General features: G+C 45.3%; 2 protein-coding genes across 2 annotated transcripts; one reads left to right on the top strand and one right to left on the bottom strand.

Annotated features, from left to right (window-relative positions):
* The first annotated feature begins 47691 nt into the window (after positions 1–47691).
* Positions 47692–52660, top strand: TMEM119 (transmembrane protein 119). Its single transcript, XM_066603840.1, has 2 exons — positions 47692–47774; positions 49462–52660. Exon 2 carries the CDS (start codon positions 49483–49485, stop codon positions 50347–50349), a length of 867 nt encoding a protein of 288 aa, XP_066459937.1. The 5' UTR covers positions 47692–47774; positions 49462–49482; the 3' UTR covers positions 50350–52660.
* A 2574-nt stretch (positions 52661–55234) lies between these two features.
* On the bottom strand, positions 55235–66165 carry ISCU (iron-sulfur cluster assembly enzyme). Its single transcript, XM_066603839.1, has 5 exons — positions 65991–66165; positions 62556–62669; positions 60330–60440; positions 59661–59739; positions 55235–57522 (listed from the first exon to the last, which is right to left on the bottom strand). The coding sequence occupies exons 1-5, from the start codon at positions 66078–66080 to the stop codon at positions 57440–57442; spliced, it is 477 nt and encodes a 158-aa protein (XP_066459936.1). The 5' UTR covers positions 66081–66165; the 3' UTR covers positions 55235–57439.
* Between the last annotated feature and the right edge of the window lie 5924 nt (positions 66166–72089).

Raw genomic sequence — 72089 nt, 5'->3', positions numbered from 1 at the left:
GAGTGACGGAGTGAGGGGTGGAGGGGAGGCCGCTATCGGATGTCGCTATTGCCGCTGGGGGCCACCGGATAGTGTCGCTATTGCCGCGGGGGGCCACCGGGGAGTGTCACTATTGCCGCTGGGGGCCTCCGGGGAGTGTCACTGTTGCCGCTGTGGGGCGCCGGGGAGTGTCGCTATTGCCGCTGGGGGCCGCCGGGGAGTGTCGCTATTGCCACTAGGGGGCCGCCGGGGAATGTCACTATTGCTGCTGGGGGCCACCGGGGAATGTCGCTATTGCCGCTGGGGGGGGGGGAGTCACTATTATCGCTGGGGTGGGGAGGGTCACTATTATCGCTGGGGTGGGAGGTCACTATTATCGCTGGCGTGGGGGGTCACTATTATCGCTGGGGTGGGGGGGGTCACTATTATCGCTGGGGTGGGGGATCACTATTATCGCTGAGATGTGGGGGTCACTATTATCAGTGGGGTGGGGGGGTCACTATTATCGCTGGGGTATGTTTACATGGGGTGGAAATGGGTAGGGCTGTTTCAAAATAGACAGCGTGCAGATTTTGACTGCTTTTTGGATGCGGAAATGCTGCTGAATTTTCCACAGAAAGTTTCGCTGAGGACATTCTGCAGCATTTCCGCATCCAAAAAGCAGTCAAAATCTGCACACTGTCTATTTTGAAGCGCCCCTGTCCTTTTTAGAACAATGGGGGTAAAATCATACGTCGTGATAAGCCCCGCCCCCTGACGCGTTGGCACTTTGCAATAAATAAGTGGGTTTTGGGTTGCAGTTTGGGCACTCGGTCTCTAAAAGGTTCGCCATCACTGATCTAGCCCATGACCAACCAGAGCTTTATGTCATATTTAAATGCAAGTCATAGATGCTATTTTGCTATAAGCCCATAAATTTACTAAACTAACAGAATGAAATAACTGCCCTCTGAAACACATTATACTATACAATTCATATATATAAATATTTTATGTGCAATTCATGACGTTTTAAATATACATCACTGAAAAAACAAAAAGTAACACAATAGTATACATACCCTTCTCCATATATCTACCTTTTCTTCTATATCTTTATGTATTTTATTGTTTGTTTCTTTCATGGTGATTATGAATGCTGCCTTTGAACTAGGAGAGTGCAAAAAAAAAAAGCATGCCATAAGACATTCATTCACCACTAGATGGCAGCCTGTACCATTAAAAGTGGCTTATTAGAAAAGTTTTAGAGTGCTGCTGTGTACCAGATGTTGTATGATGCAACCAGTAGAGAAAATATTTCAAAATGATTTCCAAAGATGTTGTCCGGTGAAAAGAATATACAGTATCTTACATATTACAGGAGCTTGTGGGCACATTCATTAAAGCTTATTTGTTTCTTTTTGTTGTTTTTTTGGCATTAAATTCATTGTTTGATAGATTTGACAAGTAGCGATGAGTGCACTTTTCAAAAGTTTGCTTTGGCCAGTTTGCTGCATTTCGTCAAAAAGGTTGGTTTGGTTTGAATTAGTTCAAACTGAACTGGAAGTTCATAAAAACCCCTAAAACTTGTGTATAATACTGTTAAAGAGCCATAAAAGCCCTGTACAAGACTCCTAGGTCTCTTAAAGGGATTCTGTCACGTTTGACACGGAGCTAAGCTCTGAGTCACAAAGGCTTCTCCCCAACCCCAGCGTGTAGAATGGCATCTCTCTTCCCTTTTGTATATAGGGAGACAGCTGTCACTCTGCATGCTGCGGGTGGGGAGAAGGCAGCGTGTTTATACATGTTGTTAGCCGTTTAGTCGTTCACAACCCTCGGCGACCCTGAAGGCGAGCTCCCATCATGTTTTTCAGTTTTTCACTGCTTCTTTCAGTTAGTTGATATCCATGACAGTCTCAGCTTTGACAGTATCACATACAGGGTGGTAATGTAACAAGCAAAGGTTTTTTTCCAAGTGGATCAAAAATTACCCCTTTTTGGGAGAAGCAACATGTTTTGTGCTTGCAAAGTGAAGATGAAGCAATGGGTTTTTACAAGATGTCAAAAAATGATGCCATTTTGGGGAGGAGCAACAGGATTGGTGTCCTGGAAAGGGAAAAAGAAATGGCTTTTTTTTTTTTTACAAATAGTAACATAATATGTTAGGCTGAAGAAACGACATATGATCATTTACTTCAGCCTATTACACCAGCTTCCAACATTGATCCAGCGAAGAGCAAAAAAAAAATTCAATGAGGTAGAAGCCAATTTTTTGCATTTAAAGGAAAAAAAAACTTCCTTCCTCACTCCAAGAACAATCCCTGGATCAAAAACCCTTCTGAAGTGATTAGTGACTATATTATGTAATCTTGTATCGCTCAAGAGAGACGTCCATCTCTTAAACTCTTTTATCGAATTAGTCATCACCACGTCCTCAGGCAGAGAGTTCCACAGTCTCACTGCTCTTACAGTAAAGAACCCCCTTCTATGTCATTGTAGAAACCTTCATTCCTCTAGACGTAGCGGATACCCCCTTGTTACATTCACAGTCCTGGGTATAAACAGATGATGAGAGAGATCTCTGTATTGTTCCCTGATATATTTATACATAGTTATTTGGTCACCCCCCAGCCATCTTTTTCTAAACTAAATAACCCCAATTTTGATAACCTCCCTGGGTATTGTAGTCTGCACATTCCGTTTATTACTTTAGTTGCCCACCTTTGTACCCGCTCAAGCTCTGATATGGCCTCCTTGAGTACCGATGCCCAAAACTGTACCCAAAAATATTCCATGTGTGGTCTGACCAGTGACTTGTAAAGAGGAAGAACACTGTTCTCGTCATGCGCCCCTAGACCTCTTTTGATGCCCCCTATGATCCTATTTGCCTTGCCAGCAGCTGCCTGACATTGGTTGTACCAGTTAATTTTACAGTTAACTAAAATCCCCAAGTCCCTTTCCATGTCAGGGTTTCCCCAGTGCTTTTCCATTTAGCATGTAATGGTGACATGTATTTCCTCTACCTCTGTACAGAACTTACATTTATCAGTGTTTAACCTCATTTGCCCATTAATTGTGAGATGAATGTGGGGACACCAGAAACGTGCCTCTCTCCTAATCCCGCAGCAGTCGGCTGCGATACACCTGGATCAGGAGCTCGGCCTGTGCCCACACCCTGGCTTGGGCCTCCGCGTCCTCGGCCGCGTCCACGTCCTCTAGGCTTACCCCTACCCCTCAGCATGGTGTATTACCAGTAGTGCAGAAACAGAACGCTGTAATTAAATGTACCGCTTATTGGCCTGTGGTTGGATGCTGACTTCGCTTACGGAACACACAGCAGAGGCAGGAAAGAATTTTGCACAAGCCTGCTGTAACACTTAGCTGGCTGCGTATGAATTACGACAACTACCCCCAGCAGAGACCCAGTACACTTGTGGACAGGAATACAGCGGTGATGTAAGAGGCAACACAGAGGCAGGAAAGAATTTTGCGCAAGCCTGCTGTAACACTTAGCTGGCTGCGTATGAATTAGGACAACTACCCCCAGCAGAGACTCAGTACACTTGTGCACAGGAATACAGCGGTGATGTAAGTGGCAACACAGAGGCAGGAAAGAATTTTGCGCAAGCCTGCTGTAACACTTAGCTGGCTGCGTATGAATTAGGACAACTACCCCCAGCAGAGACCCAGTACACTTGTGGACAGGAATACAGCGGTGATGTAAGAGGCAACAAAGAGGCAGGAAAGAATTTTGCGCAAGCCTGCTATAACACTTAGCTGGCTGCGTATGAATTAGGACAACTACCCCCAGCAGAGACCCAGTACACTTGTGGACAGGAATACAGCGGTGATGTAAGAGGCAACACAGAGGCAGGAAAGAATTTTGCGCAAGCCTGCTGTAACACTTAGCTGGCTGTGTATGAATTAGGACAACTAGCCCCAGCAGAGACCCAGTACACTTGTGGACAGGAATACAGCGGTGATGTAAGAGGCAACACAGAGGCAGGAAAGAATTTTGCGCAAGCCTGCTGTAACACTTAGCTGGCTGCGTATGAATTAGGACAACTACCCCCAGCAGAGACCCAGTACACTTGTGGACAGGAATACAGCGGTGATGTAAGAGGCAACACAGAGGCAGGAAAGAATTTTGCGCAAGCCTGCTGTAACACTTAGCTGGCTGCGTATGAATTAGGACAACTACCCCCAGCAGAGACCCAGTACACTAGTGGACAGGAATACAGCAGTGATGTAAGAGGCAACACAGAGGCAGGAAAGAATTTTGCGCAAGCCTGCTGTAACACTTAGCTGGCTGCGTATGAATTAGGACAACTACCCCCAGCAGAGACCCAGTACACTTGTGGACAGGAATACAGCGGTGATGTAAGAGGCAACACAGAGGCAGGAAAGAATTTTGCGCAAGCCTGCTGTAACACTTAGCTGGCTGCGTATGAATTAGGACAACTACCCCCAGCAGAGACCCAGTACACTTGTGGACAGGAATACAGCGGTGATGTAAGAGGCAACACAGAGGCAGGAAAGAATTTTGCGCAAGCCTGCTGTAACACTTAGCTGGCTGTGTATGAATTAGGACAACTACCCCCAACAGAGACCCAGTACACTGAGGACGGTCACAGGCAGCCCAAATAGATTTTTTTCCCCAAATGTTTTTGGAAAGGCCCACTGCCTATATACACTAAATATGTCTTCTGTCCCTGCCTCACCACTACTGGCCCTGGACAATGTAAAATTACTGCAGGACGCAGTGCTCTGCATGGCCGATATACAAAAAAAAAAAATGTGCAATACTGCAAAAAGCAGCCTCCACACTACTGCACACGGTTAGATGTGGCCCTAAGAAGGACCGTTGGGGTTCTTGAAGCCTAAAATAACTCCTAACGCTCTCCCTATAGCAGCTCCGGCACCAGCAGCACTGTCCCTGAACTATGTCAGAATGCATCTGTGGCGAGCCGCGGGAGGGGCCGATTTATATACTCACTCACCACTCACTGCAGGGGGGGTGGTATAGGGCTTGAATGTCGCAGGGGGAAGTTGTAATGCCTTCCCTGTCTTTCTATTGGCCAGAAAAGCGCGCTAACGTCTCAGAGATGAAAGTGAAAGTAACTCGAACATCACGTGGTACTCGTCTCAAGTAACGAGCATCTCGAACACGCTAATACTCAAACGAGTATCAAGCTCGGACGAGTACGTTCGCTCATCTCTACTCTTAATCCATGCTGATATGGAGTTTTACAGCGATTTTTTATGAGATATTCCAGGACATCATCCCTTCAAATATTTTACCCACAATAGATGTCAGACTTACCGGCCTGTAATTTCCAGGTTCACTTTTTGACCTCTTTTTGAATAGTGGCACCACATTGGTTTATGTGCCAATCCAGTGGAACAGACCCCATCACTATAGAGTAATTAAATATAAGGTGAAAGCTTTTGGCATCATCTGGTTGATCTGCACTTGTGTACGCCTGGTAGATTAGTAGCAGGGGTCATGGTAGTAGTAGCGAGTCAGCAGCTGCTATGGCAGATCTAATGAGTGTCATCAGGACGGGGTTTTAAAATCTTCACTGATCCATGCCTGATTCATTTTTACCCATTTTTTTTCAAGCTGCACAGAAAGCGCATAGTCCAGGTACGACAAAGGGCTCATGCCCAAGGATGTTTCTTCACCACGTATTATGTGTATGATGCTAGGCCGTGTAATATGCGGTCAGTGGAGTCGATTAAAGTAAATGGACTTTCATTGATCCATGCACATGTGCTTGTAGACACTGGGTGTAGATACGCCCAAGAGATAGATCGCACCATGCTCTATTTCTCGGCTTACCATGCAGCGTGAGCCCTATACTTCTGTATAGGCAGCATATGCAAATGCTGTCCATACGCAATACATTGCCCATGAGTGGCAATTTCATATGCAACCCGCTATGAAAACACAGATACAGTATTGCGGAGAGTCCCGCAGCCTTTTACCAAACGCCTGTGGACATGGGGCCTAAATCTGGTTGTTCAGATGCTTCTGATGGTGGTGGTGAACATCCCTTTGGTGATGATGATGAGAGTCAGCTTGGCATATTGAATGCAAAAAGTTTCTTATCATGTTTTCCAAACTGAATAGGTTGCTGCTGCTACGTCTTAGAGCGGTATTACTGGCAGAAGCGGTGGAGCCGTGACTCAACGTTTTGGAGGGCCCAATTTCTTCCAACTTCTCCCTATACTGCCATCGTTGTTCATCATCATTATGGTCATTATCATTGTCATCATATTGGGTCTCTGCCTCATCCCCCACCCCTTCCTGTCATAACACCATCTCTAAATCCACCTCCTCCCCAACAATAGTGGTACTGTGAGTCTCATGTGGTCCTTCCTCCACACCTTGCTGAATTATCGCTGTGAGTGTTTGCTCCAGAATGAATATCATTCCGCTGTTGCCCCTGCTGACAAATGTTGTCGCCTCTTCAAAAGGCCCTAGCATGCAGCACGCGTCTGTCATCAGCTACCAATGTGTCACGAGTCTAGCGCGCGACTGGAATCTCATATTGTAGCCACCTATGAGAGGGTAGCAAGGTCCAGGAATAACCAAGGTCTGGTACACAATATGGCGGTGCGGAACAATGGGTTTAGGCAGCAGAGTAGTCAGGAGAAAACAGAGGCCTGGTACACAGGATGGCGGTGCGATACAATGGGTTTAGGCAGCAGAGTAGTCAGGAGGAAGCCGAGGTCTGGTACACAAGATGGCGATGCAGTACAATGGACTTAGGCAGCAGAGTAGTCAGGAGAAAAACGAGGTCTGGTACACAATATGGCGGTGCTGTACAATGCACTTAGGCAGCAGAATAGTCAGGAGGAAACCAAGTTCTGGTACACAAGATGGCAGTGCGGTACAATGGGCTTAGGCAACAAAGTAGTCAGAAGAAAACAGAGGCCTGGTATACAATATGGCGGTGCGGTACAATGCGTTTAGGCAACAGAGTAGTCAGGAGGAAACAGAGGCCTCCTACACAAGATGGTGGTGCAGTACAATGGGTTTAGGCAGCAGAGTAGTCAGGAGGAAGCTGAGGTCTGGTACACAAGATGGCGATGCGGTACAATGGGCTTAGGCAGCAGAGTAGTCAGGAGGAAGCCGAGGTCTGGTACACAAGATGGCGGTGCGGTACAATGGGCTTAGGCAGCAGAGTAGTCAGGAGAAAACCGAGGTCTGGTAGACAAGATGGCGGTGGGGTACAATGGTTTTAGGCAGCAGAGTAGTCAGGAGGAAGCTGAGGTCTGGTGCACAAGATGGCGGTGGTGTACAATGGGTTTAGGCAGCAGACTAGTCAGGAGGAAGCTGAGGTCAGGTATATAAGATGACGATCAAATGGTAAGAGGCAAGTCAGCAGAGAGGAAGCTTGGTTACAGGCACAAGTCACAATAAACACGCAAGGAAGTAGGGAACAGGGACAGGTTTATATACAGGGCTAATTGGGGAAGGAATAAGATACGGAACCAGGAACAGGAGACAAGGAAAACGGGACTAGGAATCAGAGGGAGCTATCCAGCTTGTATTAATGTGAACCTTGCTGGAGGAAGATGCACCAATGTGTAAAGAGGTGCCTCTTGAAACATTAGAGCATTTTGGGGCACTGTACACCAAAAATGAAAACTACACCAGCTAAGAGTTGGGATAATTTACACCCGTTTATTGCATAAATTATGGTATATCTGTCAGGCTGGAGTGAACATGCACTGTCCTGCTTAGCCAAAACCGGGTGTGAGTGTCATGCACTTTTTGTGCAATAAAGGAATACGCTAAGATGTGTGAGCTTTCTTAATGCCACTTTTCCTTCATAAATTTCCCCCTATGGTTTTTTCAGATTTTTTCCCCTATTTATTTAACACAGGAAGAGTACATCTGTATAATCACTATATGAATGTGCATGTATAAAAAAAGACAACTTTGAACCCCAAAATCGTAAGTCCACATTTAAGAGGTAAAGATGACAGTTTTAGCACTTTACATGCTAGAACTAATGTCAGTTACTTACAACGCCTTTTATTTTAGCAAAATCCTTAATGTGCACATTTGCCATATGTAGACACCCAAGGATGAGAACATCTCTATTGGGAAGGCCTATTATTCTCTAAATGTATTTTAACCCTTACATATAGCTTAATTTCAATGAGAATTGCGATTTTCAAACACGCTGCTTTTTACCCTCTTTTCCTGTTTATTTAAGGATATTATGTCAATTTTAGGCTAAGTTTCAAATATTTCTTGTTTATAGGGAAGGAAATATTTATTCTCCTTACTGCATTTTATGACCTTTCCCTGTTTAGAAAATAAATAGGAAATATGGGAGAAATCATGGCGTATGTGGATGACACAAACTTGTGTGACTGAATTCATACAAAGGGATGAATTACACTACAGAAGCATGTAGTCATTTAATGCATCAGTGTTTATATATGTGATGGTTCAGCAATATTAGTATCATTGACATTGCTGCCAGCTGTCCCAATTTAGAGAGGACAATAAGGCTGTATTCTCATCTACACTAGAGGTTCTCTAGAGGTTCCGTTCGGAGCCTCCAGTACAGATCTGGTATAAAATGCCGGATGAAAAAGTTCTGCATGGAGGACTTTTTTGTCCAGTAAAATGCTGGATTTGCCGACAGGAACTGAATGTATCCCATTATAGTCAGTGGTGTTTGTTCAGCACTGTTTGGTTCCATCATTAAACAGATCTGTTCAGCCAGAGTATTTGGTTTTCCTGCTCTAATACTGGACCAGGAAAACGGAGACATGCAGATCATGCAATCATACAGTTGGAAGGGACCTTCAGGGTCATCAGTTCCAACCCCCTGCTCAATGCAGGATTCACTAAATCATCCCAGACAGATGTCTGTCCAGGCTCTGTTTAAACACTTCCATTGAAGGAGAACTCGCCACTGCCCGGGGCAACCTGTTCCGCTCATTGATCACCCTCACTGTCAGAAAGTTTTTTCAAATATCTAATCTGTGTCTTTTCCCCTTCAGTTTCATCCCATTGCTTCTAGTCTTTCCTTGTGCAAATGAGATATTTGTAGACCGCTATTAAGTCTCCTCTCAGCCTTCTTTTTTGCAAGCTAAACATTCCCAGATCCTTTACCTGTTCCTCATAGGACATGATTTGCAGGCAGCTGACCATCTTGGTAACTCTTCTCTGAACTTGCCCCAGTTTGTCGATGTCTTTTTTAAACTTGGGTGCCCAGAACTAGACACATTAGTTTGGATTAGGTCTGACCAAGGAAGAGTAGAGGGGGATAATTACCTCACTGTTACGTCCTCTGGGCGCACAAAGCACCGTAGCTCAGCACGGACACAAGATGGATGGTTCAAACAGGGATGTGCTGGCTGGAACACCAAAGGGACTTACTGCATACTAGACTCATTAGTATATCCATGTCTTTTTCACATGTGCTGTTGCTTATCCCAATTCCTTCCCTTCTGTATTTGCTTTTTAATTTTTCTTGCCCAGATGTAGGACTTTGCATTCCTCCTTGTTAAATACCATTCTGTTAGTCGCCGCCCACTGTGCAAGCTTTTCTAGATCTTTTTGAATCCTCCCTCTCTTCTCTAGTGTTAGCTATCCCTTTGTGTTGTTAGCAAGTATGATCACTCAGCCAGTTGTGAATCCACCTAAAAGTTGCCTTGTTGATCTCATATTTGTTCATTTTTTTCAATAAAATACTTTGTAAAATGCTCTACTAAAGTCAAGATATAGTATATCTACCGCATTTCCCTGATCAACCAAATCGGTGATTCTGTCATAGAAGAAAATTAGATTAGTCTGGCATGACTTGTTTGTTACAAACCCATGCTGGTTCTGGTTAAATACTCCACTTTCATCCAAGTATTTGCATACATCCTGTTTAATAATTTGTTCAAAGATCTTTCCCGGTATAGAAGTCAGGCTCACAGGCTTGTACTTTCCTGGATCCACATTCTTCCCTTTTTTGAAGATAGGGATAACATTTGCCCTTTTCCAATCTTCTGGTACTTCTCCTGTTCTCCAGGAATTTTCAAAGTTTATGGCAAGTGGCTCAGCAATTACATCCTCTGCTTCCTTTAGTATACTAGGATGTCATTCATCTGGAACTGGAAACTTGAGAGTGTTCCCTTATCATGTCTCTGCTTGCAGATAGCCTGCATTCCTTTATTCCCCCAATAGCACAAGGAAGATCAGCTGATGTTACATTTACATTCTTAGAGAAAACAGATGCAAAACAGGAATTTAAACTTATGAATTCTCAACATCATTCTTAACCAATCCACCATTTTCATTCTGTAAATATCTATAGCATCTTTCACTTTTTTTTGCTTTTGACATACCCCCCAAAATCCTTTTTTATTGCTTTTGGCCTCTCTTGCAAGCCTCAATTCATTATTGGCTTTAGTTTTTCTGACTTTTGCCCTACAGTTTCTGCAGACAGTATTTTATTCTTCTTTAGATATTCCCCCCTCTTTCCATTTGATAAGCATTTTTTCTTCCTTTTTAGCATGTGTGCAAGTTCTGTGTTCATTCATTCTTTCTAAAAGCCTCCCATTCTTCCTTCTTTTAGGGATTGTTAAGGATTGTGCTTTGAGAATCTCATTTCGCAATATTTCCCAACCTTCTTGGACATTTCTGTCCTTAAGAACATCCAGCCATTGGATTCTTCTTATCCTCTTTTTGAGTCCATTAAAATCTACCTTTCTGAAAACCAACCTTGAGGTCTGAGTCTTCTCAGGTCTTTCTTCCATTGTTATCTAAAATTTAAGGATAGCATGATCACTGCCTCCTAAAGCCCCATTTACACTGGATGACTGTTGGGCAAATAATGCCCGACACTTGTCCCTGCATGTACTTACTCCCGTGCTGTTGCACAGGAGCGAGTAACGTTGGCTCACAGCTGGGTGGCTGGAGCAGATTTCACTCCTCACTCTCCCCCGCCCCTTTCCATTTATTTCAGGTGTGAACTTCACAATGATACAAGGACATCTTGAGGTAACCTCGCTTGCTCTGACTCCATGGGATTACGATCACAATAAATACATGTATATTTGTGTTATATGTTGTTGACCTTGAGATATGAAAAATGAATAAATAATAGGTCTAGCAGTGAAAACCATCCTTTATGCGAATGAGTCTTATTAATATTTTCTTTGATGGATATATGCTCTTGAAAAAGATTCTGCGAAATAAATATATGAATAGATATTAGAGATGAGCGAACGTACTCGTCCGAGCTTGATACTCGTTCGAGTATTAGCGTGTTCGAGATGCTCGTTACTCGTGACGAGTACCACGCGATGTTCGGGTTACTTTCACTTTCATCTCTGAGACGTTAGCGCGCTTTTCTGGCCAATAGAAAGACAGGGAAGGCATTACAACTTCCCCCTGCGACGTTCAAGCCCTATACCACCCCCCTGCAGTGAGTGGCTGGCGAAATCAGGTGTCACCCGAGTATAAAAATCGGCCCCTCCCGCGGCTCGCCACAGATGCGTTCTGACATAGAGGAGGGAAAGTGCTGTCTTGGTGGAGCTGCTATAGGGAGAGTGTTAGGAGTATTTTAGGCTTCAAGAACCCCAACGGTCCTTCTTAGGGCCACATCTAACTGTGTGCAGTAGTGTGGAGGCTGCTTTTTGCAGTGTTGCACATTTTTTTTTTTGGTATATCGGCCGTGCAGAGCATTGCGCCCTGCAGTAATACTCCAGGGCCAGAAGTGGTGGTTAGGCAGGGACAGAAGACATATTGATTGAATATAGGCAGTGGGCCTTTGCAAAAACATTTGGGGAAAAAAATCTATTTGGGCTGCCTGTGACTGTCCTCAGTGTTCTGGGTCTCTGCTGGGTGTAGTAGTCCTCTGCTGGGTGTAGTAGTCCTCCAAATTCATACGCAGCCAGCTAAGTGTTACAGCAGGCTTGCGCAAAATTATTTCCTGGCTCTGTCTGGGCTGTTAAATCACCGCTGTATTGCAGTCCACAGTGCAACACTCTGCAGTTCTTTGACATACTCCAGGGCCAGTAGCGGTGAGGCAGGGACAGAAGACATATTGATTGAATATAGGCAGTGGGCCTTTGCAAAAACATTTGGGGAAAAAAATCTATTTGGGCTGCCTGTGACTGTCCTCAGTGTTCTGGGTGTCTGCTGGGTGTAGTAGTCCTCCAAATTCATACGCAGCCAGCTAAGTGTTACAGCAGGCTTGCGCAAAATTATTTCCTGGCTCTGTCTGGGCTGTTAAATCACCGCTGTATTGCAGTCCACAGTGCAACACTCTGCAGTTCTTTGACATACTCTAGGGCCAGTAGCGGTGACGCAGAGAGAGAAGAGATATATTGATTGAATATAGGCAGTGGGCCTTTGCAAAAACATTTGGGGAAAAAAATCTATTTGGGCTGCCTGTGACTGTCCTCAGTGTTCTGGGTCTCTGCTGGGTGTAGTAGTCCTCCAAATTCATACGCAGCCAGCTAAGTGTTACAGCAGGCTTGCGCAAAATTATTTCCTGGCTTTGTCTGGGCTGTTAAATCACCGCTGTATTGCAGTCCACAGTGCAACACTCTGCAGTTCTTTGACATACTCCAGGGCCAGTAGTGGTGAGGCAGGGACAGAAGACATATTGATTGAATATAGGCAGTGGGCCTTTGCAAAAACATTTGGGGAAAATAATCTATTTGAGCTGCCTGTGACTGTCCTCAGTGTTCTGGGTCTGTGCTGGGTGTAGTTGTCCTCCTAATTCATACGCAGCCAGCTAAGTGTTACAGCAGGCTTGCGCAAAATTATTTCCTGGCGTTCCGTAAGCGAACTCAGCCTCCAACCACAGGCCAATAAGCGGCACATTTAATTACAGCGTTCTGTTTCTGCATTACTGCTAATACAGCATGCTGAGGGGTAGGGGTAGGCCTAGAGGACGTGGACGCGGCCGAGGACGCGGAGGCCCAAGTCAGGGTGTGGGCACAGGCAGAGCTCCTGATCCAGGTGTATCGCAGCCGACTGCTGCGGGATTAGGAGAGAGGCACGTTTCTGGCGTCCCCACATTCATCGCACAATTAATGGGTCCACGCGGTAGACCTTTATTAGAAAATGAGCAGTGTGAGCAGGTCCTGTCGTGGATGGCAGAAAGTGCATCCAGCAATCTATCGTCCACCCACAGTTCTGCACCGTCCACTGCTGCAACTCAGAATCCTCTGGCTGCTGCTCCTCCTTCCTCCCAGCCTTCTCACTCCATTACAATGACACATTCTGAGGAGCAGGCAGACTCCCAGGAACTGTTCTTGGGCCCCTGCTCAGATTGGGCAGCAGTGGTTCCTCTCCCACCAGAGGAGTTTATCGTGACTGATGCCCAACCATTGGAAAGTTCCCGGGGTCCGGGGGATGAGGCTGGGGACTTCCGGCAACTGTCTCAAGTCCTTTCAGTGGGTGAGGAGGACGATGACGATGAGACACAGTTGTCTATCAGTGAGGTAGTAGTAAGGGCAGTAAGTCCGAGGGAGGAGCGCACAGAGGATTCGGAGGAAGAGCAGCAGGACAATGAGGTGACTGACCCCACCTGGTTTGCTACGCCTACTGAGGACAGGTCTTCAGAGGGGGAGGCAAGGGCAGCAGCAGGGCAGGTTGCAAGAGGCAGTGCGGTGTCCAGGGGTAGAGGCAGGGCCAGACCGAATAATCCACCAACTGTTTCCCAAAGCACCCCCTCGCGCCATGACACCCTGCAGAGGCCGAGGTGCTCAAAGGTCTGGCAGTTTTTCACTGAGAGTGCAGACGACCGACAAACAGTGGTGTGCAACCTTTGTCGCGCCAAGATCAGCCGGGGAGCCACCACCACCAGCCTCACCACCACCAGCATGCGCAGACATATGATGGCCAAGCACCCCACAAGGTGGGACGAAGGCCGTTCACCGCCTCCGGTTTGCACCGCTGCCTCTCCCCCTGTGCCCCAACCTGCCACTGAGATCCAACCCCCCTCTCAGGGCACAGGCACTACCGTCTCCTGGCCTGCACCCACACCCTCACCTCCGCTGTCCTCGGCCCCATCCACCAATGTCTGTCAGCGCACCGTCCAGCCGTCGCTAGCGCAAGTGTTTGAGCGCAAGCGCAAGTACGCCGCCACGCACCCGCACGCTCAAGCGTTAAACGTGCACATAGCCAAATTTATCAGCCTGGAGATGCTGCCGTATAGGGTTGTGGAAACGTAGTCTTTCAAAAGTATGATGGCGGCGGCGGCCCCGCGCTACTCAGTTCCCAGTCGCCACTACTTTTCCCGATGTGCTGTCCCAGCCCTGCACGACCACGTCTCCCGCAACATTGTACGCGCCCTCACCAACGCGGTTACTGCCAAGGTCCACTTAACAACGGACACGTGGACAAGCACAGGCGGGCAGGACCACTATATCTCCCTGACGGCACATTGGGTGAATTTAGTGGAGGCTGGGACAGAGTCAGAGCCTGGGACCGCTCACGTCCTACCCACCCCCAGAATTGCGGGCCCCAGCTCGGTGGTGGTATCTGCGGCGGTGTATGCTTCCTCCACTAAACCACCCTCCTCCTCCTCCGCCTCCTCCAACACAACCTCTGTCTCGCAATCAAGATGTGTCAGCAGCAGCAGCACGTCGCCAGCAGTCGGTGTCACGCGGCGTGGCAGCACAGCGGTGGGCAAGCGTCAGCAGGCCGTGCTGAAACTACTCAGCTTAGGAGAGAGAAGGCACACGGCCCACGAACTGCTGCAGGGTCTGACAGAGCAGACCGACCACTGGCTTGCGCCGCTGAGCCTCCAACCGGGCATGGTCGTGTGTGACAACGGCCGTAACCTGGTGGCGGCTCTGCAGCTCGGCAGCCTCACGCACGTGCCATGCCTGGCCCACATCTTTAATTTGGTGGTTCAGCGCTTTCTGAAAAGCTACCCACGCTTGACAGACCTGCTCGGAAAGGTGCGCCGGCTCTGCGCACATTTCCGCAAGTCCCACACGGACGCTGCCACCCTGCGCACCCTGCAACATCGGTTTCATCTGCCAGTGCACCGACTGCTGTGCGACGTGCCCACACGGTGGAACTCTACGCTCCGCATGTTGGCCAGGCTCTATGAGCAGCGTAGAGCTATAGTGGAATACCAACTCCAACATGGGCGGAGCAGTGGGAGTCAGCCTCCTCAATTCTTTACAGAACAGTGGTCCTGGTTGGCAGACATCTGCCAGGTCCTTGGAAACTTTGAGGAGTCTACCCAGATGGTGAGCGGCGATGCTGCAATCATTAGCGTCACCATTCCTCTGCTATGCCTCTTGAGAAGTTCCCTGCAAAGCATAAAGGCAGACGCTTTGCGCTCGGAAACAGAGCCGGGGGAAGACAGTATGTCGCTGGATAGTCAGAGCACCCTCCTGTCTATATCTCAGCGCGTTGAGGAGGAGGAGCATGAGGAGGAGGGGGAAGAGACAACTTAGCCCACTGCTGAGGGTACACATGCTGCTTGCCTGTCATCCTTTCAGCGTGTATGGCCTGAGGAGGAGGAGGAGGAGGAGGAGGAGGATCCTGAAAGTGATCTTCCTAGTGAGGACAGCCATGTGTTGCGTACAGGTACCCTGGCACACATGGCTGACTTCATGTTAGGATGCCTTTCTCGTGACCCTCGCGTTACAAGCATTCTGGCCACTACGGATTACTGGGTGTACACACTGCTTGACCCACGGTATAAGGAGAACCTTTCCACTCTCATACCCGAAGAGGAAAGGGGTTCGAGAGTGATGCTATACCACAGGACCCTCTCGGACAAACTGATGGTAAAATTCCCATCCGACAGCGCCAGTGGCCGAAGGCGCAGTTCCGAGGGCCAGGTAGCAGGGAAGGCGCGGAGATCAGGCAGCATGTACAGCACAGGCAGGTGAACACTCTCTAAGGCCCTTGACAGCTTTATGGCTCCCCAGCAAGACTGTGTCACCACTCCCCAGTCAAGGCTGAGTCGGCGGGAGCACTGTAAAAGGATGGTGAGGGAGTACGTAGCCGATAGCACGACCGTCCTCCGTGACGCCTCTGCCCCCTACAACTACTGGGTGTCGAAGCTGGACACGTGGCCTGAACTCACACTGTATGCCCTGGAGGTGCTTGCTTGTCCTGCGGCTAGCGTCTTGTCAGAGAGGGTGTTTAGTGCGGCTGGGGGAATCATCACAGATAAGCGTACACGCCTGTCAACCGACAGTGCCGACAGGCTTACACTCATCAAGATGAACAAAGCCTGGATTTCCCCAGATTTCTCTTCTCCACCAGCGGACAGCAGCGATACCTAAGCAATACGTAGGCTGCACTCGCGGATGGAAGCATCGTTCTCTATCACCATCAAAAACGGGGACCTTTTTGCTTCATCAATCTGTGTATAATATTCCTCCTCCTCCTCCTGCTCCTCCTCCTGAAACCTCACATAATCACGTCGAATGGGCAATTTTTCTTAGGCCCACAAGGCTCAGTCATATAATTTTTCTAAACAATTTTTATACGTTTCAATGCTCATTAAAGCGTTGAAACTTTCACCTCAAACAATTTTTATTTTAATTGGGCTGCCTCCAGGCCTAGTTACCAATTAAGCCACATTAACCAAAGCGATTAATGGATTTCACCTGCCCTCTTGGTTGGGCATGGGCAATTTTTCTCAGGTACATTAGTACTGTTGGTACACCAATTTTTGGGGGCCCTCGCCTACAGTGTAATCAAATGAATTTTTAGCCCACCTGCATTACAGCTGACGTTACATCAGCTGTGTTGGGCACTGCAATGGGATATATTTATGTACCGCCGGTGGGTTCCAGGGAGCCACCCATGCCATGGGTCCACAGGGAGTTGTAACTGCATGTGTCCACTTCTAAAGAACCCCAGTCTGACTGGGGCATGCAGTGTGGGCCGAAGCCCACCTGCATTAAGCATGACATTACCTCAGCTGTGATGGGCAATGCAATGGGATACATTTATGTACCGCCGGTGGGTTCCAGGGAGCCACCCATGCTGTGGGTGCACACGGAATTCCCATTGCGGAGTTGTACCTGCCTGTGACTATTTTAAAAAAAAACGCGGTCTGACTGGGGCATGCAGACACCTTGACAGAATGAATAGTGTGTGGCACATAGGTTCCCCATTGCTATGCCCACGTGTGCAGCTCCAGATGGAGGTGGCACAGGATTGGATTTCTCATTGCTTCTGTACAGCATTGTGGACTATCAGCCCGCCCCTTTTAAAGAGGGTCGCTGCCTAGCCGTGCCAACCCTCTGCAGTGTGTGCCTGCGGTTCCTCTGGCAGACGCACTTATAAATAGACATGAGGGTGGCGTGGCATGAGGGCAGCTGAAGGCTGGGCAGGGACAGTTTGGTGTGCGCTGTGGACACTGGGTCGTGCGGGGGGGTTGGTCAGCATGTAACCCAGGAGAAGGGGCAGCGGAGTGTCATGCTTAGCTAAGGTATGCATTGCTAATGAGGGCCTTTCAGAAGTAAAAATTGTTGGGAGGGGGGGGCACTCTTGCAGCTATTGTGGCTTAATAGTGGGACTTGTGAACTTAAGATGCAGCCCAACATGTAGCCCCTCACCTGCCCTATCCATTGCTGTGTCGTTCCCATCACTTTCTTGAATTGCCCCGATTTTCACAAATGAAAACCTTAGCGAGCATCGGCGATATCCAAAAATGCCTGGGTCGCCCATTGACTTCAATGGGGTTCGTTACTCGAAATGATGTGTGCCGGTTCCAGCCTCCTGATTGGCTGGAATCGGCACGTGACGGGGCGGAGCTACGTGATGACGCGTACAAGGGGGTGGAGCCAAAACGCCGATGCTTCTGAGACGAGCTGAAGGGAGAAGATCCATCTGCGCAAGCGCGTCTAAAAAAGCAAGAAGACACCGAAATTAGACGGAACCATGGCGACGGGGACGCTAGCAACGGAGCAGGTAAGTGAATAACTTCTGTATGGCTCATATTTAATGCACGATGTATATTACAAAGTGCATTAATATGGCCATACAGAAGTGTATAACCCCACTTGATTTCGCGAGACAACACCTTTAAGTTCTCGCGCATGGGCAGTAGTGCTAATGAGAAACTGCGAGAAGATGTAACCACATAGAGTCAGATGTAAGTGGGGATTATGACAATGTGAAAGGTGATTTACATAAACAAACTTGGCACAGTTAAGGCTCATTTAGATGGGACGAGTGTCGGGCAAACGATGTCCAAATCTTGTTCCCACACATATTAGCTCCCATGCACCTGCACAGGAGTTAGTATCGCTGGCTCACAGCAGGGCGGCTGCAGGAGATTTCTCTCCTCGCGCTCCCCCGCCCCTCTCCATTGACATAACATAGCGGCCATTCAGTACTGAATGGCTGCTATTTACACTGAGCAATCAGCGAATCGTCCATCATTTATGCTGCATAAACGATGGATGATGAGCTGATCGTTCAGTGTAAATAGCAGCCGTTCAGTACTGAACGGCCGCTATGTTATGTCAATGGAGAGGGGCAGGGGAGCGCAAGGAGAGAAATCTCCTGCAGCCTCCCCGCTGTGAGCCAGCGATACTAGCTCCCGTGCAGCTGCACGGAAGCTAGTATGTGCGGGAATGAGTGTTGGGCTTCGTTTGCCCAAAACATGTCCCGTCTAAATGGAGCTTTAGTGTTAACCAGTAGATGTATCTTGTGAAGATGTGGCACCATCGACATAGTCAGTTGTTCACCTCTAGAATCCTGTACCACCTCTTATTCCATGTCCATTCACTGGGAGGGTGGTTGAGAAGACCACTTGTGCTCCTAATTCTTTCACCTTCCTGCCGAGGTCTTCAAAGTCTCTGCAGATAGTTGCAAGGTGCTTTTTTGCAGTGTCATAAGTCTTATTAGTAGGAATAGGTACTGTCTGTAGAACTGAAGAGTCTTGATAGACTATCAGACACATTTTTGATTTGCGCACCTGGAAGACAGCACACCTCTTGTGAAGTGTCAGGTCTGCAGACAGCGGCCTCTGTTCCTCTCAATATGGAATCCCCCACAACCAACACTCTCTTTTTCTTCTTTACAACAACACTTCTTTTTCTCTATTCAAGAGGATTCTGAGTACTTACTAGACTGTTCTCTGTGGGCAAAGTCATTTTTTGATGTACCTCTTCATTGTTCTCTTGCATGAGAGCCTGGTACCGGTTCCCGAGCAGTATGGATGCTGATCGACCCCTGATCCTCCTGCTTCTTTGTGTCACATGCTTCCATTTCTTTGCTTCTGCAGGTACAATGATCATTTCTTTTTGTTTAACATTCTGAAGAGTTACTTCTGCTCTGTCAACGAAATCGTCCCACTCACAGCTACTCTTTGCTTTTCCAAGAATGCCCTGGGATCATGTAAATTACTTTCCTGGAGCTCCAATCCCTGGTCCTTCGAGCATCTGAACCCAGTGATCGTCCCACTCACAGTGACTTTTCACTCTTCACAGAATGCATTGGGAATATGCAAGTTATCTTCCTGGATCTACAATGCCTGGTTATTGTCATAAATTAAAATAATGGTAGCTAAATTATTTTTGGCTTAAACTCCATAGTGCCAGCACCATTTGGCAGACATGAAGGGGTATGCCCAGTAATATCAATCGGGTTCAATTGATCCACAATTGTATAATCAACATTTTTGTCTTATGGTTCCTTTTCAAAGATCGTAATGTTTTACAGTTATTCACTTACTTGTAACCCCATGTGTCTCTTGTTCCTAAATAGAATTGTGACAGGCAACACTAACCACGGCACGATTTTTAGGTGGTCATTAGAGATGAGCGAGTATACTCGCTAAGGCACATTACTCGAGTGAGTAGTGCCTTAGCCGAGTATCTCCCCGCTCGCCTCTAAAGATTCGGGGGCCGCCGCGGGTGACAGGTGAGTTGCGGGGGGGAGAGAGGGAGAGAGAGATCTCCCCTCCGTTCCTCCCCGCTCTCCCCCGCCGCTCCCCGCTCGCCGGCCCCTGAATCTTTAGAGGCGAGCGGGGAGATACTCGGCTAAGGCACTACTCGCTTGAGTAAAGTGCCTTAGCGAGTATACTCGCTCATCTCTAGTGGTCATGCAAGTCCATCTCTTCCCCTGGCTTGTCGGCACTTAAGGTAAGCTTTGCGCAGGTGCAAGAGCGGTCAATTTCATCTGCTGCTGCCAATCAAAAGGACTATGAATGAGCAGATAGAAGATTCACGCAACTTTGTATGGCAGCAACAAAGTGCGCAGGGAATTGTGGGAACACATCATAGTCAGCCCACAGATTAGAATTGAAATTACAAGAGTATGAGGTAAAGTATGTTACCTGCAAAATTGTCCCATTTCGAAAAAAATTAGTGGATCAAGTATTATTGCAGCAACTTTTTATAATGGAAAATGTGAAGCCCAAACATGTGCCCCTATGTGTCATGCAGTGGCATATGTCATCCATAGGACATCATGCAGTTTACATATTTTGTAGGTCCACAGTATAGGAAAGTGCAGCAGACTACTCTTTGCTACGCAGTTAAAAAAAAAAGGTATATCACCATATTCTTCCCTGGCTTACTCATGAAATAGCATTTGTTAGGAGAACATTATGAGGAACGCAATCACTGGCACAAGTGGTCATCTGTAGTAATAGGCATGGCATTCTCAGGCCTGATCATTAGTAGGTGGTAGCACAATATACAGAATCTAGAGATGGTATTGTAGTTGAGGCATTTCCCCCTAACTTTTTTGGATTATCAGAGAGAGACTTATGCTTCATTGTGTGGAAGATACCTTTTTTAAAGCATAAATTATCTGGATATAGAATATAGACATTTAACCCTTTCCAACCCACTGTCTGACGTCTTCCTATATTCTGATTGAAACTGGTACAGCTCCAATGTCAGAAGACGTCCGACAGGGTATTCTTACCGTCTATTGCCAGCCACTGTCGGAGCCTCTCTGGCGCACACATACTGGCTTTAGCCAGCAGATGGCACCGTTGTATAACAACAAAAAGAGAAAGCCTTTTAGGAAACCCTGAATCCAAAATTGGATTGGAAAGGGTTAACAGGTTAAAATTGCATCAATTCAATATGAAGTCAGGAAGAAGTCTGATGCTTTGTAAATCAATATAAAAGGTTTATTAATACATATCTGTTTATCAGGTCAACAAAAGGGGCATTTAAAAAAGCAAAGAGGGACTAAGGAATATGGGTCAAATGTATAGACACTCTCTCCAAAAGAGGGGTGCTTGGGAAGTAAGGCCAAAAACTGGATGGCTCATGAAATGTAGATAGTAAGGTAAATAATCATGATATGGGGACAAGAGCAGAATCAAGGCTGGTCATAAATTCGGAGGTCAGATGGTCAGGTTCAAGAATGTATACAGGGAGCTAGAAACGATACCAAAACTGACCTGCACTGGCACCATACTAGGCATATAGAGCGGCACTAAGTCATGGGCCTTTATGTTCTTTAAGATTATAGTACCTTTACATGCAGCTTTTTTGTTTTTGCTGGCTTTTACCGCAGAAGCTAATTGTTACATTATAGTGAACAGGGACTTGAAAAAACATAAAAATTGGACGAAATGTAAAAGCAATAAGTGACCATGGAATGCCGTATATCGCCTGTGCATTTTATGTAGTTTGGTTAAATCTCATGTGTGTTTGTTTTTGCACTTAAAATGTTCTAAAGTATGTAGTGGAAGCTATAAATCCACCACACACTGTCCAGTAAAGCTTGTTAGCTAGTTTAAAGCCTGGTAAGGATATATTTACATGTTGTTCTCCTGCCAATAACTGGGAACATCAACGGCTAAATCCGATACATGCCAGAGGACTCCCAGCATGCTTTGTGGTCTGAGTAAAGCCTCAGAAAGTCTGCTACTTTTGGCAACAGCGGCACTTAACGCCTACCATGCCAGACATACTTGTAGAATACTTCTCTTCAGCATAGAAAGGGTAGGGGATTGCAGTTCCAAAAGAAGACGCCTGAATTTAATTACAGATATGTACATGCATGCTTCTAATTAGGAATTGGCCTAATTGGTGAGCTGGGATCCCGGCTGGCTGGGTGGGATACACTACACAAAGTTTTATTAAGATTAAGGGCTATGTGGTAATGTCACTACCTCTGAAGTGGTCGAACATAAATTGTTACCACATACTGGAGCAAAGAAATAAGGCACCCACCTGCAAGGCTATGTTCTAGTGGTGGCAGGGAGTCCTATTCTTTCTGTCTTCTGAAGAATGTTAGGAGGGCGTAGCTATGGCTCATAAGAAAATTGGATGCAGAGGATTGTTAGCTCTGTATGTAGGCTATATTTGGCTTTATAGCCATCATAATGGCAAATCATTCAAATAGTATTGTAGACTGAAAATAGAACAGGCGTCCAATGCCACATGTTGAGCAATATATCTGGAAGTAATTATTGGCTTCATGTTTTCTAATAGTATAGAGCCCCATCGAGCTCATCCTTCATTCTACAATCACGAAGATTGACTTCACAAATAGACTACATTAAAACAGGATAGCATATATGTTAGTGCCATTACTCCATTATTTACACATAGTATTCTGAGACATCATAAAAACTTCAGGGTAACATCTAAGACTCTTTTGACTTCTCTTGAAAAAAGGAAAGTGTCAGTGTTTAACCTTTAAGAGTCTATCATCGTACAAAAGGTGAATGAGAACGGTGAGCATGGAAGGATAAAGTACTCTCCAATATGAAGATTGCTGCCCTTTTTTTTAAAGTCTGCTAAATATCACATGAATGAGCTAATGGAAGAATGTTCCAAAGGAAAACTGATCTTATTCACTTAAATGAGCAATGTTATATTTAGTGAAAACCAAACGTGACATTCCAACATAATCACCTGATCTCAGCTATGATCCATGGTGAAGTGTCATAGTTTGAAGTTATTTTTCTGCCAACAGGACCAGAATGGCTTGTAAAGTTACCATAATTGATGGAACTATGAATTTTGGATTGTACCAGAATACACTATAATTTGTCTGTCCACTAAGAAGTCCAAAAGAACTTTGCAGCAAGGCAATGGTATTAAACAAGTCAGCTGACAAAGAATTTTTAAACTTCTGCACTGTTGACATAGATAGGACCTAAAGTGTTCATAAAGGAATACCATCCGTCATCCATCAGGAAAAACATTCCATTTGCACTACTAATCAAGTTACCATAATGGTTTAGTTGAACTTTAACTATCCAGATATAAACCGGGAAGCCAAAACTTGTGGATCTCATAAAGGTAATAAGTTTCTGTTAATTACCTTACGTAGGACCCAACTAGAGGGACGGCCATTTTGGACTTAATATTAATCAACGGACCTGACAGCATATCAGGGGTGCAGGTTGGGGGGGGGGGACCTGGGAAATAGTGACCATAATATAATAACTTTCCACTTATCTTTCAAAAGGTAGTGTTATCGGGGAGCTACAAAAATACTAAAGTTTAAGAAGGCAATGTTCGATCAGCTCAAAGATGCCCTAAACCATATTGACTGGGACGATGTCCTCAAAAATAAGAGTACAGATAAAAAATGTGAAATGTTATCAACATCTTACATACTTACTGTGATCAGTTCATACCTTACAGGAATAAATGAATTAGGAATAGGAGTCAACCAACGTGGTTCAATAACGAAAGCGTTTGAAACTACTAAAACAAGAAGGCAACGAAGAACACTAAAAACCTATAAGAAAAAAAATAAATTATGTAAAAAGCAGCAAAGGTGGAGACAGAGAGACTTATTGCCAAAAAAGAGTAAAACTGACCCTAAACTGTTCTTCAATTATAAACACAGTAAAAAGATTAGTCGAAGTACTGGCCCTTTAATAAATAATGTAGGGAAAACTGTAGAGGAGGGTGAGGAGAAAGAAAATCTATTAAATATTTTTTTCTCCAGTGTATTCACAGAGGAAAATGAAATGCTACATGAGATGTAGAGTGATAACGTAACCTCTCTACTAAATGTTACCAATGTTTAACCCAGCATGAAGTGCAGAGCAACCTTAAAAAGTTTAAAATAGACAAAGCACTGGGTCCTGATGGCAAACACCTCTGCGTTTCAGGGAATTAAGTAATGTGATAGACAGATCATTGCTTTTTAGATTTTAGGACTCTATAGTGATGGGGTCTGTTCCATTGGATTGGCGCATAGCCAATGTGGAACCGATATTCTAAAAGGGGTGAAAAAGTGAAGCTGTAAATTAAGTCTAAAGGCTGGTTTATACACAACGATTGTCGCTGACAAAATCTTTTAAGCGATTAAGAGCGATAATCGTTGTGTGCTTTTTGCAAGGTGATCGCTCAAACGTTGAGCGATCACTTTGCACTCCAAGCAGGGAATGCAGAAGACAAGCGGGGTGTCCCCGCTTGTCTTCTGCATCCAGCTGTTCTCTGCCCGGAGCACCCGGCTGTTATACAGCCAAGTGGGGTATAGAGAACACAGCTGGAACACTCTGTTCTTCATACCCTGCCTGTCATCAAGGAGCGGGATACCAGCTGAAACAATAGTATCAGCTGTGTCCTGCTGTGAATTTCTGATAACTGATCGGTAATCTTTCAGCATGCTTGAAGATCAGCGATCAGCGACGGTTTAACGAAAACAGCACGATCTCAGTGCAGTTTCACACAACGATTATTGCTCAAAAGATGGCTTTGAGTGATTTTTGAGCGAAAATCGTTGTGTCTAAAAGGGCCTTTACTTCTATTATGGGCAAAATGTTTGAAGGGTTTTGTAAGAGATGCTATCCTGGAGTACCTTAATGAAAAGCTGTAAACCTCCATATCAACATGGATTTATGAGGGGTAGCTCTTGTCAAACCAATCTAATCAGCTTCTTTGAGGAGGTAAGTTCTAGAATTGACCATGAAGAGTCATTGGATCTTGTATATCTGGACTTTTCCAAAGCTTTTGATACTGTGCTACATAAAACATGGGTATATAAAATGAGAATGCTTGGTCTGGGTCAGAATGTGTGTAAGTAACTGGTCAGTGATAGAAAGCAGAGAGTGGTTATCAATGGTATACAATCTTATTGGGTCACCGTTACTAATGGGGTACCACAGGAGTCAATACTGGGCCCTATTCTTTTTAAAATATTTATTAATGACCTGGTAGAAGGATTGCATGGTATAATATCAATATTTGCAGATGATACAAAACTATGTAAAGTAATTAACTCAAGAGAAGGCAAAATGGATTTCAAATGGATATGGATTAGTTGGAGGATTGGGCAAAGAAGTGACAAATGAGGTTTCACACTGATAAATGTAAGGTTATGCACATGTGCAGGGAAATACATGTCACCATTACACACTAAATGGGAAACCATGGGGGAAAACTAACATGGAAAAGGACTTGTGGATTTTAGTTAACCGTAAGCTTAACTGGAGCAACCAGTGTCAGGCAGCTGCTGCCAAGGCAAATAAGATCATGGGGTGCATCAAAAGAGGTCTAAGGGCACATGATGAGAACATTTTTTTTCCTGTTTGCAATTAACTGGTCAACCACACATGAAATATCATGTACAGGTTTGGGGACTGGTACTCAATAAGGACATATCGGAGCTTGAGCAGGTACAAATGCGGGCAACTAAAGTAATAAACGGAATAGGTGGACAACAGTACCCAGAGAGGTTATCAAAATTGGAGTTATTTTACAAAACGACGGCTGAGGGGTGACCTAATACCTATGTATAAACATATCAGGGGATAATGCAGAGATCTCTCCCATCATCTATTTATACCCAGGACTGTGACTGTAACAAGGGGGCGTCCTCTACATCTAGAGGAAAGAAGGTTTCTACACCAACCTAGAAGGGGCTTCTTAATTGCCTGAGGCCGTGGTGATGACAAATTCAATAAAAGAGTTTAAGAGGGTCCTGGATGCCTTTATTGAGCGTTACAATATTAAATGTTATAGTCTCTGATAGGGTAGATGATCCCAGGATTATTCCGATTGCCAGACTTGGAGTTGAAAGAAATGTTTTCCCCTTTAAATGAGGAAAATTAGCTTCTACCTCATTTTTTTTCTTCCCCTAGATCAACATTGGTGGGAGGGTTATAGGCTGAACTAGATGGACATATGTCTTTTTTCAGCCTAACATACTGTGCTACTACGTAATATGGCAGCCATTGTGATAAGTAGCAAAAGTGCAAATCCCTTTCTTAACCAAAAATGAAATGTTTGTGCCTAAAAATCCCTCTAGGATGTGGATTTTGCTGCAGATTAGATGCAGAATCCATTTTGAATTGCAGATTAGATGCGGAATCCATATGGGCATACCCTAATGAATCAGAAAGTTATGTATGTGGCCTATGAGCATTAACCGATTCTCTACTTTAGAATGGCACAGTGATTCACATAGGCTCAGCATGGTTTAACTTGAAAAGCAGTTTATATTGAGGCAACAAGAATACAGTTACAGCCTTTCACCGATGGCACACACTTAATGGTTACACCAGCATTCTGGCACAAAGTTTGCAGTTTAAACACAGAATTGTCCCCATTTTGGGTAACCCAGCCTTCCCTCCGAGTCTAGAGGCGTGTGGGTTTCAATGTTGGTTTCGAAATGGTAGGTTTAGAGCATTCCACTTTATCTGAGAAGGGCAATGGCTGCCTGTAGATAAGCTGGCCAATATCACAGACCCAGTACCACTGAACTTCTGTCAGATCCATCAAATTAGGCATTTCCTCCTTTCTCTACCCCCAGCACAGGGATTCTCGTGAGCAAAGACCCCATTTGAGCAATAATGTAGTGGGATGGGCCCCTCTCGCCATACCCTGTCACGCGTGTATAATATTCTAATGTTTGACATGGAGAACACTACACCATCTTATGTCCTGGAATGGGAGAAGGAGTTGGGGATCTCGTTTACACCTGAGCAGCTAACAAAAATGTACACTTACACTCATAAGTCCCTCATCTCAAGTAAGCTTCAGGAAGCAGGATTCAAGATCCTCTCTCGGTGGTACAGGGTGCCCTCCCCGTTACATAAAATGTTTCCCGCGGTGCAGGACAGGGGACCCTACTGCACATTTTTTTGGATTGCCCAGTGTTGGCAGGTTTCTGGTCGGAAGTGTGGCGTATTACCTCCAAATTCACGGATTTTACATTGCCAAAATCTCCCGCATTCCTCCTCCTGAATCTCAGTGGCATCCCAGAATATACCTACAGGCGCTCTGTGGTGAGACATCTGGTGAACGCAGCAAGGGCATGTATCCCCAAACTCTGGACACAAACACTACTGCCCTCCATTGTTTTGTGGTTCCATCTTATTCGCGAAATCAAGGAAATGGAGGACCTAACGGCATCTCTCAAAGACACTCAGGAAAAGTTTACCAAAACGTGGCATTATTGGGTGGAGTTCCAAGGTTCAGATGAATATAAGAATCTCGCTGGATAGATCACTAAGCAGGTTTCCCAACATCGGTTACCGCTTTAATGATATGTAGGGACAGGCATCTGCACCTCCCCCTTCCTTATATATTATATTGTTTTTTTTTTCTTTTCTTTCCTTCCTTTTCCTCATCAGTCTGGGGTCTCGTCTGTTTGGTTTCCCCGCCACCACTAACCTTTCCTGCCCCGTTCTTTTCTCCTCGCAGCGTGGAACCCCTCATTTCTCCTTTACTCTCAATTGATGGGGGTTAACCACTGTTTCATATTTTGAAGGGAGCATTGGTTTTCAGCAAATTAGAATATTAGTTTATTGTTTATTTGTTTACCACCAAATAGAAACATTTTCCTTTTTTCAACAGTATATTATGCCATGATCTCTGTTTTATATGTTGTCGGATGTTCTGGTACATTTGTGTATCACCTTTGCATTATGTCATTGTTGAACCGCAGTTGTATATGGAAAAATGACTAAATAAAGAATAAAAAAAACAAACACAGAATTGTCAAGCAGAGCTTGGTAGTTACAGTATATTAAAGGGCACACTGCTTGGTAGTTACAGTATATTAAAGGACACACTGCTTGGAACAATTTGTAAAGTATCTCCAGCAGGCAGTTGTCAACAGTAAGATGGCAGTCTCTATCCTCGATACACAGTGCTCTACATAGTACACTCACAGTGGGTGGTTGCAGAGCTTAGCGCGATGAATAGGTCATAGTCTCTAGTCACCAAATAAATACAAGGTATGTGACTTCAGCCTACTCACGTTACAGTCTTTAGGCTGGGAATGGATCAGAACCACTTGCAATGTCCAGGGCGGGTTCTTACTCCAAGAGGCCCAGACACACTGTGGCAGAGTTGCCTGGATTTCCTCCTGCTGCAGTGGTCAGACAAATAATCAGTGTCTGGCTCTTTACTTGCCCTCGGAAAAATTAGCAAAAGTTGTATTCTGGGTGTTGTTTGTAACCAGGGCTGCCTTTTCTTGGGGGTGACAGCTGTGGGAAAACCTGTGACTGGAATAGGCAAAGAGAATCAGTTAACTTTTAATGTACATCAGGGTATTAGTATGCGTATAACCAAATATTGCACTGCAAGCAATGTGGGAATAAATGTCTACGCATTACAAGGACAACAGGTGGAAAAAGTCTGGTGGTTAATAGCTTGCACAACAGGAAGGCAGCAGGATGAAAAACAATCTCCTTATCCCTCCAGCAATGATCCCACATTTCTAGCACCACTACCAAGAGGAATATTTCTAATAGCACCACATTTGTCGAAAAGACACTTGCTTTCCCAATCTACAGACTAGGGAGCACAGCAAGATGAGCTTCAAAACCCAAAGACCTGGTGACACTGGTGTATAGACCGACTTCAGAATTTGTCATTGAATGAACCCTACAGCAGGTATGACCATTGTACTCTGCTATAAAATGTCTCCAAACTTGCAAGTCAGCCTTGATGTTAAGAGAGATTTTAACGTTTATTGAACTGATCAGGTCTTTTTTTCCTTCAATAGTATATTGTTATGTGTTGCTCCTGGGATCTGTAGTTCAGTACTGGTGTATCTTGTCTCCACCAAAAGAATGGGTGGAGACATGGGTTGGGAGTCTGGAGATAGAGGGTAAGGCTAGGTGATGGCCAGAGCTGGGGATTGGCTTGCGCACACACACACCTCATCCACACTGCTCGTAGCCGGACTCCCTGCTCTTAGCGTCCATGTCCCCCCGCCGTCAAACAGCAGCAGATGGCCCCGCTGTAACTGTGATCGCGGGGGTCCCTGCTGCTGCTGCTGTGGAGACACTGACAGGGGAGGATGGAGTATTCAGCTGTTGCCGAGAGGCTGAGAAACACACACACAGGGCATCCCCCTGTGACATGGCCTTGGCAGTTCACACATGTGACCTCTGTCTTCCAGCCGCCGGGGAGAAGCTGCGGTGAGCGCCGCTACAGTGGGGAGGAGAGTGTTGGGAGAGGGGTGTGCACCAAGCACCCTCTCTCTTCCATCCACCAGAGACAAGCTGCCGAGCCAGCGGGGAGAAGCTGCGGCGAGCACTGCTGCAGCAGGGAGGAGAGTGTCGGCAGCAGAGTGTGCACCATGGAGGGACACCCCAGCATCATGGAGGATCATAGCGGGAAATAAAAGCGACAGCAGCAGGGGAGCAGAGCTGTTAGCGTGTTACCCCAGCGGGGAGGACAGTGAGAGTCTTGTAGGCTGCAACATAGAAGTGGAGTGGAGCGCAGACAAAGTTGGAAACTGAGGGGGGCATTAAGAGGACGGTAACGAGGAATTACCTGTCACTGTACAGGTCTCTACCCATATTGCTGGTGTAGACAAGATACACCAGTACCCTGTAGCTCTATGGGTTACCAGGAGCACTTTTCCACAGGTGTGGGATAATTAAGCTGGCTGGGATTGTGGATTGCTTGAAGAATGCTATTTTGGCCGAAACGTTGCTTCTCTGGTGATGGGGCAATAAATAGTTTTTTACTTCATCTGCTTATGCTACCAGCTATCTTGATAATGGATGATCTATACCTTGGAGTTTTTCTGGTTTGAGCTCCTTTTTCTGGCTACTGCACATATCAGCCTGACCCAAAGTGGGATGATTTTGGTGCTGCTGGTTGGACTTTCTTTATCTTGCTCCAGCCAGCCAATCACCATGCGTCTGTATATATAAATACCAGACTTTTTGCTAGACGGTGCTGGACATTTATTAATTCCTCATCCTTCCCTTTCAAAACTCTGGTGTTATGAATACTGAATACCTGATTTCCCTGTTTCAATGTTCTGTGGGCCCCTTCTCCCTTCCCTTTTATCAGGTGTGACCTTCAGACATAGGATGTCCTTTGTTTTGCCAGATGGGTCTTGTCTGACACTATGTTCCCTGCCTCCATCAAATGGGTGATATCTGACACCATGTTCCCTGCACACATCAGATTGGTGAAGTCTTACACCATGTTCCCTGCTGCCATCAGATGGGTGATGGCTGATGCTCTTGTCCCTTTCTTGGTGTGTGGACACTTGAATCAGCTTCTGTTTATCTATGCATGCATAAGGTTCTGAGTGGGGTTGCCTTCTGACTGTGAGGTAAGCAGACATTAGGTGTGAACAATGACTTGTTCAGGATATCTCTGAAGGTGTGGACTTCACTTGGTGTGAACAGGGTAGTATTCTGTGTATTTCTGTAGGTTTTGACTACACTAGGTGTGAATTGTCCTGTTCAGTGTGTATTATGTTGCATTTCCCTTGTCCTGTGTTCCGCCTTATTCCCAGGTTCCCCCTTTCCTTTGTTGGAGTGATCTTGTTAGTGTATGGACTCACAAAACAGCAAGGACTCTTGATGTTGGCTTGTGAGCTTACATATTTTGGCCAAAATGTTAACCAATGCTTTGTACCTACCGATATATATTTCCATCTCTGGTTGTTTAGTACATTGGTAACTATGAGGCCGCTCTGTGTGTTGTTAGGTCTGATGTCCCTGTTTTCCCTGTGGCTGTTTGTATGTATGTCTGGTTTATGCTTGTTTGATGTTGGTGTCCGATCATGCATGCACGTCCCAACTCCCCTTTCTTCTCTCCAGTTATAAAACTCGTTGTGTTCGTGTAGGTTGTTGTTCCCACGTCCTGCACGGACGTAACAGATATTTTACATTAGATGATTCTGTGTTGTGTTGGGTGTTATGAACTTTTTGTACTGATTAAGTTAACACTTTAACTTTCACAGAACCAATAATGGAAGACTCTTACTTGAAATAGATAACAGCAGGGAGTTCAAAGTCCCAAAAATTACAGACAGCAGTAACTTCACAGCCTCCATCCCAAACCGTCATGCATTCCTCTAATGCTATTTTTATCTACTTCAAAACCCTGCGGTTTAAATACAGATGAGGAGGGAGAATACACTGTTGTAAAGTCCTTTTTTGTACAATGCTGTTCTCTTCGGTGCTGACTTAACTCTGTTTCTGAATTGAAAGGAAGTGGTTAATTTTACAGTAATAAGACTTTTTCAAGGAAAATGCTATTCATTGTAGAGATTTCTCATTATCACCTGAAGAGATACTAGCCTTGAATATTTGATTTAATTAAAAAAGACTTATCAGTTCTCATGACATTGTTCAATCAGCACTGATAATGTCTGCAGAAACAATCCCTCTTGATAAAGGTGCCTTAACATGGCACAACTGTCGGGCACATGGGAACGATAGTCATATAAGTGAAACGAGGCAGAGCTGGACGGGATCATTCTGGCCCGCCTTCATTCACAGTAAACAGGCAGTTGTTCATAGATGAACGCCCTCCTGTTTACAGAAGCCGACAGTCTCTTTGTTTTTAGTTCTGCTAAAAACCAAGCAACTCCAACAGGTGAGCGACTTCTTGCTCCGTGCCGTCAGAAGCTATTTCCAGAAAGGATTCACATAATATTCGCCCTGTGTAAAGATACCTTAAAGGAAGTGGTAACACCCAGTTGTCAATTTATTTATTTATATGTCACACACTGGGGCAGCTCTGGGCCACATTCACATCTGTATCAGAGGCATCTTTCAGAGATGTGGCAGAACATCCAAAAGAAAATAGTGAAACAATCTGCGATATTTCTGCTGGGAAAATGCCATGGGCATGACATAAGCTCAATGGGGTCCGATCAGCATTGCTTGAGTCTGTCATTGGATGGATCCACTGGGGCAGGGATTCTGTTTCTGCCCCCAAATTATTGGTATTACTGGTTTACAATAATAACAATGCTATCTAAATACCTCTGGTTACTGTTTACCTACTATTTACTTTCTTCAATATTGGCTGTATTAGTACTATTAGACTATGACTACATGGTGACCTACCAAAGATTGTGTTGTTGTGGTGGCTACATCTAGAGAATATAGTCACGCAGAAATCCTTTAGGTTTAGATTTCTGTTCATTGTTGCAGTTGCGACACATTCACTTTCATTACCTACTATGTAGCAGCTTAACACTATAACCTTTGGCCGTGCAACATGTCACTTTGCAAAATTCGCCGTGTAACCCTAGCCTAATGTCAGTGTTGTGATCTTTGACTGCAGCTTAGCTACATAGACTACTGCAGGCATACAAAAGACAAAGAACCCACACCGGTGTGTAGTGTTGTCATAGAGATGGACTGGTGGAGATGCACCGAAAATTGGCACATGGAACTGAGCATGCTCACTGGATACTAATTGATTGGCTGCTGTCCTGAGATAAAAAGGGTCAATTTCTGCTGTGTAGTGAATGCCAGACTGGAGACCGAGAAGCTGCTGTCTGTGGTGCTCAGAGAATGGAAGGGAGGCCTGAACTGCTGGAGGGGAGAGAGAGAAGGATCTTAATGGTTCCAAAGCTGCAGAGGGCAGATCAGGACCAACAAGGAGACAGAGAAAATAGCAGAGAGTAGCACTCCCAACTCTACACAATACTGTGAGAGAAGATTGGGTTGGTAGAAGCTGCGACTCCCACACAGCAAACTGTAAGTGAGGATGACCTCAGCAGAGACTTGAAGTGTGCACAGCAATAGGGGAAAATAGTTATCCAGTAGGCCTGCTGCAGCATACACAGACTGTATTAAGAGGAATGGACTGTGAGAGACGTTCAGTATTGCTCGAGTTACTTGTTCACAGACTAAGATATGTAGCAGGGGGAAAAAGAAAATGACTTTAGTGATTAACTCCCCACAGAAATGGGGTATCGTGTTCTAAAATTGGTATTTCTGTTAGAGTCTATTGATGATAGACACGCACTACTGGTATTGCTCATACACTAATACACTAACATTGATAGTACATTTTGTATACTAAGTCAAAGGTGAGTTTCCAGTTGCTTACTCTTTATTATTAGAGATGAGCGAGCGTACTCGCTAAGGCAAATTACTTGAGCGAGAATTGCAATTTTCGATTACCTGCCCGCTCGTGCCAAAAGATTCAGGGGGCGGCGGGGGAGAGCAGGGGGGGGGGGGAGATCTCTATCCAACCCGGCTCCCTCATACTCACTCCCGCAGCTAACCGCTCACCCCCGCCGGCCCACGAATCTTTTGGCCTGAGCGGGCATGTACTCGAAAATGGTAATACTCGCTCGAGTAATTTGCCTTAGCTAGTATAATGAAAACAAAGGTTTGGTACCGTGTTAGCCAGTAGAGCAAAATGTGATTGTTCCCAGCAAGAGAAGCCATGTAATTTGTAGATATGATACCTTTTAATGGCTAACAAAAATACATGATGTAATAGCGAGCTTGCGAGCCTCTCGGGCTCTTTGCCACCTTAGCGAGTATGCTCACTCATCTCTATTTATTATCCAATTGTTTCCTTTCATTTTTGTGTTCTCAAAAAAATATTGTATACTCCATCTGCTGTATCGTATCTGAGCGCCTGCCATGTGGCCTATAACAGTAGTCTGAAATCCATATTTGCGAAACCTTTAGTCCACCACGCTCATCCAGCCACATGAAAAGTCACATGTACACTTGCCAACAATTTACTTGCAGTCATGAGTATGGGTGATTTTGAAAATTTGACTATAATATTCAAGGGTGGCACTAATGCATAAAAACAATCTTCACAGCACATTACCCATACCACATCTTCTTATCTCTCACTGCTGTCTTCAAAAGGGAGAAGGGTTAAAATGTCACTTTCCACCTCAAAAAGTAAAAAGGTGGCGCTAAATAGTGGTAAGAAGTATCTCAGGCTCTGTCTACATACAGCTTTTTGAGTATGCACTGGCAAAGCTCCTATGTTTGGAAGCTGTCACTCTGCCTCCTGTTGGTGGGAAGAGGACAGTGCAGCCCACCTTTGTGACTCGGAGCTCCATTCCGAATCCAACTTCATGAACCTGGTAACGGAATCTCTTTAACAAGACATACGCTTATAGGTTCAATTGTGCTATGTCTATTTACCCTATTCCAAATGTGTGACATGGTCTTCTCAGTTTTGGCTATGAAGAAAAATCTGGTTAAAACTTTGTACTTGTGTTTATTTTACCATCCAGTCTATCGGAATGTACATATAGTTAATATGAGCTCCTGTAAACTATGAGCTATAGTCCCGTTTGGCAGCTTAAAGCTGTCTGTTAGCCGAGAACCATGGCCAGGAGTACCGTGGGTGAGTAACAGTCTAGATATGGCCATGTGGTGACTTTCAGACTCATGAGTATCTACATTTCAAAGCTATTCAGGAAATTGTTATTATTTCAACTACAGAGACACATCAAGCGCGGAGGAGAAATTCCCTTGGGAGAGAGAAACAGGGAAGTCATTTTAATGGTTCATTTTGTGCTGAACACACTGAAATGCAATTATAGTGGCTGGATTCTTCTAACAGGCCTGCTGTCTGCATTAGAGCCGGGGACAAGAACTGGCAGGAGTACTTATCATTCTTATTACTCTACGAAACATACCACTCACATTGCATTGGAAGGAGACTTACGGCATAAGACCGCTGCTCAAACTTTACTCATGTCAATTATAGTTATAAGGTTGGATCTTGTCTTCAAGAATACGAAGCAAATCACGTCTTCGGTACTTTTCTGCTGTACCCATACCTATAATATGCAAGACAAAGTATAAGGAAAATGCTATACTATTTTCAAATGATAGGAACACAGTCGATTTATTACTGGTATGCCTTTAAGACTTTATGCCTCTTCTGGCCATTAATAGTAAACCCGCCATTACACTTATTCCTATGCTCAGTTTATTTCTGATTTCTCCAGCGGAGTTCTACAGACTACATTTATCCACAGTGTATATTATGCTGCCTGTGTAACTTGTGGCATAGCGCGGCTCCTTATTTTGACACTGAGCAGACTGTGTTACTTGGTCGCTACTCTGTAATTTTCTTGGATAAAATAAGGACATTACTTTGAAATCCTAGCTCCTCCTGCTGCAGGTTGTCATTGAATCAGGTCCCAGGCCACAAATTCTAGCAATTTGCTGCAGCCCAGATTAAAGTCTCACTGTTTTTAAAATGAAGGGTCTGGATGTTTGGTCGTCACACAGAGGCCTAAACAAATGAAGAACTACTGAGCGTCCTCTGTAGTCAAGTTATGCTAAAAGTAAGACACAAGCAAGGAAACTGAGCCCAAAAGTAAACAGGTGCACAAAGAAAGATTTTTTGGAGTTTGCAGTTGCTTTCCACCAGTTACAGAACATGTTCTACTATGAAAGCTCAAAGCCAAAATGCAACTAAGGGCTCTTTTACACGAGCCGATACATTTTTTCAGATTCCTACATCCAGTTCAGTGTTAATGGATGCCTTGATTGAGCGCCGAATGAGAATTTGTTCGCTTCTCATTTGTCATTCAGTCTATGGATGCAGAAAACTGAATGAAGGATCGGAGCATGTAAACAGGCAGTTCTTCATTTATGAACGACTGCCTGTTTACTGCTTATGGAGGTGGGCCGGCTGGAATGGTCCCTCACCCAATCCGCCTCCGTTATTTCAGCGATGCTCGTTCCTGTGTAAAAGCACATGAACAATTATCGCTGGGACGAGCTGTCAGGCTAGAAGACAGTCTTAAAATTCAACAGATTTATTCAGTCAAGCTAACGTAGCGCATTTTAAGACTGTCCAGTCTATGTTTGCACTGTCTAACTTTTAGACAGTATTAGTAAAAATAAGCCCTCATGAGACATGAAAGCTGCACTGTGATTAGTTACTACGGGCAACAAAGACAGTTTCTCTTTTAGGCCACATGCACACGGCTCCCGGACCAGAATCCGACCCTGTGCCCCGGTGGCCACCCTTGTGTACCTATCATTTTTTCTTTTTCTGTGCTGCGAATGTGCCGGCTGTTGCACATGCACAGTACCCCCAGTCACCCACGCCATCGCTAACACGATGATGCGGATCCCACGACCCTTCTGCATTGCTCAATGGAAGCCGTCCGTGCAAGGCCCGCACTAGAATAGAGCATGCTGCGATTTTCTCCCCGCAAGCTGAAAATCGCAATTGATTTTCGCACATAGGCAGGAAAAAGCTATTTTGCATAGCATGCCATGGCAGGTATTTGCTGCGGAATCTGGGTGCGGGCACCGGACTCGCATTGCTCACTGCAAATACGGCCGTGTGCATTGGGCCTTAGACATCTTCATAAATCCGCCACATTGGAGCTTATTTACTATTGAAAATTCAACAGTTTTCTGGTACAAGTTGCACTAGAAAACTGTCAAACACGCTTTGTGCCACATTTCCAATGTATTTTAGACACTCTCAAACAGTTTTTTTGCTGTGTCCAACAAAGAGGCTTTTGTCTATAAAAATAAAGACAAATTGTCATATTGCGCCCCAAATTGTGCCAAACTTTTGAAGCAACTTTTGGCGTAAACTAAGCCAACTAAAAGGTGGTCTAAATGTAGATTAGGCAGTCTTAAAAATTAACAGATTTATCATTAAACAGAGCGACTGTGATAAATGTGGCACATTTTAAGACTGTCTAGCCCATTTTTGCGCTGTCTAAGGCCTCTTTCACACGGGCAACAAATTGCGGCGATATCGCAGCTTTGTCCCCACAATTTTGCAGTGTCAGTGTCTGTAATACAATCACGCGATTTTATCACAAGAAGGTTAAGCCCTACCCTGAAACTAAGCCCCAGCTGCATTCCATTAAAAAAAAAGGGAATACTTACCTAAAAGGCTCGGTCTGGCCAATTCATAAATCTGGCCTGCACAATGCGTAGTCTGTTGATTGATTGAGCAGAGCTAGTTGAACCAATCAGAGCCATCACTTCCTGGAGGCGGGATTTGATCTCCTGTGAGCGAACCAAGACTGCAGGACGCCCGGCGGAGCTAGGGCTTAGTTTTTAGGTAGGGCTTATTTCAGAATGTTAAAGTCGCATTGCACGAAAAGCGCAATTTTGTGTGTTGCGATAAAAATAAAGGCTCCATACGGAAACCTGGGTTACAAAAAGGCGTAAATCACGGCAATATAGAGCATGCCACGATTTTTTCCCTCATCTACTGTAGCATCAGAGAAAACAGCCCTAATGTGAAGGAACCCATTGGAAAGCATGGGCTTCACATAGATGCGTTTTCTCACGCTATTGCATCGCGACAAAATCGCTCGATTTTGTCGCCCGTGTGAAAGTGGCCTAACTTTTAGACTACAGTTGTAAATAAGACTCATTACGTTTATTCAGTGGCAAAATTTACTTTTCATAGGCTGGTCTCACACAACCAGATAGGAATTGCATATTCTGCAATACCTAAAAATTAAGCAAAATTGTCTCTAAGTTACCGCATTACAAAACACAGAACATTTTTATTGACAAAGTTGTATGAGGACTTTTTGCAGGACAAGCTGTAGTTTTTATTGTTATCATTTTAGGCTACAGGTGACTATATAGTAACAATGACGCCCTCTTTGGCTTTGTTTAGTAATATGAATGCCTCTGTGGCTGCACTTAGTAGGATCCCCTGAATGCTCCCATTCAGTAATAGGAACCCCTCAAATCTTCCATGCATGTTTAGGGTGCCTGGCCCTGCTCTCCCACCTGGCCTCAGCACTCACTGTACCCTGAGCAGTGTGCTGGTGGAGGGAGTAGTGAAGAAGCTGCTATGCAAGACACAGTGGCAAGGAGCTTAAGAGCAGCCCAAGTGTGAATGTGTTCAACAGTTTAACCCTTTCCAGCAGGCTGAGTTTCAGGAGTGGGGACCGGTCATCCCTCGAGGGCAGCTGGTGGCACCCCCTTTGTCTAGGTGCTGTGATGCGCTCTGTGCACTTGCACAGGTCCCACACCCCAAGGGCTGATCCTAATCAATATTTAATTCCACCTAGATATGTATTTCTCTGTTGCCACATTTTTCCATGCAGCCAGTAAGCTATGAGATCGAAACTAAAAAGCTTACTCCAGCTTGTAAAAATCTAATAAAAGGATCAGTACAGTCCTTGAGTGCTTTGTAGGATCTCACCATAAATAATGTTGTAGATTTTACATGGATATTCTCATTCATAACATTAAAACTGAGCCCAAGATGATCCCAATCCTTCTTCATTAATGTCAGCAATCACACTTTTTTCGGGAAATGAGTCTTACTCAGTGCTGACAGCTTGGCGCAGAAAGAATATGATTATTGTAATTGACAAATATATCAGTATCATACTGGCCATAGGGGTGTCTTTTTAGAACAAGCTTATCCAAATGCCCTAGTACGATCATGTCTAATGGGGGCTCAATGGACCATCTATTACATGGTTACTCAATGACTTTGAAGAAACAGCTTCCAGGTTTCAGCAGCCTGACCCTTGTGATCAGGGGAGCTGCCCTGGGAAACAGATGTGCTAGGACAATCCCTTTAATATTTGCCTGCCAAATGGAACATTAATATTCAATAAGGTAAAGGATACAGGATTAGATTAGAGATGGGCGAGCACACAAATGCTCGGGTCCGCGTTATTCGAGTCGAGCTTTTCGTAAAATTCGAGAGCTCTACTCGAGTAACAAACCCCATTGACTACAATGGGAGACTCAAGCATTTTAGTATGTGGGACGCCGGGTCCCGAGCTTTTTTTTTTTTTTCCAGGTTCGTCTCTCTCTCTCACACAAAAAATTTGTCAATGACGTGCGCTGCGTCGCGGTGGGGAGGGGCCAAAACAGGCACGTCACAGCGGGGAGGAGCCAAAAACTGGGGCGGGGTCGAACACGGCTTGATTCTCGTTCGAGTAACGAGCACCATCGAATATGCTAATACTCAAAGGAGCATCAAGTTCGGCAGCGTATATTCGCTCAACTCTAGATTAGATCTATGCTGCTAGGATGGTCTGTTCCAGTTTATTAGTGAATAATGTTTTCAGACAGAATATTTTTAGCTTTATAGTCTCTGCGGCTACTAAAATAGGTGAAAAACTTTGCAATAACTTCATCAAATAGAAACACAATGGAAATTCTATAAGACTATATATGATGATGTCCCCTTCCAAATAAGACGGACTGCTCTGTGGATACAGCCTGACAAGATCTTAAACAATTTAGGAAAGCTGAGTTCTGGCTCCATGGTGAAATATTGTATATGTTGGCGGATCCAAGGTATTTTATAACATAGTTACATGCAAACATTTAATGCTCCTACAATCTGTCATAAGACCAAGCTCTGGCCAGGACTCTTTACCTGATTTTATAGTATATTTTTATTATAACTGTGTTCGGTGGGATTTTATAGCTTTTTAAGAAGTAAATCACAGACGTAGAAAAAACAATTTAAAAGATCACAAGAGATCTTTTCCTCTGAAGGCTTTTGCGCCTAAATTATTCTACATATACCATTTCCTCTCTCTTATTTTCCCAAGACCAAACTCCCCTTTTTATCTGATGTTCTGCCTCTTATCTATAGTAAGGAGGATGCTATGAAGTTCTCCAGGGAAAGTAACAGGATGGAAAACTGTCCTGGCGATGCCTATCAGTAGTATTGCTGTGCTATTAAAATTTCCTGTAACCCTGCAGTATCAGGTAATAAAATTATTGTGCTAAGTCCAAAGATCATTCTGAAATATAGTCCATTCTGTTTTTTGTGCTTTTCAATCTACGTGTTGTGTTTAAGTAATTAGTATGCTAGTGATAAACCTTTCAAGAGTAATACAGGAGTGTCTATACAGTTAAAATAAGCTGTCTTAAGAAAATCGAGAATGTAAACTGAAGAATGACGACAGGCTCTTTGTATGTCAACGCTGTTTATTTGACACCTGGCTTTTACAAATTGTACTCATTGTATTTCACTGACAGACTAAATAAAAACTTTTTGAACCATAAAATATAGTCTACACTATTCCATTTTCTTTTAAATTACATTAGTGTGATAATCAGCCACTTGTCCTCCTCCGTCTTCTAGGACCGGGTGTGGCGCTCTCGGAGTCCCTTTGGCGCGCGACGGGGGAAGGGGGGGGCGGGCGCCGCGTCAATGACGTTATCGTGTCGGGGGACGCGAGGAGAGGGTGGGGTTTGTATGGAGGCGCCAAATTTGAAAAAGGAGCCTGAGAGCAGATCTACAGGACAGGTAAGCCATTGCTTTTATGCTGGCTTGTATTGCTCCAAAGTGTCTGCAGCACTGGTTGTCAATGAGTACTCCAGCACTGGACATCGCTGAATCTTCAGTTACAGCGGGGGCCGTAAGTAGCCAGTGGGGCAAAAAAAGTTTAATGCAAAAATCCAATGCATAATGTTTGGAATACTGCATCCTTGTCTGCCAGGGGGATAAAAAAAAAGATGCCCCTCCCAGAACGAAAGCTAAAAAATGCGCAGAGTGCGGATTGAGACTGCCAGCTACGTATGAGAAGCCTCTATGCAAGGCATGCGTAGTCCAGGCTACTTAAAGAGGAATCAGGGGGATTCCTAGAAGATGTTAGGAAGCTGGTCAAGGAGGAAGGGTGGTCAGCTCTGACATTGCAATTGGCGCCACCAGCGGGGGCATCCAGGGCTAAGTGCCAGAAAAAGTCATATAGCCCGGAAGAATATTCAGACTCCAAAAAAAGCTAAATCGGGACAGAGCTGGAAGAACCAGCCCCCAAAGAGTCCTCAGATGAAGAGGAGTACAAGAAATATCTATTTCATCAGGAGGACTTAGCGGAGCTCATTAAATCGGTCAGGGTCACCCTCAAAATGGAGGAACCCAGAGAGCCGCGTACAATCCAGGACGAGATTTTCGGGGATTAGGGGAAAGACGCAGACATACCTTCCCAGTCCATAGTAACATTTCCAAGCTGATCCAGAAGGAATGGAAAAAACCCGACGCGGGATCCTTCTCCTCCAGGGGGGTTAAAAGGCGATACCCATTCGAGGAAGAGGTGTGCGCAAGCTGGGAAGAGATACCCAGAGTGGATGTCCCGGTGGCCAAAGTGGCGAAAAGGACAACCCTGCCCTTTGAGGACGTCACGCAACTAAGAGATCTAATGGATCGGAAGGCCGAAGGCCTCCTGAGACGATCTTGGGAAGCAGCAGCCAGTACCCTCAGACGGGGGGTCGCAGCCACATAAGTGGCCAGGACCCTAGGACTATGGCTGGAGCAGCTGGCGCTCCACATAACTAACAAGACACCAAGGAAGCAAATTATAAATTCTCTCCCTATTCTAAAAATGGCCACAAATTTTCTGGCAGATGCATCGGCGGAGACGGTAAAGCTCTCAGCAAAGGCGACAGCCCTGTCCAATTCAGCCAGAAGAGTTTTATGGCTAAAATCCTGGTCGGGCGATTTAACATCAAAAAACAAATTGTGCTCGCTTCCATTCTATGGCCAGTTTCTCTTTGGCCCAGATCTCGACAAAATCCTCAAGAAGGCATCTGACAGGAAGAAGGGATTCCCAGAGGGAAAACAACAGAAAGGAAAAACCTTTTTTCGGGCTCCAGCGCAGCAGTCCCAGTCATATAGGGGCAAGGGCAAGACAGGCCGCTGGAGTTACCCCAAGGGGGGTAGAGGGAGGAATTTCCTCTTCAACCCCCACCAGGAGGACCCAACAAAACAAAAACCCTGACGCCATCCCAGTGGGGGCGAGGCTGGGGAACTTCGCGGATCGATGAGTCTCAATCTGCGAGGGCTCATGGATCCCGGAGATCCTACAGCAGGGACACCAAATAGAACTGGTGCCCTCCCTAAAAGGAAATACGTTACCACAGGAGGCTTAGCACAACAACTATACCTACTCCAGCAGAGCGTTTGGGACTTGCTACATTCAAACGCAGTATCCTTTGTACCCCCGAACAAAGAGACTCAGGGTCATTACTCCAGACTCTTCCTGATAAGGAAACCATGCGGAAAGTCACGCATGATAATCAACTTAAAGCCCCTGAACACCTTTATCAGGTATCGGAAGTTCAAGATGAAGTCAATCTGCTCAACAGTGAAGCTGATACCAAGGGGAGCCTATATGGCGTCTATAGATTTAAAGGCCGTGTACTTTCATGTGCCAATCCACAGGGATTCTCAGAACTACCTGAGGTTCGCACTAGACATGGGCAGAAGAACAAGTCATCTTCAGTTCAGATGCCTTCCCTTTGGGATTTTCTCAGCGCCCTGAATTTTTACAAAAATTATGGCAGAGGTGGCAGCCTACCTAAGGCAAAGATCAATCCTAATAACACCTTATCTGGACGACATTCTGATCGTAGCAGGGTCCAGTTCTCGATCTGCTCCAGTTCCTAGGTTGGATAATAAACTGGGAGAAATCGAGCTTAGATCCCAGCAGAAGGAAGGTATTCTTGGGCATAATGCTCGACTCGGAGGCTCAATGCTTCTTTCTTCCCGAGATAATAATACAGAAGATCCTTCAACTAGTCAGGGCCTTTCTACGTAGATGGTCATGTACAGTCCGGGAGGCCATGTCGCTCCTAGGGAGCCTGAGATCCTGCATCCCTGGGGTAACATGGGCCCAAGCGCACACCAGACTCCTGCAGATCGCAATCCTTTCAGTCTGGGAAAGAAGACAGTCCTCCTAAGAACAAAGATGCGCATCAAGAACTCAGTGAAGATATCCCAGCGCTGGTGGACGTCCCCAGTGAACCTGCGAAGGGAAGTCCACTGGATACAGAACCCAGCCACACACATCACGACAGACGCAAGTGCCTGGGGGTGGGGGGCGCACGTGGGAGACCAACCTCTACAAGGTCCCTGGCCACAGGAGATAAGAGGTCAATCATCAAATTACAGAGAACTCCAGGCGGTTTGGAAGGCCCTCCAATGGCTGGGGGACTCAGTAAGCAATCAACACATGAAGATCCTGTCGAACAACACCACGGCAGTTGCCCACATTCGGCGCCAAGAAGACGTTAAGACCCAGGAGAGTGGTCTCTATCTCAGGAGGCGATCAGAATGCTAACGGACAGGTGGGGACACCCACAACTAGATCTATTTGCAACCAAAGAGAACGCCAAGGTGAAGAACTTCTTCTCCCTCAGACCAGGGGACCAGCCAACAGCGGTAGACGCCCTGAGTCAGAATTGGGGAAGAAAGCTGGTGTATGCCTTTCCTCCAGTACCATTGATTCCAAGAGTGTTGCAGTACTTCATATCACAGAGATGCATGTTGATTCTAGTGGCCCCCTTCTGGCCGAGGAGGAGCTGGTTCGGTCTTCTAAGAACATTAAGCATCCAGGACCCAGTCATCTTCCCTGCCCAGGCAGATCTACTGACGCAGGGGCCTCTAAGCTACCCGAATGTATATACAATCTCCACCTAACAGCATGGATCTTGAAGAACCCACACTGAGAGGAAGAGGGTTCTCCGAGAAAGTGATCGGGACCCTAATGTCAAGTAGGAAGAAAACAACCAACCTTATTTATCAAAAGTTCTGGAAGAAGTTTATCTCATGTAGGCAGGGAAGAGAATAACGGGGCTCCCTTCAGAACATCCCCTTAATCCTGGAGTTCTTGCAGGAGGGTCTGGATATGGGCCTCTTCCCAAGCACCTTAAGAGTTCAGGTCGCAGCCCTTAGTGCTCTATTCGACACCAAGTTATAAGAGGGCAGGTGGATTAGCAGATTCCTGACAGCAGCAGATAGGTTACGACCAAGGCCCACAAATATATTTCTGGACTGGAATCTAAATTGGGTCCTGAAAGCTATATCAGCAGAACCCTTCGAACCGATCGAAGCGCTTTCAATAAGAATGCTCACGATTAGAGATGAGCGAGTATACTCGCTAAGGCACTACTCGCTCGAGTAATGTGCCTTAGCCGAGTATCTCCCCGCTCGTCCCCCAAAGATTCAGGGGCCGCCGTGGCTGACAGGTGAGTTGCGGTGGGAAGCAGGGGAGAGAGAGATCTCCCCTCCGTTCCTCCCCGCTCTCCCCCGACGCTCCCCGCCCCCTGCCGGCCCCCGAATCTTTAGGGACGAGCGGGGAGATACTCGGCTAAGGCACATTACTCGAGCGAGTAGTGCCTTAGCGAGTATACTCGCTCATCTCTACTCACAATCAAAACAGTTTTCCTGGTGGCCATTTCCTCAGCAAGACAGGTTAGTGAACTACAGGCCCTATCTATCCGCCACCCGTTCCTTAAAATCCCCGACACAAAGTTAGTGTTCAAAACAGACCCAGCCTTTATGCCAAAGGTGGTGTCACCCTTCCATAGAGCTCAGGATGTGGTGATCCCCTCATTCTTCGATAAACCTAAAGATGAGGGGGAAAAAAACCTAAATTGTTTGGATGTCAGGAGAGCAGTCCTGAGTTACATTAACATAACAAGTCACTGGAGACGAGACGACAATTTGTTCATCCAGTTCTTTGGCCCAAATAAAGGGAACAAAGTGGCAAAAAGCTTCATAGCCAGGTGGATTCGCCTGGCCATTGCAGAATCCTACAGGGCCCTGGGAAAAAGAAGTCCCCTCGGTTCTTAAAGCCCACTCCACAAGGGCAGTAGCGTCTTCATGCGCCAGGCATAGTTCAGCTTCTGTTGAGCAGATATGTAAGGCCGCAGTTTGGAAGAAGCCGCCCACTTTTGTTAAGCATTTTAGGTTAAAGGTGCAGCAGGACGAGGACATGGCCTTTGACCGCAAGGTCCTCTCGGCGGCAATCCCACCCTAGATAATTTTTTAGTTGGTATGTCTCAGGTGGTGCTGTCGTGGAGACAACTGGGGAAATAGGTGACAGCACCCGTACATCCCCCCCCAAGAAAAAAAAAAGTGGATATATATATTTAAAGAAGTACTAGGGAAAATTTACGAAATTTAGGAAAAGTATAGGTTAAAATACCAGTTAGGTAAAGATTTAAGTTAAGCTCCTATCCCCGGCAATTCGTTAGAAACCACTGAGGAAGGTGGAAGAGGGGGGAGCTTTTAACCTCTCGGTGTGTTCCTGTCCAACCAGGAGGAGGCAATCTCAGGTGGTGCTGTCTTGGAGACTCCTGGAAACCCGATTATCGGGTAGGTATAATCACCTATTTCCCTAAAATGAGAAAAACTGGCTTCTACTTAAACCTGCCTTCACATGGGCACTAAAATCACGTGAACTAGTGCGTTTTGAGACACACAAACATGAACCCCATTCTTTTGAATGGGGTCATACACATGAACGATGTTTTCCTGCATTGCACTGCGATGGGATGCTATGCAGAAAACAAATCGCGGCATATTTTATATCGAGTTTCACGGCTTGTTCTATTATGCACAATACAGGCCATAGAAATGTAAGGGCCTGCGTAAAAACACAGTAAATACCCACTGAATTGCATAATGCATTGTGCAGCTGTGCGTGCATTTGCGCACCTCCTATAGACTTCTTTCGTATGCAAATTTGCACAAAGTAAAGCACGTCCTATTTTTTGCACACGCAATAAATACGCACACAAAAAGAAAAAAGCGTACAAATGCATTGTTATCAATGAGCCGTATCCCCTGCATATTGCAAATACGCCCATGTAAAGGAGCCCTTCTAGGCATTTTCAGTTGCGTAAATAAGTAGTGGATTTATGCGCCCGGGTACACATAGGTCCGTGTGATTGAGCCCGAAGGCTATGTAATATATTTAAGAGCTAGGTGCTATGTAGGGAAAACTTCACACAGGACACCAGACACACTAACATACTGTATGACTTGCTTAAGGAGAAATGCTGCATATGCACTTTTCCCTAGACTGAGTAGAATGAGCCAGCTACATATTTTCCATGGAAAGCCTGATTTCAGCTGTAGAATAGCTGCCACAAAATGACATGGAAAGACGGGTTGGAAGTTATTCGGCAGTAGTTCTACAGGTCAAATGAAACTTCATTGCTGTTTGAATATTCAGTGTACTTATCTTAACATTGATTGATAGTTTGGCTGTACATGTACTGCTTTACCATAAGTGCCAACTTTACTAACTTAAAAAGTAAGGAACGGGGCAACAGAAACCAGATGGAAAATAACTAATGTGTGAACAGAGCTTGAAAACTTTCTTGTAATGTGGCTTTAATTCTAGGTGTATGGGAATACTTGAAATTATGCTAAACCGGTACTGGTGTGTTATGTCTCCACCGGATGTATGGGTGGAGACATGGGTTGGCCGCTGTCAGTTACAGAGAACTCCCAGCCCAAGCCCCCTCAGCTGTCGTGGTTCCTTCAGTCTCAGTGAGCCGGCAGAGGGAAGATAGGGTGAGCGGCGAGATGCAGGGTGAGACCGTTGATTGCGCTAGCGGCAGTACAGAAGGTGGGGTGAGTGGTGCAATGCAGGGTGAGAGCGGTCTTTGCGCCAGGGGCACAGCGAGGACACTGACAGCGCCGCCAGGGGCACATGGCTGGTGAGCACGATGTTTGACAAGGCAGCATGCAGGGTGACAGCAGGGAGGAGAGTGGCACCAGGGGTATATGGACAGACACACCGCTGTTTCCCAGCGCCGGCATTGACTGTGACAGCAGGGAGGAGAGTGACAGCTACCCCGGTAGCAAAGGGAATGGGAGCAGAGAAGAGGTATGAGCATGGCGGTGCCACGCCAGCGCAGATGGGACTCCGGCAGGGATGTGGGTATGAGCGCCACACCAGTGGAGGCACAAGTGAGCAGCCAGGGCCATTTCAGGAAGATGCAGGAGGCGAGGGGGGCGTGCCCTGGAAGTTTCCTGTCAGTGACACACCAGCCAACCATTGTGCCCTGGATGTTCCCTGTCAGTGACACACCGGCCAACCCGCGTGGCCTGGGAGTTCCCTGTCACTAACAGCAGCCAACCCATGTCTCCAGCCATACACCTGGTGGAAACATAATGCACCAGTACCTGCTAAACCTCCATACAGATAGTAAGGGAATTCAAAAGACCATCACTTGGTGGTGGTGCTTGCAAGTTGTCTAATGGTAGTCTTAAAAAACCCACTGAGCTCTCTTGTAGCTGTTTTTTCAGGGTTTAACTGGGTTAAAAAAAAATCTACATCTACTGTCTAGTGCTCTGCACTTACTTGCAGTGCACTGCCACATCATCTGTTTAGTAGTTAATTCTAAAATATGTCTTAAGAAACAAAAAGTTTTCATTGCATATTTCTATATTCATTCGATGTAAAATGATACCAACATGTTGCTCTGTCTCTCCTCTGTGCTCTCTTGTTGCATATAATAAAATTATATAAACCAGTCACTGTATTCAATTACTAGCCAAGGCTGTGCATTGTCAAAGTTTATTTCTATGCATTATATAAAATATCAGATATCAACCAAGAGACCCGACAGTAAAAAGATAATGAAAAGTGCATGGTTTACAGAAGTAATTCATTTAAAGAAATCCTAAACTGGGGTAAATATGCTCAGTCCAAATAGAATAGGAGTTCACTTTCCCCCTTCATAGCAACAGGGTTAAATATCTCCTCGTCTGGATCCAGAAGGATGCACAGAAAAGGCAGGAGGGATTTTTATTTTTTAAGGGCTGAGCCTAAATCCCTCCCCCCTTTTCTTTCCCTTAATGAAAACAGTCTGCATTAGAAGGAGTTGGGAGACTGGCTATCATAGCAGCAGAGCCTGCAGGAAATTACAACACGGGGACACAGAGTAAGTTATCAAGCTCTCTCTTCTCTGACTTCAAGACTGTAACAAGTCATCTGACCATAGGGGAAGGGATATGTCTGTATAGATTTAACAGTATACTTCTTAAGTACATGGCCAAAGTTGGCATGTGCCTTCCAGGCATTTTTATTTTAATTCTCTGGAATTCTAAATGCTGGGACTCATTATATGCTGTATTGCCCGAAAGTCTTTTAAACACAAAGTTTGCCTATGTAGTTATGTGGAAACCATTTATTTCTCCTCTATAGCAGCCAAAACAATTATTTTGGTTGTATCCTATGTTTACTTACTTTTTTTCTTACTGTATTTGTCGACTGGAGAGACTGTACTTTGTGTCTTGGGCTCTGTTCATATTACTGCTATGGCTAACGCTGTTAACAAAGCCATGACTAGTAAGATGAGTCCTGATGGATCCCAATGACTTACAATGGTGGCCATTCGATTTCCACTGGTGACTAGGCTATTCTTTCCTTTTAAGAACAAGAAAACTGCAACAAAGCAAGAAAAAACAAAGCCTTAGCTTTTCTTGACGGTCATCAATATTGAATAACTGATATAATATAGAATGAATTCGTAAGTTGCAAATTAAAATGTATGTATTGGAACAGTATAGTTATTTCTCTGGGTGGAAAATATTTATATGTCATATATTAGGCAAATAGGATGACCTTAATCGATTAATGTACTTTTATTTCAACTTTACTATGTTATAGTATCAAAAGAAAAAAAAATTCCTAAAAGCTTAACTCCATCAACTTGTCCTTTTTTGTTTTGCAAAGTGAGGTGGAGGTCGGTTGGAGTATTTACATTATGATACATTGTGATCAATCATTCGTAAAAAGTTACGAAATCTGTTGATTCCTTAGCACTGTGAATGGAAAACAAAAATGGACTTGTATACTCTGCTTGGTTCCTAAAAAATGCTACACTAAAATGTTAAGACACAACTTCCATATACTGCTTCTTTCTCCAGATGTGGAATATTTCCTACTTAACCCTTAAGCCTGGGGTCTGGAGTCTCTAGGGACAATACTTTACAACAAAAGGGCAGACGGAGCCCAGATGTGGTAGGCACAGAACACTGGAAAGGGGGCAGGGCTACAGTTTCTGAGTTTGCTCCTCGACTGAAATGTATTTCAGCTGAAACCCAGATGATTTGTAAACTTATCCGACAGGCACTTTGTTAATTTTATGGTCCATTCCTTTGTTATTAGGTCAGCCAGCCCTTCTCCTGCTTACTATAGGACTACAGTATTGTCAAAGAGTTAAAAACTGTAAAAGTTATTTCCGTCACAGCAAATTATTATCTATGCAAGTTGCCGATCAGTGATGGTCTGACTGCTGGGACCCCCACTGATGCTGAGATTTCAGCCCTGGTGCACACGAATTGTGAGCAGTAGGGGCTGCACATGCATGCCTCTACTCCATTCACTTCAATTAGACTGCTGAGTTGCACTCCCATTGAAGTGAATGGAGCTGAGGCCTCCACAGTTTACACTTAAGGATGCGCCAGGGGTGAAATCTCAGGAAGTTGTTGTATACGTGTTGACTTCAGTCTAACTTACAAGTATTTTATTAGATATGTTGAATTACTGCTATTTTTATGCAATGAAAGCTTTTATCTTTGCTATCACTTCAAGTTATTAACAGTCAACAATCTTCTTCTTAACAGAGACTGAACCACAGAATAACCATGGGATTCCTTATAACCTTATGTATTGTCCTTGCTGTTACCTATCCCATGACTTTGGCTCGATATACTACAGAGTCTGAATATGGAAGTGGAGAAGGGGAAAGCACAACTTTAGTGTCTCCTACCAATAGCCTTGACTTTGTTGAACTTACAACCGAAAACACTGTAAAAAATGGAAATGGCACAACTACCAATTTCATGGATAATGTAACTCAGTTTTTAAAAGAGTACATGTTGCTCATTATCGTGGTGGGTTCTTTGGTCATCTTGCTGATATTTATAATGTGTGCAGCAGTGATTATGAGTCATAGACACAAAGCATCTGCCTATTACCCTTCTTCATTCTCTCATAAAGAGTATGTCAACCACGATGACAAGAATGGAGGTGTAAGGTCCTTTAATGAGATTCCTGAAAAAGCACACAATTCTAATACTGAAGAGGTTGTAGACTCAACCAAACAGCTACAAGCTGATATCATTAATGCCGCACAGAACCTTAAATCCCCAACCAAAGGTGCCAGCATTAAAGAAGACGAAAAAGTCCCAGAGGAACCCAAAGAAACCACTGAGACATCCAAGAAAGAAAACACAGAAGAGGGCACTAGTGACAAATGTGAAGAAAATGTCAAAACCCAAGAAGAATCTGCAAATGAGAAAGTGGAGGAAGCTGCAACGGATCATCCTGAGGAAACTAAAGCAGCGGGTGAATCTGTAGAGGCCCCAACCAAAGAAAATGTTCCAACAATTAAAGAAGACGCTGGAACTGTGGAAGAGACAAATCCTGTCACCTCTGGCTGTGGAACAGAAAACACAAGTCCTTGTGAAAGTAAAGAATCTGAGCCAACCCCAGAAACATGTGGGGTCTAAAATAAATATTAGTAGGAAGAGACATGCAGATTAAACCTATTTTAAGGAATTTGTTATTAATTTGCAGATGGTTCGTTAGGTAACTCAGAAGGCAGGTATCATATCCACAGGCAATGAATAGATTGAGAAGGGAACTGTAGCACTTAACTGTACAAAACAGCCATGAACTTTTGTTCTTCTTTCTGGTATGTTCCAGAAAAAGTAAAAAATCAAAGATTGCTTTAATTCTTATAGATAATAATTGTTTTATGTACAGCAATGACTGTAGATAGGAGAGAAAGTAGTAGTGTTCATCTAAGTTAACTTTGTTTCTCGCTGTAATTCCGATGCATACTCAATTACATTACGCAAGGATAAAAAAAAAAGTATCTTTTTTTAGCAGAATTTCTTTTGGCTTTACACCTGCATAAGCACCTTCTGTACGGCTGAACAGATCTGGACCGCCCCTTCCTTTATTCTATTTCAATGTTCAAAAGTTTACAACTCACTTGATCTAAAAATTCATATTCAAAGACTGCAAAACAGATGGGCAAGTGGGAAATACTGCTTGAAGTGTAAGATATTGTAGTTAATTTGTTCTTCTTTCCATTCTTCTGATCTATTTAATTGGATTTAAAGGGAACCTGCCAGTAGGTTCATGTTACCCTGAGCAAAGGCAGCATGAAATTCTCACAAACTTTCACATGACTATGTAGGACTCGGAAACACTGCGGCACTTTAGAGAAAACAGCATTGTAAAACGCCCTGGGCACAGGGAGAAGACGTATTCTCTCTGGCGTTTCCTTGCCCGGCTTAACACCGTTGACTAGTCTATCTCTATTTTTGTATAAAACGAGAGATCTGTCAATTAAGCTGAAGCTTGGACAGCATGAAACTGCTGATAGGTTCCGTTTAAGCTTAAGTTTTCAAACTAATTTTCAGGGCCAGTACCAGGTAAACCTGGGCATTGCCTGCCTTGGGGAGTCTATGGCTATTTAGATAAAACATGCCAGCCAAGGCAAGAGCGGGTGAGACATGAGGCCCTCCGATACACTGAAATTCGGGACTTATGACATCACCACGCAAGATAACCACTATGATTATAGTGTGGTGGGATAAAAGGGCCAACAAGCCTTATGTTAAAAGCCAGTAAGTTACAACATTGCCTTCTTAGAAGAGAAGCTGCTTACCCGTCATTACTTTTATCACAGACCCACATCACAAGTGGTTTATTCTTTTAATGATATAGGAGTAGTTGGATTCAAACACTGTTTTAGACCCTGTGGCCAGCTATGGACAGTGGTATATAGGACTCATATATCCCAAGCCATTTATTCTAACTTGTATACATTGCTTGAGGTTCGCTAGACCTCATCATAACACCCCCTAGTTTGTTTTATTTTAAGGAGGCAATGGTGTTCTTTACCATATGAAGTGCAAAGATAAGTGTACACTTGTGAAATGTTGATTTGCACAACAAAGACATTCTCCGCACGGCTTTATTCTCTTGTGTCCTCCTTAATAGTTTCCAAAAGCCGACAAAATGATCTTTTAAACCAGCTGGCCATCCTAAATGTATGTGCATATGACGATAATGTAAAGATGGACCATGGTTTAGATGTATTCATATGGCTGTATACGAGTCGTGCCCGAGAAACGAAACTCAGGTGCAAGCTGTATCGGACAATACACGGACAGTTGTCGGTGTGCTATCCTATATTCTCGGCCATGAAAACAGATGAGAAAAGGATGATCACCGGTTCGTCTGAAAATTCTGCTACGTATATAGGCCACATATACAGACAGTCCATGGCCTGAAACTATGGCCGTCCAAATGGGCCTTAGGTGAAGTGGAATCTTTATGTTTGTTCTTTAACAATGGACATCATATTAACAATACATATTTAAACCTTTGGCAGGGAGTAGGAAATGGCAGTTATATAGCTGGATTTAGTCATCTATAGAGGCTATGAGTATACTTCCCTCTGTATCTAAAACTAAATATAATATATACATGTATATTTTTTCATATACTTTTCTACAGTTGGTAATGTATTTATATAAAACCTTTTTCTTTTCATTGTGTGCCATTCATGTTCAGCTTTTTTAAAGTAATGCTCCTGCAGCCACATTCCCTTCTGTCTGTCCTTTTACTTGGAGGCAGCTCCGTACATTGTGGAGTGGCCTGGGTTGGTACTGCAGACAGACGAATGGAAGAAAAAAAAATGAATGCAGGATTAGGACTATAGAGGGTTTGTTTCTTGTCTGTTACCTTGGAGAAGCATTGTCTGCATAGGAGCTGTAAAAATAAAACAATACATTGTAATTAAGACCTATTGCAAAATCACTTTATTTCTCATTTTAAAGCCATTGGTTGTGAAGGTATACATAATCTTTAAAAAAAAAAAGTAATACTCTACAATTTTAATATACATATACCTGTAAACACTATGTTGTTGAACTTGAGTTATTGGTAAGTCGGCAATGTTAATACAACACGTCTGGTCAGAGAGGATATTCTTTTACTTGCTACTTATTCTATTCCCTAATTTAGCACACTTGCTACAGGATTATGCTTTCCAATTGTCATCCTGACTATACCTCAAAATAAAGTTCTGTAATGCGGTTTCACTTATTTTTGTGGTATTATTAGACAGTGGAAAGAGAATTCAAAGGGCCTCATAGCAAAACGCCCCCCTCTGATCTTGCTGACAGTAAACTGAACTACGGCAGCGCATCAGCTGTTTGCCTGGCTACTGTTCGGAGCCATTGTGCTGCCATAAACCTAGAGCTCCATACAATGTGTAGCGGCCCAGAATTCATTCAGTTGAGAATTGTGTTTCTTGAAGCTAGCGGAGGTCAGGTGATACATTCTACTAGTAAATATATAAATGGGCTATTCACATTGGCCAAGGCCTTTTTGGAATTACTGAAATTCCAGATGACTTGCTACTGTGTGAATAATCCTCCATTACCTGTATCATGGCAGACAGTGAGGCCCTTCACCAATTCATCAGCTGTAGGGTGGCTACTAAAGGCTCTGTTTGGCTGAGATAGCTATTAGAGACCATTTTTACAGAACAGGTATCATTCAAAAAAATCATTTGAAGGATAATCCTTCAGTGTAAACACAGCCGACGATTGAACGACAAACAAGGATTCGTTTGCTTCTCATTTGCCGTTCATTTTATGCAGCATAAAACCCATTGTTCGCTCCTTTACACATGGTGGCATGTAAACAGCGATCGGTCAGTCACATCCAGTGGTACAGTGAATATGAACGACTGAATAACTTATGAGCGAATGGTTTATCTGCCAGTGTGAACAGGTGACACAAGGCCACGATTGAACTCTATCATTCGCTTGTGCAAACCATAAAGCGCTCTGTGCAAAAGGAGCCTTCAAGAAGCTGCCAGGTTCCAATCCTCCTTGCTCCTGGCAAAGCTGATGTCATTCTTCCTGCTTCCATCTCTATGCAGCTCTCTGATCTCCTTGCCTCTTTCCTCCTAAGAAATGACACTGTTCCTCCAAGTCACAATAGTGGGATCAATCCACACCGAGATGGCTCTTTAGGTGAGACACCGGTCATCTCTCTAAGAGTATAAGTGGCCACCCATCACTCTAGCTTGACTGTGATGCCAGTTAGTGTTGAGCACGAAGGCTTTACTTTAGGCAATTACTAGCTAGGAGTTGGGAGTCCTGCAACTTGCTGTGAAGGTGTGGGGTGGTAGGTTAGTAGTTGCAACTATCCTCTTGCTGTGGTCTTAAGGGCTATAGATCCACCTTCTGGCAGCACTACTGAAGTTTTTCAATTCTTTTTTTTTTCAGCCCATGGAGGCAGCAGTGTAGCTAAAATTTCATGGGCCTGCTGCAAATGTTTAGCTTGGGCCAATTAGAAAAACAAGGGAATTTCTTGCTCCTTCTATCGCATGTTAAGACAACTATTAGGCCACACAATGAGCCAGTTTTGCAGCACAAATTTCAGGCACGTGGCATGACCAAACACTTTTGTGCAGTTTAGTGTAATTCCACTACTTTAGATTGGGATGTTCAGATTTAAAAAAGAAAGGAAGGAAAAAAAGGCAATTGAAAAACTGTCACAAGTGGCCTAGAACTTTGCATTGCAGTCTATGCTAGCAAGGTCATATGCAACTTGCAACCAAAAATTCAACAGCGTTGTATTTTTTTTTTTGCAACAATTGCATCGCAGTCTTGAAGGGTCTCATGGCACAGCAGAACATGGCACAGTACTCTTCATGCTATGCAACCCAAATTAAACTATGTGAACAACCAGATAGAGCATTCATGTAAGACTAGAAGGGGGAAAAAAAATGAGTGAGCGCGTAGAACAAGGAGGCAGCAGCATCAATGGTGTAGAAAAAGGTTTTATTGCTCCATAATATGGCAACGTTTCGACTTAATCTAAGTCTTTTTCAAGCCTAATACATTGCCATGAACACACATCTTAGATGTGTATTAGGCTTGAAAAAGACTTAGATTAAGTCGAAACGTCGCCATATTATGGAGCAATAAAACCTTTTTCTACAATTTCTACACCGTTGATGCTGCCGCCTCCTTGGACACCATTGCATTTATTTGGGGTTGGGTTCATGACCCCACAGGTGGCTTGGCATACACAGATTGGAACCTCTGCACTTAAGTGCATGTGTTAGGTGTGCTGCGGGACTTTCCTATTCCTACTGAGTGCGTAGAACAGTGATGTAATCCACTGGGCCACTAAGAGGCGCACCTGACCCACTATGCATACAGGGAATCTGTGCCATTAAATTGGAGTTGGTGCAGCCCCTAACACCCCTTTAGCTTTCCACTTTATTTATTAAAGTGAAAAATTGTCAATTGCTCTTTGAAATTGCATTTATTCCCCTCTTTAAACGAGAGACAAAACTTATTTTCCATTTTATTTTTCATATGAAACACATACAGGAAAGGCAGGTGACCAAGTATTCTTGCTTACATTATACACTACATACAAAACTATGAAGCTTAGATTAAGCCCCCTTGTCCTCTGTAAGAAATTAAAAAAGCAGTTTTCACTTTGGATCAACAGCTTCCTTAGAATAAGCATAGGTCTCCGAAAAGGATAAATCAATAGAAGAGGGTGGGGGGAAACCAAAAAGAAAACCTCTCAGACTAAACACTTGCATATACATTTTAGATCTAAGGCCGCTTTCACACAACCAAGAAACTCTTGCAAGATGTGTGCGTTGTGAGACGCTCGGCTATGAACCCCATTCTTTTGAATAAAGACACAAGCAACATTTTCCCACACGAATCGCCGTGCTGAAAAAAATTCTGGCATGCTCTATGTTGCTGCATCGCCCATTAATTTAATGCATTGCATGGCTCTTACATGCCCTACGATGGGAGGTTTCCCATTGAAAGCAATGGAAACCACTTCCGATCCTCTATCATGTGTGGAACGCACGCCAGAGGATCAGAATTTCACAGATGTGGTGGGAGGCGTTTTTGCCTGATGGGGGGGAAAAATTTTTTTTATTTATTTAAATGCCTCACATCTGCAGGTAAAACGCAGGCTGCCGAGCACAATATCGGAGCAAATATCACTCGCCTGTGTGTAGGTAGCCTTAGGCAGGTGAGAAGGATGTATTTGCAAAATAATTTACTACAAATGGTGTTGTAGTAAATTATCACACATATCAGAGCATGGTCTTTTGCAGTTAACCATCTGTAACTCAGGTTTACGTTGTGCAGTTTGCTGTAGTTTTTCTAATGTGTCTTTAGACAACATAAGTTAAAGAAAAAGTTCTCCATATACCATGCCTTTCTCTTCTAGATCCACAGCAAAACGCCATTTAGATCCTTTGGACAAGTATAGGTCTGCAGCTTACCATATAGACTTTTATCACTTTCCATAGCCCCTTCTTCTATGGTACTGTGATGTAACTGAGGTGTCACAATACACTTCAAATAAGGGAGATGGAATAATACCTCCACAGTGCCACCTACTGGAAGGCAGCATTCCTTCAAGCCAAAGTTAGACTCTTTATACAAGCCTTGTAACAATGACTGGGAATTAAAAGCAAAGCCAGACTCCACGTACAGACAGCTATTTCAGGGTGTTTACCCTTCATCAGTGTACAGTAGGAGTTTGGCTTTGCTAGTGAGATGCCTGGGACGGGGGCAGAAACGCTATCTTTTCTCCTTAAGGAACCGTCTTGGGTGCTCTCCCTAAGGAGAAAAGATGGTGTTTTCGACACTGCACTTCAAACATTTGGGAAGTGAGTGCAGCACATAAGAACAAACACTTGTTTTATGTGGCTTAGGGTGCCTTCACACTTGCCAAAAAAAACCAAAACAAACAAAATAAACAACACACATTTGAGCGATGCGAGCATGAGTGAAAACGCAGAATTATGAAACCAATGATCTACAATGGTTTTATTCCCGTTTGCAATGTTTTCACTCATGCAATGTGGAGTGAAAATAAAAAGAAAAAAAGTTTGCAGCATGTCCCATCTTTCTGCGTTTTGCAAACTTTTTTTTCCCCATCTCCCACGTTTCCCTATAGAGTCTTCTTTTATTGCAACGCAATGAACTTACGATTTCTGTGTGATGCATTAACATTAGAAACTTCTATTGTCCATCACGAGAAAAATCACAAGCGCCAGTGATGGTTTTGCAAGAAAAAGCATTGCTGACGCTCAGACATCTCATGAGCCAAATTGCTATTTTGCCATGATTTTCTCACGACGATATCGCGATTGCCAATGTGAAGGAGCCCTTAGTTTGTAACAATTAACAAAAAACACTCGTGAGTTCGGGGGAGGGTTGGGGGAGTAGGCCCTGTGGTAAGATGCTCAAATGTATTCACACACACAAAAAAAGTACACTCTTTCTTTCATTAACAGAATCAGTACACTGCAGATCAGAAGCAAGACCTTTCCTCTTTTCCAAAAGCACATTTTTGCAAACGGACACACAGTTACAGAAAGAACATTCACACGGTTGGACAAGCTGCTGTATTATTGTGCGTATCATCAAGTCGGCTGTTCTAATAGTAAAGGCATGCCCTATATCCTACGAAAATGGCATTCCAAAGTGTCAAGATAGTTGGATGACAGGACAGACACTAGCCGCTGGCTGCTGCCTTCTCTTTATCTTGCTTTAGTCTGTAGTCCGCCAAGGCAGCTCTGATTGCATCTTCTGCAAGCACTGGAAAGAAAATGAGAGAGATTTAAGTCCAAGATAAAAAAAAAATATGGTTCAAGTACTGTGTAATGCTGGGTTCCCACAGGACGGCTTCACCATGGAAATCTCGCGGTTTTGCCGTAGCGATATACCACGAGATTTCTGTGGGATAAGCGCAGCTTTAAAACCCACGACACTTAGCCGCGGGATTTGTAGCGGCTTCACCGCATGCTTTTCCATTGCGGCCCGCTCTCCCATCAAGAGGAGCAAGGCTGCAACGAAAGAGAAAAAAAAAAAAAAAAGAATTGACCTGCTGCATCCCAGGATGGATTGTACGCCCCATGTGGATGAGATTTTTGACAAATCTCGTCCACATGGTTGGCTTATCCTGGGATAAGTGGTCGCAGGCGGATTTACCGCAGTGAAATTCCACGGCAAATCCGCCCCGTGTGAACCCAGCCTAAAAGTTTTAGGCAGGTGCAGAAAGAAATGCTGCAAAATAAGATTCTTTTCCCATAAACAGAAGGAATCTGATTGGCTCCAAGTTTATTCTGAAGCAGGACAACGACCCAAACATACAGCCAATGTCATTAACAACTGACTCAGTGTAGAGAAGAACAGGGAGTCCTAAGAGTGATGATGTGGCCCTGATCAAAACATCATCAAGTCTGTCTGGAATTACATGAAGAGACAGTTAGTTCTCCAGTAAGTTTGCAACCACCTCCCTGCTGAGCTCCTTCAAGAACTGTGTGCAAGTGTACTTGGAAGAACTGATGCTGTTTTGAAGACGAAAATGTGGTCACACCAAATATTGATTTGATTTACATTTCTCTTTTGTTTGTTCACTTTGCATTTTGTTAAATTGACCGAAAAATATTAAAACACTATTTTTTTAAATCACTTTCTTTCAAGCATTTTTTAACACACCTGTTAAAATAATTGCCTAGTACTGTACATACAGACTATTACTCAGACACACCCAACACTTGATAAAAAGAATGAGCCTTATCATTGTGAAGGGGGTCATAGATCAGTCTGTCCATACTAAGCCTGATTATTCTGACTTCACTGCATATGCCAAGAAACTCACGGTCTGCAGGAAACATGATAAATTAAAGGGATTGTCCATTTGTAAACTGTTAATGGCCTACCCTTAGGATAGGCCATCAATAGTAGATCAGCGAGGCTCCACCATCCGGTGAAGTCCTGCTGATCAGCTGTTCACTGGGCCACTGCGCTCATGCACGAAGCTGATTTCTGGGAGGAAGAAGACAGCTCCGTTCCTACTGCAGTGGCCAAGCTTGGTAATACAGGCAAAGTTCACACTGAAGTGAGTGGCTTGTAATACCAATAACCATTACTTATCTGTTAAATTCCTTGTTTGGGGGGGGAGGGGGCAGCATTCTGTTTTTTTTTTCTCTGTGTTAGTCTGGCATTTTTCCATACAACTTAAAAAAGGCCGGAATACAACAAAAAGCAAAGTTAAAATATCCCAAACAAAAAAGTGACGCCCGAAGGGGATGGCCAAAGCTGTGGACATTTTTTCTGTCATTGACCGAGTCTGTGTGCACTATTTTGGCCTTTTCTTTCTGTGCTTTTTTTGGTTTTAAAGTGCCGTTGTTTCATTATGACAAACAAAACTCTTGTATATTTCAGCAATTTAAGGGCATGTAACACAGGCCTATTAATTAAAGGCATGAGTGTTCATCTGCCCAATTATCAGTCTGCTGGAGTGTGCAAGTGATCAGCTGGCAAAGCAGTGGACGTTTCCCCAATGGAGCTGTAGTATCTCTATAATCAGTACAATTTTATCTGGGAAAGAAAACACTAACAATGACAGTTTCTAATTATAGAAAATAATTTATCTTACAAGAATAGCAGCCCTCGGAAAGAATGGGAAGGCCTGAAAATTGGAATCGCACTGCTTAAGTGCAAAGCATAAACAATTTTTGAAGGACAATACCGCCACCTGCAGGTCATTCTAAAAAAATTACAATTACAGAAGTTCCTACTGAATGTCATCAAGCACAAATTGTATACAAAAGAAATTTCAAAACTCAGACTCCTTTAAAATTATATTTTAGCCCCGCTATCAACGAGAGATAGGAGTGTAGTTTTTCAGGGACCGCTCCAAACCCAGGGTACTGTGCTGAAATACTTACTAGAACAGTGCAGCTTTACTGGAGGAAGGCAGAGCTCTTTGGCAATATCTGTGTTCTTGATTGTCATTGCCTCGTCAACCTATGAAGTGATGCAAGCTAATTATTCATATCTCAAACATAGCAAATTCTTTCCATGCCAGGATCAATGATCTGCATCCATAATCACGTATCAAAAAATGGGACTTGCTTTATTTAATTTGTTAAAAAGATACAAATACCCAAAACAAAGATACAGCACGGCCACGTGTGACATGCAAATTTCACCCCTCTGCTCCAAAGGAAGTGAAAATCACAGATGAAGTTGACATGGTGCAGATATATGCGCTACAGATCAATGTCCGGGCAAAAACATTCCATAGACTGTGGATAAGCTTTGTACAAATCTCATCCACAGTGTTGGTACTGGAATCCATTGTGGACTTTCAGCATGAAGTTTCCACAGCAGTTCTGCTACGTGTTCATCCACCCTTGTGCTTTTATAAGAAACTATATTAAGCTTGATGTAATAAACAGGAGCCGATTGCACATCACACCACGAAGGCCATGTTCAATTCAAATCTTTTATGTACTGTTAAAATACACAGAAACATCAATTTCCTAAGATATTTTAGCATACAGTTGAGATGTTCTATTTTGAGGTAAAACTAAGTGATGAAATATAAAAATTACCGTTTTCCCCTTCACCCATTCAGTTGCCAGGGAGCTGGAGGCAATTGCAGAACCGCACCCAAATGTTTTGAACCTGGCATCAGTTATTTTTCCGCTTTCATCCACTTCAATCTGCAAAATAACAAAACCACAGCATATCAGTTAGGTTATGAATTTGGTTCAAATTACTGTATATACTCGAGTATTAGCCGACCCGAGTATAAGCCGAGTCAATAAGCTTTACAACAAAAAAAACTGGTAAAACTTATTGGCTCGAGCATAAGCCTAGCTATACTGGAGTATATACACTAGGTAAAAAAAACAAAACCCGCAATACTTACCTCCCAGCCGGCGTCTGTGTCCCTGATGTGATGGTCTCCTCGGCGGTGCGGCATGCTGCTTCAGACTTCTCCCCACTGTCATCTCCCTGCTTGGCTTTGAATTCGACAGCGTTAGCGCTGTGTAAGTAAGCGCTGTGATTGGATCAAGCGCCAGCCAATCACAGCTGGCGCTCGATAAACCAATCACAGCCATTCAGTGATGTTATTCACAGTGTGATTGGCTGGCGCTCAATCCAATGATAGCGCTTACTTACACAGTGCTGATGGCGGGAGAATTCAAAGCAGAGCAGGGAGACGACAGCAGTGAGAAGTCTGAAGCAGCATGCCGCACCGCCGAGGAGACCATCACATCAGGGACACAGACACCGGCTGGGAGGCGAGTATTGCGTGTTTTTTTTTGTTTGTTTTTTTTAAAACTCCTCACTTGAGTATAAGCCAAGGGGGGATTTTTCAGCACACACAAAAAAATAAAATAAATAAATAAAAAAAATCTACTGAAAAACTCGGCTATATATGGTATATAGCCATTCTCGAAAGAGGTTGTCCAATGCCATGAACATTTTCTACACGATAATATCCAAAAGAGGCGGCAGCATCAACGGTGTAGAATTTGTAGAAAAGAATTTATTGCTCCATACAAAATGGCTTGAAAAAGACTTAAGATTAAGTCGAAACGTCACCATTTTTTATCATGTATATTTGGGGTTAGGTCTATGACCTTACAGGTGGCTTGGCATACTACTGCTGGACCCTCTGCACTAATGTGCATGCAGTAGGTGTGCTGCGGGCTTTCTCTATATAATACTTGATGAAATTTTCTACAAACTGCTTAAAATAATCTAACGATAAAAGTGCAGTAATACTCACTTTATCAACTCCTTATGAACTTCTAAACTAAAGGCCCATTTAGACAACGATTATCCCTCAAAAGCCATCTTTTGAGGGATAATCGTTGCGTGTAAATGTGCCCATCTTTCACTTTTCTGCCGAGGATTCTTCAGTGTAATAAGATACCTTATGAATAAATACATAGATGGACACAATTGATGTTTGTAATAAATAGGATGAAGAAAAAAAGAAAATATATATATATAAAAATTGTTTTTATCCTATTACAAACATCAATTGTGTCCATCTATGTATTTATTCATAAGGTATCTTATTACACTGAAGAATCCTCCCCAGAGAGTTATATGACAATGTATGAGGTGACTAGTGGCATGACATATTTGAAACGCTGCAGCATGTTATTCTTCATCCCAGTGAAGTCAATTAGGCTCGCTGGACCGTTCACCACGCCACCCGGAACGCATTATGCGCGAGCACCGGTGTGACGACAAACGTCACTCGGACGGCACAGCCCTAACACACCTATTGGAACGCACGTGCATTCCACAACTAGTCGGCGGGAATGATCCGTCCCGTCCCGTCCCCACGTCATCCACGAGCGCCGGCAGTAGAAGGACGGCCACTTGAACGGCACTTTCAATGCAAGTTCCCTATATATGCCTGCTTGTTGTATTTGTATGCCCTATGTGCTTGAAAAAGGCTACTGCGTTAGCCGAAACGTGTTGCACTCCAGCACCTTGCCTTCTTTTGGCCTGGGGGTCTCTTGCAAGGGACCCATCCTTCGTTTTTTTACCAATAAAGTGGAATCTTCATATGTGCACTCTGGCTGTGGACCCAGTGTGATTTACATCTACCAAGTGTTCCAGGACATTCAGAGGGGAGAGAGTCATTGGCCCCCCGCTAATCTTCCTCCCATCTGCCGGGTGAGTCTATTTCATCCTTCTGACTTAGTGTCTGAGCCCATAATTTGTTAGTACTAATGGTGTCACAGAAATGTTTAATGTGTAGCAATCACTCAATAGTGACCCTAAGCATAAGGTACCCAAGATCTACAAACCTGCAGTTTCATAACATCTCCACATGCCGGAGCACCCACTAAGCCAGTTCCAACGTTCTTTGCGTTCTTGTCCAGGGATCCAACGTTCCGTGGGTTCTCATAATGGTCGACAACCTGTAAGTATAAAATAGAGAATGCATTATTATGCTTGAGGAAATGGTTGCACAAGACCCCACTAGACTCATAAGCCCATGTGGGTTGCTTCTGAAGCAAAGCGGACGCATTCACTTACATTAGGAAGCAATATAGCAGGGTCATAGTGTGATCTGTGGGTGCAACACACGTCATGTGGCCAAAGTGCTGAGTAGCCAGAAAAACGGTTTGCTTAGGACTAGAGATTGTGTTTTTCCAGAAAGCCCACGAACAGACATGGCGCTCCTTGTCTAGTATTACATCGCACCCTCACACAAGTGAATGGGGCCGAAATGTAAAGCCAAACAGCCACAGGACAGATGCGGGCGCTTTCTGGAAAAACAGCAGATTCTTCATTAGTCTCATGGAGCGTGTGTGAGACATCCCCGAAAGGCTGCCGGTCACAACGCACAAAGGAATTCTGAAGGATGTAACCGCTGACATTGCCTTGGTGGTCCAGGACTTGTCTCACTTCAAAGCATAAAGCCTGTTGCACTGCATACTGACAGTAGCGTATACAATAAGTCTGTGCTCACAGGTCAATGATTTGCTGCAGACCTGCAATAGATTTCACCCTTTCAATTAATTCCAAATAAAGAGGTGAAATCTGCTACACATCTGCACCACAATCCACAGCAAATCAATGATATGGGGCTGCACCCCAGAGGCCGGCTGCACACGGGCAACATCTATGCGTTCCGAAACACACGAATATGCACTCCATTCTTTTGGATGGCGTCACACACAAAAGCGATGGTTTCCCGCATTGCAAGTCCTATCTTTGGGTGTGCCCTCCCATCACCCATTATTTTTAATGGGGCAGGCAAAGCATCATGGCACCATGTGCACACAAGTGCGATGCAAGGTCTCCCCATTGAAAACAAGGATCACCTACTACCCAGAAGCGGCACGAGGCAGTTTTGATATAAAAACACCTTGCTTACGCGGGGGAAAAAAACTGCACATTCCTGATTGCGATATCAGCCCTATAATTGAGCTTGGTGGGTGAAGTTAGACTTAGGGTGGTAAGCTTGAACATATAACCTGCATTTATTCTTAATTATTGGCATATGAGATCAAATGACTTCTCCCATCCGCACACAGGATCTTTGGAGTTCGGCCAGAGTGACCATTGGCTTCTTGGTCACCTCACTTACCAAGCTCCTTCGGTACTTGTGGGTTATCTGTCACCACTTTAATATACACCAGTCCATGTGGTCTTGCAGGTATTGCTTCGCTTATACCCCCTGAATGATGAGATTATTTGGGTTTAGGAGAAATAAAGAGTTTAACCCTTTCCAATCCACTGTCTGACGTCTAAAGACATTATGATTTAAGGCTGTACAGCTCCGATGTTGGAAGACGCCCGTCGGGGTTCTCTTACTGTATATTGCCAACCTCTCTGCTATCGGAGCCCATCCAACGTGTCATCTCATGCAGTACTGGCTTTAGCCAGCATATAGCGCTGTTGTATAATGGCAGAAAAAGAGTAAGCCCCCTAGGAAAACCAGGATAGAAATTGGATTGGAAAAGGTTAAAGGGGTTGTCCCGCGCCGAAACGGGGTTTTTTTTTTTTCAACCCCCCCCCCCCCCCCCCCCCGTTCGGCACGAGACAACCCCGATGCAGGGACGTACAGAAAGCTTACCAGGGCGCTTACCTTAATCCCCGCGCTCCGGTGACTTCTCTACTTACCTGTGAAGATGGCCGCCGGAATCCTCTTCCTCCGTGGACCGCAGCTCTTCTGTGCGGTCCATTGCCGATTCCAGCCTCCTGATTGGCTGGAATCGGCACGTGACGGGGCGGAGCTACACGGAGCCTGCATTCTGCACGAGCGGCTCCATTGAAGAGAGCAGAAGACCCGGACTGCGCAAGCGCGGCTAATTTGGCCATCGGAGGGCGAAAATTAGTCGGCACCATGGAGACGAGGACGCCAGCAACGGAGCAGGTAAGTAAAAAACTTTTTATAACTTCTGTATGGCTCATAATTAATGCACAATGTATATTACAAAGTGCATTAATATGGCCATACAGAAGTGTATAGACCCACTTGCTGCCGCGGGACAACCCCTTTAAGGGCTCCTGCTCACGGGCGGATGTTTGCTGTGGGAAGCTGCAGCAAATACCACCCGTTACTTCCTATGGAGATCTGCTGCCTCCTCGACACGAGTGGAAGTCAATAGCGATCTCCGTTCGTGGAGGAAAAAAAAAAATTATGGAAAGCGCAGCCCCACTGTCCATGAGCGAAGAAATAATAGAATTCTCCCCTCGCGGCCGGCAAATCACAGCTTGCTGTGATTTACTGCGATTCTCCACAGTGAGCCTGTCAGATAGGCTGACCGCGGAGATCTGTCGGCTGGCTTCTGCTCCCGGGCGGCGATCCACTGCCAGATACCGCAACGCCCGTGGGACAGGCAGCCTAAGAAAGTGTTTGTTTTTTTCCTTTACGCATATGTATTAGTAAAACATTTGTAAAGTTAATTTAAAAAGTGGTGACAGACAACCCACAGGCACCAAGCCTTCCCCCCAATTACTTTGTTTGTTGGGTCGGCCAGTTCTAGGAAGAGTCCTGGTTGTTCCAAACTTATTCCATTTAGGAATTATGGAGCCCACTGAGTTCTTGGGAACTTCCAGTGCAGCATAACTTTTGTCCCCTTCTCCAGATCTACGCCTCCACACAATCCTGTCTCTGAGCTCTACAGACAGTTCTTTCTTCCTCATGCCTTGGTTTTGGCTGATCTGCATTGTGAGCTGTCAGACCTTATTTAGACAGGGGTGTGTATAGTCATCTGAATTTACCCCAGGTGACTCCAATCAAAATGTAGAAACATCTCAGTGATGGTCCAAAGAAATGGGAGGCCCCAGAGCTAAACTGCAAGTATCATACCGGAGGGGCTGAAGACTTGGCAATGCAAAAGGTTACGAAGATTTTAAAGTTTTTCCTAAAAACCTAAGATTCTGTTGTCACTGTCATCATGGGAAAACTGGAATGGTCTGCGACTTCACAAGACCACAACATACAATGTAAGCCGGGCGAGGAGTCTGCAGACCGGGGGGAGGTCACACAGCGCCACTCATCGGTGACTGACATTACTGCAGCGCTATGGCGCCAGTCCCATCACTCAGCAGCCGACAATTACTCGTCACCACTGCACATCGCACCGGCCACCAAAGTGCCCTACCCAATATACGGTGCGAGCAGCCGTCAGCCCCCCTCCGCTCAGTGTACGGCCCATCCTCCGTCAGCCCCCCGCTCCGTGTACGGCCCATGGTCCGTCAGCCCCCCGCTCCGTGTAACACACTACCTTCTTGTGGTAGCCGGCACAGGGCACACGAATTTCCGGCACCGCACACCGGCTCCACGCCGAGCACAGCAGCCGCCCCACTCCGGCCATCGTGTCTCCCGACCTGTCAGGATAGGACAAACGGCGACGAGCTGAGGTGACTGTGTACGGAAGTCACGTGACGTGCTGTACCGCCTCACAAGGGGCCTGCGGGGTCACGTGATGGCGGGGCGGGGCTGGTCCTGTGTTATATAACGAATATGTACTGCGTCACTGGGTTGTTTACACGCGGTACATGCGGCTACTGGTATATACAGCGGCTGCGTATACCGGCCGTAAACAACTCGCTAGTATATATGCGGCCGTTGCTATATATATACGGGGGTGCTGGTATATATGCGTCCGTTGGTATATACACACGGGGTGCTGGTATATATGCGGCCGTTGGTATATACACGAGGTGCTGGTATATATGCGGCTGTTGGTATATATACGGGGGTGCTGGTATATATGCGGCCGTTGGTATATACACGGGGTGCTGGTATATATGCAGCCGTTGGTATACACGAGGTGCTGGTATATATGCGGCTGTTGGTATATATACGGGGGTGCTGGTATATATGCGGCCGTTGGTATATACACGGGGTGCTGGTATATATGCAGCCGTTGGTATACACGAGGTGCTGGTATATATGCGGCCGTTGGTATATACAAGGGGTGCTGGCGTATATGCGGCCGCTTGTATATACGGGGGTTCTGGCGTATATGCGTCCGTTAATATATACGGGGGGCTGGCGTATATGCGGCAGTTGGTATATACACGGAGTGCTGGTATATATGCGACCGTTGGTATATACACAGGGTGCTGGCATATATGCAGCCGTTGGTATATACACGGGGTGCTGGTATATATGCAGCCATTGGTATACACGGGGTGCTGGTATATATGCGGCCGTTGGTATATACGGGGTGCTGGTATATATGCGGCCGTTGGTATATGCGGGGTGCTGGTATATATGCGGCCGTTGGTATATATGGGGTGCTAGTATATATGCGGCCGTTGGTATATACGGGGTGCTGGCATATATGCGGCCGTTGGTATATACGGGGTGCTGGTATATATGCGGCCGTTGGTATATAAGGGGTGCTGGTATATATGCGGCCGTTGGTATACACGGGGTGCTGGCATATATGCGGCCGTTGGTATATACGGGGTGCTGGCATATATGCGGCCGTTGGTATATACACGGGGTGCTGGCATATATGCGGACGTTGGTATATACACGGGGTGCTGGCATATATGCGGCCGTTGGTATATACACGGGGTGCTGGCATATATGTGGCAGTTGGTATACACGGGGTGCTGGCATATATGCGACCGTTGGTATATACGGGGTGCTGGCATATATGCGGCCGTTGGTATACACGGGGTGCTGGCATATATGCGGCCGTTGGTATATGCGGGGTGCTGGTATATATGCGGCCGTTGGTATACACGCGGGGTGCTGGTATATATGCGGCCGTTGGTATACACGCGGGGTGCTAGTATATATGCGGCCGTTGGTATACACGCGGGGTGCTGGTATATATGCGGCCGTTGGTATACACGCGGGGTGCTGGTATATATGCGGCCGTTGGTATACACGCGGGGTGCTGGTATATATGCGGCCGTTGGTATATACACAGGGTGCTGGTAGATATGCGGCCGTTGGTATACACGGGGTGCTGGTATATATGCGGCCGTTGGTATACACGGGGTGCTGGTATATATGCGGCCGTTGGTATACACGCGGGGTGCTGGTATATATGCGGCCGTTGGTATACACGCGGGGTGCTGGTATATATGCGGCCGTTGGTACATACACAGGGTGCTGGTAGATATGCGGCCGTTGGTATACACGGGGTGCTGGTAGATATGCGGCCGTTGGTATACACGGGGTGCTGGTATATATGTGGCCGTTGGTATACACGGGGTGCTGGTATATATGCGGCCGTTGGTATACACGCGGGGTGCTGGTATATATGCGGCCGTTGGTATATACGGGGTGCTGGTATATATGCGGCCGTTGGTATATGCGGGGTGCTGGTATATATGCGGCCGTTGGTATATATGGGGTGCTAGTATATATGCGGCCGTTGGTATATACGGGGTGCTGGCATATATGCGGCCGTTGGTATATACACGGGGTGCTGGCATATATGCGGACGTTGGTATATACACGGGGTGCTGGCATATATGCGGCCGTTGGTATATACACGGGGTGCTGGCATATATGTGGCAGTTGGTATACACGGGGTGCTGGCATATATGCGACCGTTGGTATATACGGGGTGCTGGCATATATGCGGCCGTTGGTATACACGGGGTGCTGGCATATATGCGGCCGTTGGTATATGCGGGGTGCTGGTAAATATGCGGCCGTTGGTATACACGCGGGGTGCTGGTATATATGCGGCCGTTGGTATACACGCGGGGTGCTGGTATATATACGGCCGTTGGTATATACACAGGGTGCTGGTAGATATGCGGCCGTTGGTATACACGGGGTGCTGGTATATATGCGGCCGTTGGTATACACGGGGTGCTGGTATATATGCGGCCGTTGGTATACACGCGGGGTGCTGGTATATATGCGGCCGTCGGTATATACAGGATGCTGGTATATATGCGGCCGTTGGTATACACGGTGTGCTGGTATATATGCGGCCGTTGGTATACACGGGGTGCTGGTATATATGCGGTCGTTGGTATATACGCGGAGTGCTGGTATATATGCGGCCGTTGGTATATACACGGGGTGCTGGTAGATATGCGGCCGTTGGTATACACGGGGTGCTGGTATATATGCGGCCGTTGGTATACACGGGGTGCTGGTATATATGCGGCCGTTGGTATACACGGGGTGCTGTTATATATGCGGCCGTTGGTATACACGGGGTGCTGGTATATATGCGGCCGTTGGTATATACGCGGAGTGCTGGTATATACGCGGCCGTTGGTATACACGCGGGGTGCTGGTATATATGCGGCCGTTGGTATACACGCGGCTGTTGGTATACACACGGGGTGCTGGTATATATGCGGCCGTTGGTATACACGCGGGGTGCTGGTATATATGCGGCCGTTGGTATATAGGGGGTGCTGGTATATATGCGGCCGTTGGTATACACGCGGGGTGCTGGTATATATGCGGCCGTTGGTATATACGGGGTGCTGGTATATATGCGGCCGATGGTATATACACGGGGTGCTGGTATATATGCGGCCGTTGGTATATACACGGGGTGCTGGTATATATGCGTCCGTTGGTATATACACACGGGGTGCTGGTATATATGCGGCCGTTGGTATATACACGAGGTGCTGGTATATATGCGGCCGTTGGTATATACGGGGTGCTGGTATATATGCGGCCGTTGGTATATACACGGGGTGCTGGCATATATGCGGCCGTTGGTATATACATGGGGTGCTGGTATATATGTGGCCGTTGGTATATACACGGGGTGCCGGTATATATGCGGCCGTTGGTATATACACGGGGTGCTGGTATATATGCGGCCGTTGGTATATACACGGAGTGCTGGTATATATGCGGCCGTTGGTATATACACGGGGTGCTGGTATATATGCGGCCGTTGGTATATACACGGGGTGCTGGTATATATGCGGCCGTTGGTATACACGGGGTGCTGGTATATATGCGGCCGTTGGTATACACGCGGGGTGCTGGTATATATGCGGCCGTTGGTATATACGGGGTGCTGGTATATATGCGGCCGTTGGTATATGCGGGGTGCTGGTATATATGCGACCGTTGGTATATATGGCGTGCTAGTATATATGCGGCCGTTGGTATATACGGGGTGCTGGCATATATGCGGCCGTTGGTATATACGGGGTGCTGGTATATATGCGGCCGTTGGTATATATGGGGTGCTAGTATATATGCGGCCGTTGGTATACACGGGGTGCTGGCATATATGCGGCCGTTGGTATATACGGGGTGCTGGCATATATGCGGCCGTTGGTATATACGGGGTGCTGGTATATATGCGGCCGTTGGTATATACACGGGGTGCTGGCATATATGCGGCCGTTGGTATATACACGGGGTGCCGGTATATATGCGGCCGTTGGTATATACGGGGTGCTGGCATATATGCGGCCGTTGGTATATACGGGGTGCTGGCATATATGCGGCCATTGGTATATACGGGGTGCTGGCATATATGCGGACGTTGGTATACATGGGGTGCTGGTATATATGCGGCCGTTGGTACATACACGGGGTGCTGGTATATATGCGGCCGTTGGTATATACACGGGGTGCCGGTATATATGCGGCCGTTGGTATATACGGGGTGCTGGCATATATGCGGCCGTTGGTATATACGGGGTGCTGGCATATATGCGGACGTTGGTATACACGGGGTGCTGGTATATATGCGGCCGTTGGTATATAGGGGGTGCTGGTATATATGCGGCCATTGGTATATACACGGGGTGCTGGTATATATGCGGCCGTTGGTATATACACGGAGTGCTGGTATATATGCGGCCGTTGGTATATACACGGGGTGCTGGTATATATGCGGCCGTTGGTATATACACGGGGTGCTGGTATATATGCGGCCGTTGGTATACACGGGGTGCTGGTATATATGCGGCCGTTGGTATACACGCGGGGTGCTGGTATATATGCGGCCGTTGGTATATACGGGGTGCTGGTATATATGCGGCCGTTGGTATATGCGGGGTGCTGGTATATATGCGGCCGTTGGTATATATGGGGTGCTAGTATATATGCGGCCGTTGGTATATACGGGGTGCTGGCATATATGCGGCCGTTGGTATATACGGGGTGCTGGTATATATGCGGCCGTTGGTATATATGGGGTGCTAGTATATATGCGGCCGTTGGTATACACGGGGTGCTGGCATATATGCGGCCGTTGGTATATACGGGGTGCTGGCATATATGCGGCCGTTGGTATATACGGGGTGCTGGCATATATGCGGCCGTTGGTATATACACGGGGTGCTGGCATATATGCGGACGTTGGTATATACACGGGGTGCTGGCATATATGCGGCCGTTGGTATATACACGGGGTGCTGGCATATATGTGGCAGTTGGTATACACGGGGTGCTGGCATATATGCGACCGTTGGTATACACGGGGTGCTGGCATATATGCGGCCGTTGGTATACACGGGGTGCTGGCATATATGCGGCCGTTGGTATATGCGGGGTGCTGGTATATATGCGGCCGTTGGTATACACGCGGGGTGCTGGTATATATGCGGCCGTTGGTATACACGCGGGGTGCTGGTATATATGCGGCCGTTGGTATATACACAGGGTGCTGGTAGATATGCGGCCGTTGGTATACACAGGGTGCTGGTATATATGCGGCCGTTGGTATACACGGGGTGCTGGTATATATGCGGCCGTTGGTATACACGCGGGGTGCTGGTATATATGCGGCCGTTGGTATATACGGGATGCTGGTATATATGCGGCCGTTGGTATACACGGTGTGCTGGTATATATGCGGCCGTTGGTATACACGGGGTGCTGGTATATATGCGGTCGTTGGTATATACGCGGAGTGCTGGTATACATGCGGCCGTTGGTATATACACGGGGTGCTGGTAGATATGCGGCCGTTGGTATACACGGGGTGCTGGTATATATGCGGCCGTTGGTATACACGGGGTGCTAGTATATATGCGGCCGTTGGTATACACGGGGTGCTGTTATATATGCGGCCGTTGGTATACACGGGGTGCTGGTATATATGCGGCCGTTGGTATATACGCGGAGTGCTGGTATATACGCGGCCGTTGGTATACACGCGGGGTGCTGGTATACACGCGGCCGTTGGTATACACGCGGCTGTTGGTATACACGCGGCTGTTGGTATACACACGGGGTGCTGGTATATATGCGGCCGTTGGTATACACGCGGGGTGCTGGTATATATGCGGCCGTTGGTATATACACGGGGTGCTGGTATATATGCGGCCGTTGGTATATACGGGGTGCTGGTATATATGCGGCCGATGGTATATACACGGGGTGCTGGTATATATGCGGCCGTTGGTATATACAC

This window comes from Eleutherodactylus coqui, chromosome 5 (genome assembly GCF_035609145.1).
Source record: "Eleutherodactylus coqui strain aEleCoq1 chromosome 5, aEleCoq1.hap1, whole genome shotgun sequence".
NCBI lineage: Eukaryota > Metazoa > Chordata > Amphibia > Anura > Eleutherodactylidae > Eleutherodactylus > Eleutherodactylus coqui.
Note: the sequence above shows the minus strand (reverse complement) of the source record. Positions and strands in the feature narration are given on the sequence as shown.

Coding starts and splice junctions, on each gene's coding strand:
- TMEM119 (XM_066603840.1), top strand. CDS start 49,483: ATGGGATTCCTTATAACCTTATGTATTGTCCTTGCTGTTACCTATCCC.
- ISCU (XM_066603839.1), bottom strand. CDS start 66,080: ATGGCCGGAGTGGGGCGGCTGCTGTGCTCGGCGTGGAGCCGGTGTGCG. Junction 59,740..60,329: donor AATGGGTGAAGGGGAAAACG/GTAATTTTTATA, acceptor ATCACTTCATAG/GTTGACGAGGCAATGACAAT. Junction 57,523..59,660: donor AGTAAAGCTGCACTGTTCTA/GTAAGTATTTCA, acceptor TTTTCTTTCCAG/TGCTTGCAGAAGATGCAATC.